The sequence below is a fragment of the Rosa rugosa genome, chromosome 2 (genome assembly GCF_958449725.1).
Source record: "Rosa rugosa chromosome 2, drRosRugo1.1, whole genome shotgun sequence".
In the NCBI taxonomy this organism is placed as follows: Eukaryota; Viridiplantae; Streptophyta; class Magnoliopsida; order Rosales; family Rosaceae; genus Rosa; species Rosa rugosa.
The window spans coordinates 5,724,135-5,796,223 of NC_084821.1; the positions used below are offsets into that span (position 1 = coordinate 5,724,135).

Genomic DNA, 72,089 nt, shown 5'->3' on the forward strand with positions numbered 1-72,089 from the left:
GGCCATGAGCAGAGGCTTCTTGGGATCGGAGCCGTCGTACTGCTTGAGCTCCTCGGCGGTGATCTCGCCGAGCTGGACCAGCGGCGGAAGAGGCTGCATCTCCTCCAAGCTCCTAGGGCGGTTGTGGGTCTCGGACGGCCCAAAAAGTCCAGAAAGGACATAGTAAGCGGCAAAGAGCAGAGCTAGGAGCGTGAAGAAGGTCGCCAGAGATAGGCCCGTGTAGACCACGATCGCCTCCTTCAGAAAAATGAAGAAAAACGAGGAGGTGAGGCTGGAGGCGAGGTGGAGGCGGCCTCATGGAGGCGGAGTATTTGGGGTTGATCATTTGAGAGAGGAGGGGGGGGGAGAGGAGGAGGAAGAGGTGGTGAAGAAGAGGGTGAAGCGAGGAGGAGGTGAATATTAGAGGAGGTGGTGAGAGGTGGATGATGACATTTGAGAGAGAATGGGGAAGAGAAGAGAGACGAACAGAAAGAGAGAGGAGGGAGACGAACAGAAGGAGAAGAGAGATGGGGAAGAAGAGATAAACAGACAAAAAATAATAATAATAATAATAATAATATTAAAGGGCATGGATAGTATGGACATTTCGGCTTTCGCAATTGAAAATGCTGAGTTGGCGTTGACTTTAATGCCACGTCAGCCTATAAACGGAGCAATTGGACGGAGTGTACCAATCAGACGGAAATTGTGACCTCAAGGACTTTTTGGATGAAATTAAAATGTCAGGGACTGAAATGATGTTGGAGGCAGAGTACAGGGACTAAAAAAAATTTAATCCATATATATATATATATATATATATATATATATTTTTTTTTTTTTCGTTGACCACAATAGACTGCGTCGATAATTTTGTCCCTTTACCGAAAACTTCCATTTACTCCAATTTCGTATCATTTTCTCTCAGTTTCCGCAACTCCGCTTATTACCTACAAAATAAATAAAAAGGGATCAATTACATAATAATTGACTTGAGGATTAACTAATTTTTAGTGTTTTAGATACAATTACATGAATAGAAATGCGTGTAATCACACCCCCACACTTGAACTTTGTTTGTCCTCAAGCAAATTAAATAAAATTTAATCCGAAAAACTACCAATTCAAACAAAAGTAAAATGCGGTATTAGCCTTTCCAACTATAACCCTCAGAGAACTAATTATGTGTATGACCATGAAGTAAATGGAAGCACAACATAAGATTTTTGAATTTGTAAGGCAATTAAGATGCACATGTGAGAAATGCTCAAGTATATGCATGTGTTGACCATGTGTCAAATCAATCCACCATAATCAAATAGGCATGTAGAAGACCCAACATAACTCACTAAACTCACATAGGTTCATTAAATATTACCGCTCAAGTGTTTAGGTGCTATATATGTTTCACTCAAAAGCAATTTCACAACACACGCCGCCATATGCTTGCTTTTCGATCTCATCTCCGCTAGGTAGCTCACAACATTCAACATCAATAGGTCTTTTATTTGGTTGTAATGGGGCTAAGGGCAAGTGGTTAAGAGAAATGAAGGATAAGGAAATACAAAGTCCATAGAAAATCGATGAAGCAACTATCTCTTGTAGAGATATATGACTTTTTTTTCGAATGCTAAGTCACTCACTCTAAAACCCAATGTACAACCCACACTATACTATGCCATAAACAAAAATAATACTAGCTATTTTTTTTTAACACCTTTTTTTTTTTTCCTCTGAATTTTTTTTTTTCATTCTCTCTGTTTTTTTTTTTTTTTTTTGAACTCTTTCAAAACTTTCTTTTCTATACAAAATCACTCACCCCCACACTTATTCTTTTGTAACCTCACACTTTTGACTTTTCTTTTCTTTTCTTTTGAAGCACTCAAACATAAAGTCATTCTCTTGAATCGCTTCACCAACTACCACGGAATGGTAGGATAAAAGTGTTTAGGCTAAGTAGGGATTTGTGGTGCGAATGAACAAAAAGACTAACTATATAAATAGGCTCAAAGTGGCAATCTAGTGGTAAATATTTTTGGACACATGCTTCTTTGGCTATAGTGGTAAATAGTCCTAATGCCTCAATCCTTTCCATCATGTCGTAAGCTAAAAGTAGCCTCGAGAGGTCTCAAGCAAGTTCTAGATACGCAATGTCATGAAATTGTACACACATGAAAGAAAAAGTGAATGAACAATGCATACACTATAGATATAGGCACAAAAGCTCACAAATAAGGGCATGCAAGTTAATCAAATCATCTATATGGTTCTCTAATTATGATGAACCAACCTAACCATAGGCTATGTGCACACATATAGTCAAGCATAGATCACATATGCACTCAATTACAAAACAAATTCAAAGTCCTAGATCATGCTCAATCTATCCACAATCACAACAAGTTAAGTCCATGGCTCATCATTGGGGTTGGAAAAAGGCATTAACCACTAAAATATAATTACAAAAAGCTAATCTAATTTTTTTTTTTCATAGGCGCCTGAGCCCTCACCCCCACACTTAAAACCAACATTGTCCTCAATGTTGTAAAGTGAGCTCGAAAGCTAAATCCACGTTGGATTTAGGCATGAGAGTGAAGTCCGGGCGAAGGCCCATAAAAAAAAACCTACAAAAAAATATAATAAACTAAATACAGAGAAAAGATACGGAAAACCCCCTTTGTAGACCTCCATTGCTCACGACCTTCGAAGGAGACAAATATAAGACACCAACCTCAAGGCACAAGGCCTTGACTTCCTTAACGTATGCTCCAAGTTAGCTCTAGGTGCTCATGAAAAGATCGACTCCATTTAGAACATAAATGTCCTTGAGCAATGCGTCACACAACAACCACTTCAAAGAATAAGGAAAAGAGTCCTCCATTAAGCACATGGCCTTGACCACATCCAACACACCTCACGACTGCCCATATGTTACTCTCCATTGAAGAATTGAAGTGCAAGAAGTTCAACCAACCCGAGGGAACAAAAATTATTGAGTGCAGAAAACTTCCAGCAATGACCTTTCTATCTTCAAATACCCATATCTCAAACTTAGAAATAGATAAGTAAGTGAGACTTCATGAAATAGAAAGTAGACTCAGAGATATTTCTATCCATATAAACTAAACCATCTATATCCAAATGAGATGAAAACCAAAGCTGGTCAAAATTGCTGATCTGTCATGAAGTCTTCTGCGGACCCTCAGTCACCAAAACAAAAATATCTGAAGCTCCAGAGGTGCAAAGAGGGTGAGACCAACTTCATATGAAACGAGACTCAAGGAATTACCTTCTACTAAAATTTCACTGAAAAATAAATTCTGAGTCAAAAATCGTTGGCCTCCAAACTCACTGTTGTGTTCTGCAGTTTCTGACCTCTGTCACTTGGAACACTATATCTAAAGCTAGGAAAGTTAAAATTAAAAAATGTTTTTCCAAAATATAAAGAAAATGTGAAGATAAATCTCTGTAAGATTGTAGCTCCAAATTGCTTGATATGTAGAGGTTGTAGCTTCCCAAAGTCACTCTACAGTATCTGCCTCTGTTCTGACCTCCATGCATTGACCACTACATAACTGAAGTTCCAGAGATTCAAGAAGGCTGAAACTTTGGCATGAAATAGTAGAGGTATATTAAAATATCCTCAGAAAATTTCAGCTCAAAATATCATGTATACTGGAAGCTATAGTCACCCAAATTCAACTGAATTTTCTGGACAGAAACTGCTCACTACCAAATTAATTCTCCTTCACATTTTCAACTCCATACACCTCCCATCCTTCCAAAAATGATCAAAAGCTTTATTCACAACAAAAATAAACTAAGAAAGAAATAAACACTACGATGATGTGCTAGGGTTGCCTCCCTAGCGAGCGCTTTGTTTAAGGACTTCATTGCCGGTCCATATAGAACATGATCTTGTTAAGGTGTATACTTCTCAAGTGTGACCACCCTATTGTTTGGGGCTAAGGGACTCCTTGACGTATCATAGAGGCAAGTCCAATAGCTAACTATGAATATTCTAATTGGCGAGTAAAAGTGTAGCTTCTTAATCTTCCCCTTCTTCTCAATATTTCTTCTATGAGCCAACCTTGCCTTCTCCTTAAAAAATGGTGTAAAAATGATGCTTATAGGAACAATAGGTGGTAGAAGCTCTTGAGAGTGATGGGAAAGGTTGAGTGCAAGTGCTCCATTTCCTTTCCAATCCATCACCTCATTGTAGAAACATTGACCACTTAATGGTGGATTGGGAGGTAAAAGTACCTTGATCTCAATCTTCTCATGAATAACATAAGTGCTCAATATTCTACAATCCACCTTGGGAAGCTCATGATGGATCTCTATGGATGTGGGAGGAGAGAAAGTCCTAGGTTCTTCAACTTCTTCATCACAAGGTAGTGAAGGACTCTCTTTCTCCACGGGAATATCGACCTCAATGAATAAGGGATTATAGTGTATGACTTCAAGCTCCGCATCCTCCTTAATGAACAAGGGCTTATGGTGTATAACTTTAAACTCCGCATCCTCCTCACTAGACAAGCAATCCTCCTCTTCGGAATCATTTTCAAATATCTCCCCTCCATTAGGAAGCTTAGATTTCCAATATTGCACACATTCCTCCGAAGTGTAGTCTCTCACCCCACTTGCATTAGAACTTTCATAACCAAGCTCACTTTCTTGTACATCAACATCACTATAATCATCTTCAATTTGCATAAACGACTCTTGCTCAAGATGCTTGACATGTACTTCTTCTCTTGAAATAGGCTATTGGTCAAAAAAAGACTCATGCTCAAAAATGGTGAAGGGTGGCTCTTGTGCAAGACTAGCCTTAAGTTGCTCATTCGAATGTATAAGCATTTCTTGAGAAGCTTGCAATCGAGCTTGGGAGTTGGGACGCTTGCAATTGAGCCAGCAATTCTTCAAGAGAAGGCCTCCTAGACTCATACGCTTGCTCATGAGGATATGCTTTGGGAACCATGGTCTCTTGTGAAATCCTAGCTTGAGAGGCATGTAAAAGATCTCGGGAGGCTTGCAATTGAGCTAGTAGTCCTTCAATGAATTCATTCTTAGGCTCATAATGTAACGTCCCGAACCTGAATTCACCGGTTTACTAGTCATTTAGACGGTAAACGATATTTATTTTCACTTTTATTGTCATTTCAGCACTTTTAGTGGCCCTAAAAGTTGACTTTTTGTTCGGGTCAAAATTTGAGAAATTGTTCTTCATGAAAGTTGTAGAGGACGTTAAACCGAGCGCGTGCATACGTGGTACGTAAAAATCGGAGTTCGTATGCGAAAGTTATAAGCGAAAAGGGTAAAGTTACTGTTCATGGTAGATAGTATAAATTTGAATTTTTACTGTGGCAGCCGGTAACTTTTCATTTCTTTCTTTCTCTCCTCCTCCCCGCGTCTCTCTCCCTTTTCTCTGCAACTCCGGCCACCTCACGATTCCGGCCACCTGGGGACGAACGAGTGGCACCGTTGGACTCCTCTACTCCTACCCAACCTCCCCACGGCGGTAACTCACGGCGGCTTGGCCAGAAAACGATGCATCGGGTCCTTGAAGTTTACTGTAGCAGTTTGGGGTTTCGTCGATTTCTGGCGATTCCGGCCATCTCCAGCCACCAAACCGGCGTCGAAGGTTCGGTTTTTGCCAAGGATCATTATGCCCCTAGCCTTGAGCCACGACTTGAAGCATGGAGGAAGAATCGAAGGTTTGAATTTCTGGGTACTATTCATAAATCTGGGTTTACTGTTTTCTTAATTGTTGACCTAGGTCTAGTTGTTTTCTCGGGTTGTGGTAGTTGAGAAAAGTGTTTGAAATGTTGAGATGATGGTGCTGCCAAAATTTGGTGGCCATCGGAGCTGGTGGCGGTGGCGGCGGCGGCGGCTGCAGCGTGTAGGGCAGTGTTTTGATTCTAGTTTTTAGCCCATTAAATCCTATAAATGTTGTAGAGCTCGTATGTGAAGTTTGGTGAATTTTGGAGGAGTTTGGAATTGTTTGTGAATTTCCAAAGTTTGAAGTTTTGTGATGGAATTCTGGGAAATCCGGCCGTTGGATTTCCCTTGTTTTCATTGTGGAATATGTAGATTGAGGAATTGGTGTTGTGGAAGAGATTTGGGTGGAATTTGAGAAGTATTGGAGATAGAGATTTTCGGGTTTCGTTTAGGTTCGTATTTATTTTATCGGATTGCCGTTTACGGGAATATAATTGTGTACAGGGCAATGTTGCGAGCTACGGCTAGATGAAGGGACTCGTTTGCGTGGTCGCCAACTAGTACTGTGAGTGGACGTTTGTTTTTGAATATTGATGCATGCATTTATTTTTCGAATTAATGTTTTATTAATTATCATATTATTTTAGTTTCGGATATGATTTCGGTTTTGGAATATTGCTTGGATTTTCCATCATGATTTTTGGAACGTGAGTTTTATTCGCTCGGATTTGAACTTGTGATTTAGTGATTTTCGACGAATTATTTTCTGAGGTGATTTCCGGAATTTATTAATATATTTTATTCGTCGATATTGAGATTTCTGGAATATTTTTCGAAATAAGATTTCGATGGAATTATATTTCTTGTTTATTTATCGATTTACGGTTTTGGCATTGGGAATGCCTCATTGATGATTCTGGATTCGGTTTTGTTTCGGAACTGCGATTTATAATTGATCTAATTATTCTTTTAGCGTGTGGGACACGCTGTTGATTTATGTGACTTTTTACGAGAATTTCCGGGTACGGTTGGGAATCGTACTCGTGTGTTTTTATTCGCGGGACTTATGGGGAAGCCTTATAGATTTACTGGATTTGAATGGTTTTTACCCGCCATACCTGGGTCGTCATATTTATTGCTAGCTAGCCTATTAGTACTCCTCCCTGCTTACTATGTGTTTGTGGGTGAGTAAGAGCAGAGCATGGGATGCTCCAGAGTGTGGGACACTCCGACCCGAGCCTGGGAGGCTCCCTTCTTTCGTATGGTGAAACTTCTTCCCCATATTTTATTGTTGCTTGACTAGCGGGGCTAGTCCGATTTTCACTACAGCCAGCGGGGCTGGTCTTATCTTCTTGAGAAACGAGATTTCAGTTTTACGATATATTATTTTCGAATGTTTTGACTAGCGAGGCTAGTCGGTTTACTGTTTTGAAATCCTTGGATTTAAAGCTAAATGTGTTTTACCATTTGTGCATGCATCGAGGTTTTTAATGAAATAAATGTGGGAAAGTATGAAATCCTTCTTATTTTAAATTGTTTATTTTTGTCCACTCACGCTAACGTTTTTCGTTTACTTTCCCCTGGGCCTTTCGGTTTCTAATGCCCAGTTTGCAGGCGCTATTAGTTGAGGTCGGGCGTACATGGATCGAGGCATAGTTGACGAATAGCTTCCGCACTTCTTTGTTTGGCTCTGATCTATTGTGGGTTACTATTTTGGGTAGTCCACTTTAGGGGTGACTCGACCAGTTCTCGGTAGAGTTATCTCTAAGGTGGGCCCCACAGGGCCACCTCGGATTTCAGGGTGAAATTCGGGGTGGGTCCTGTCACATAAGCTTCACCTTGTGAATATGCATTGGGTACAAATGTCTCTTGATACATGCCCATCTTGTACTCACACTCTTGCATAAAATCCGGGCACTCAAATCTCAAAGAGCACTCAAAAGGTGAATGCCACGGAGAATTACACAAAGCACAAGTTTCATTGCAAGAAGACATAGAACCCACCGCATGAGAATTCCACTCTTGATGACCTCCACCAAAGAAACTTTCTTGCTCATATCCTCTCGGATCTTCCCATCCATAGCTCCATTGATCCATAACTCAATAAGATAAGAAATAAGCACCTATGAGTTCCCAAAAGTAAGATTAGTAACCAAAAAAAATTAGAAAATATAAAATTGGAGAATAAGCAAACAAAATATAACAACAATTTTTTTTTTGTTTTTCGTCAAAATAAAGAAACAAAAATATGCTAATGTGACCTAAAGAACCGATTCACCAATGGATTAAGGCTATTAAACCCTAATCCCCGGCAACGGCGCCATTGACTTGAATCATATACTCTCGCAAGCGTACGAATCGTGTCAAGATAGGTTCTTTAGGTCAATGGCGAGAGTATATGATTCAAGTCAATGGCGCCGTTGCCGGGGATTAGGGTTTAATAGCCTTAATCCCTTGGTGAATCGGTTCTTTAGGTCACATAGCATGCAAAAGAAGTATTAAGCCCAAAATTATCGTACCAGGGGGATTAGTGGCTAACCCACAATCCTTGGGTAGTCGGAACTAAAGACACTTAGCATGCAAAAGAAGAACAAAATAAACAAAAATTCTACTCTAAGGCACCAAGCCTTAGCAATGCTCGGCTTTGGTTTTCACCAAAACTAAGAGCCTAGTGGTGGTTATTTACAACGAGTCGGAATTTCAATATTTTGAGGGAGTGTTTTAGATTAACAAAATGTGATGAAATGTAAAGCAATTAACAAAAATGCAAAGAAATTAATAAAAGTATAACCAAATAAATGGGAATGCCGGGTGTTAGGGAGGTTCCTTCACCCAAATTCTATGTGTCGGAAGCTAATATAATGTAGATTCAAATCTCCTACTTTGGCGGTAGTCGTATCCAAGGCAGTTCAAGACTCAAGGACCGAAATTCCCTTTCATGGTATTCCTACTCCGGTTCAAGGGTCGTAGGAACTCAATTGACATGAATTAGAGCCGGTTCAAGGGTCCCTAATTCACATCAAGAGGCGTAGAGATCGAGGAATTAGACTACTAAGCGACCCGCCCGCGCAAGCACACAACGAGTGTAAATCACCATGCTTATAACCCCTCGAATACGAAATTGAAGGTTTCTAGCTTAGGAATTAGAGGGGGTCAAGCCTCTAACTCCATCCTAGACATGCTCAAAATACACACCCTAGATAGATATAAGCATCCATCATATGAAAATTGCATCATTACATTAAATTAAACATCTTTTACACAAAATTTGGGTTAGGGCACACAACTCTAACCCCCAACAAGGAAATTACTCACAGCCCATAATCATAGACATCAAAATTATAAAATTCAAATACAAAAGAGAAGAGAAATGTAGGAGAAAACAAGGGTAGCTATAATTAGTTAGAAAACTAACATGACTATCCTTGAATTATAACTCCCACAATTACCTAAATATTAAATCTTGTAGATCTAGAGGTTGAGCTCCTTGATGGATCCTTGAAGCTTTGTGTGAGTAATCCTTCAAATCTCAAAATAAAATAGAAAGAAAAGAGGAAAAATGATGGAGAAGAATGGGAAAGAGGGGCAGCCCAAAGGGCTGCGGGCTGCCTCTGTTTTGTGGTGCGGCTACTGTTCATAGGGTTCCTTTCTCCTCGATGTGCAAGTAAGGGATGTATATATATGTGGCTGGTGTGTGCGCAATAGGACCAAAGGGGTAGAATTTTTCCCCAATGACAAGGCAGACCAAGATATACACCTGGTTTCTCAGCAATAGGGATTTGAAGAAACACTTACTTACATCCAAGATCGCATTGCAAGTAAGATCAAAGGCTGGAAAGCGAATTTTCTTTCCCAAGCGGGTCGAGAAGTTTTGCTAAAAGCAGTTGCCTCGGCTGTTCCAACCTATCCCATGTCCATATTCCTGCTCCCTAAAACTCTCTATAAAGCCATAAACTCTGATCTTGCTAACTTTTGGTGGGGATATACTGACACCAAGTCAAAAATTCACTGGAAGGCTTGGCCTAAGTTGTGTGAAGCAAAATCTAAGGGTGGAATTGGTTTCAGAGAGTTCAACATTTTCAACAAGGCTCTGCTCGCCAAGCAATGCTGGCGCATCCTAAACAACCTCAATGCCTTGTGGGTGAAGGTGTTAAAAGGAAGGTACTTTCCAAACTCCTCTTTCTTGAGTGTCAAAAAAGGTAGGCGTCCTTCATGGGGATGGAACAGCTTAATTGCCGGTAGGGACACGATTTCTAATCATGCTTTCTGGCAAATCAACAACGGAAGATCAGTTGATGTTTGGATTGACCGTTAGGTACCCAACTCTAATGGGGGCCTTATCATACCTATCAACACCAGGAACCGGTTCACCCTCCTTGCTGTTCAGGAACTTATTGATCCAATCAAGCATTGCTGGATGATTGACCACATTGAACCTTTCCTGTCTATTGAGGATGCTAGAGCAATCAAGTCAATTCCTTTGGGTGATCTCAACAAAGATGATTCTCTTATCTGGCCAAAAGAGAAAGCAGGAAAATATAAGGTGAAATCTGGCTACCACTGCTTAACTTCCAAGCTTGTAGTTCCCGAAGTCGGTAAGCCCTCTTCCTCTCACCAAATTGATGGTAAAGTTTGGAAAGTGATTTGGAACTCTGGTCTTCTCCCGAAAATCTCAAACTTCCTCTGGAGAGCTATTTCTAATGCACTCCCCTGCTTTTGTAATCTGTTCAAAAAGAAAGTCATTCCATCTCAGCTTTGTAGCCTCTGTGGTCAATACCCTGAAACAATTGAGCATTACCTTCTTCTTTGCCCTTGGACTAAACGGGTTTGGTTCGGCAGCCCACTTGGTTATCGTCCAAGACTTGAGAAAATCTCTACTCTTGATTGTTGGCTTCTAAGAACCATTGAGGAAGGTTCAAAGCTGGTCGATGATCCTTCAGTCTTCTTGGAGCTGTTGGGTTTCATTCTCTTTGAAATTTGGAAAATGAGATGTGCTGCTATCTACAAGAATGGCTTTGTAAACCCGGATATAGTCATCTCAAATGCCAATTTCAGTTCTTTGGAAATGGCAAATGTTAAGATGGTGAATGATTCCCTAACCTCAACTCCTTTGACAAGTAGCAGCATTACTACTTGGAAGCCTCCACCTGAGAACTTTATCAAGATCAACTCAGACGGAGCTTGGGATCCCCTGACAAAGAATGGAGGCACTGGTGCAATATTAAGAGATCACAGTGGGCGTTTCCTTGTTGGGGGCAGCTATTTTAACCCCTACAATTCAGCCATTGAGTTAGAGGCTACGGCTTTAATTCAAGGGTGTTTCCTGGCAGCAAGGTTGAACAAATTAAATATCGTTTGTGAATGTGATTGTAAGGATTTGGTGGAGTTCGTTAACAATCAAGAATGCGGTGAGAGTTGGAGACTAAACCCTTTTATGGAAGACATTCTCAGGTTTAAATCTCATTTCAATAACTACACCTGCACTTGGACTCCCCGTGAAGCTAACCGTTCAGCGGATGCTGCGGCCAAGCTAGCAAAACAGAGGCTTCTATCCCAAGAGTGGATGAATTACCCCCCCAGCCTCTTTGGTGTCAGCTCTTCGTCGAGATGATCAACCATGCCCCCCAGACTGAGTTGAAGTTTCTACAGCCGCTGCTTGCTTTTGTTTTGCTTTCTTTGTTTCTATCCCTTGTCTTGCTTTTTGTTTAGTCTGGTTGTACTTTTGGACTTTGTCCTCTTTAATGAATTTCTCTTTTTGACCAAAAAAAAAAAGGGGTAGAATGATTAAGATGATTGATAGGGTGGCTGCGCACGTGAGGTTATGAGAGAGAGAGAGAAATGAGTTAGTTGGCTGGGTTCTTCTCTTTCGTGAGAAAGAGGAAAGGGATAAATAATAAACTGCCACGTGGCAGCATGCTAGTAGCTAGAGAGAAAAAAAATTAAAACATAAGCTAAATGAAAATGAAAGAGGGGCACGTGGGTGCGGCTGTGAGCATGATTAATCAATCAAATGATTTAATTAATAAATTAAACTAAATGATTAATTAACCCAATTTATATATATGTATATATTTTTTTTCGTTGACCACAATAGAATGCGTCGATAATTTTGTCCATTTGCTGAAAACTTCTATTTACTCTAATTTCGTATCATTTTCTCTCAGTTTCCGCAATTCTGCTTATTACCTACAAAATAAATAAAAATAGATCAATTACATAATAATTGACTTGAGAATTAACTAATTTTTACTGTTTTAGATATAATTACATGCATAAAAATGCGTGTAATCAATCGTATTAATAGGGAATTTCGTCAATTTTTTTGGGGTAGTTCCCATGGCAATGTAGATTGGCATCAAGTTTGCCTCCCAAAATCCAAAGGTGGTTTAGGTGTCAGATTACCTAGCCAGTTCAATAAAGCCGCTTTAGCTATAAGCTGGGGTGGAAAATCTCAACGCAACCTCATAATTGGTGGGTTCAGTTAGTTAATAGAAAGTACATAAAACATCATCATCTATTTACTGTCCAGAAAAAAACATCTAATTCCCTAGCTTGGAAAGGTATTCGTGATGCACGAGACTTACTGTTGAAATGTGTTAGTGGATTTTTGGGGATGGGCATTCTATATTATTTTGGTCTTTTAACTGGGTATTTCCTTTTCCAATTTTCATTCTGTTGCCTGAAGATGAACGATCTCATTTAGATTGGAATCTTACTGTGGCACACTTTATTAATGGTCATACTTGGGATATTCATGTTGTTCAGACTGTTTTGCCTCCCGATATTGTCCAACATATTATAGCCATCCCAATTCCAATACATCATATGCTGGATACGTTTGTTTGGGCCCCTTCTTCTTCCGGTGATTTCTCTTTTAAGTTTGCTTCTTGGCTTCAGACCCAGAATGTTCCTAATCATTCACGATCTTCATTATTATAAAAAATGTGGAAGCTCAACATTGCTCCTAAAGTTAAAATATTTGCCTGGAACTTAATTCGCAATGCGCTTAAGACTCGAGATAAGCTTGATGTTTATAACCATAACATTTCTCCATTGTGTCCTTTTTGTGATAGCTCTTTGGAATCCACGGATCACTTATTTATGCGCTGTTCTTTTGCGGTTCAGGTTTGGTCTTCGGTACCTACTTTAAATTCTCTGTCTTGGAATCGATCTTTTTTAGATTGACTGAACCATATTGGGAATAATTATTCTGCTTCTTCAGACCATTTTGCTTCAAGTCTTTACATTGATTGGGCCATTTGGCACAGCAGAAATAAATTAATTTTTAAGAATCTCCATATTGCTCCTGCTTCGTGTGTGTTTCAGGCTTGTGCTTTGAGCTCCAATTATTTGAAGGCCAATCCCAGGTTCTCTCACCCAAAGATTTTGAAGTACTTTCATATTAAGTGGCAACCCCCTAACACAGATCAAGTGAAGTTGAATTTTGACGGTTCTGTCAAGAATGGTTTGGCGACTATTGGCTTTGTTATTCGTAATGAGGACGGTAACCCGCTTTTTACAGCCAATAGGCAGATTGGAAATGCATCAGTGCTTGTAGCGGAAGCCACAACTCTTGGAGATGGTCTCCATACTGCCCTACTTCAACATAATACTCATATCATTGTGGAAGGGGACTCCATGCCAACTTATTAATGGACTGTGTTCAAGGACACTGTCAGATTCCTTGGCGAATTAAAAGATTACTATAGGACACTTACTCTACAGTTCCAATAAGTAATCTTCAGACATATCTATCGTGAGGCAAATTTTGTTGCGAACCGATTAGCATCGGCAACACATAGTTCTCATAATCCTTCTGTCAGGTTTTTCTGTTTGCTCATTTCTGTGTCCCCAGCGTTCTACTTGGATCAACTGGGAGGGGGTGTGACTTGAGGTTTTGTTTTCTTGTTCCCGTTTGTTTTTTACAATCATTAAAAAAAAAAAAAAAAAAATCTCTTTTATGAAAAAGCAACAAAATAGTTTCTCGAATAAAAATCAACATTACAATTTGGAGCACGCAGGTACCAAACAGTCCTACCTAAAAAAAAAAAATTGCAGTCCTCACGCATGCGAAACAAGATGTCCAAAGCCTAGAAAAGGTTGTTAAAATTTTCCCAAGTACCTTTGCCAAAAAAAAAAAAAAAAAAAAAAAAATTCCCAAGTACTCGATGAAAGAAATGATGGTCGTTGGTGTTTAGAATGACAGATTGATCTTCATATATATAATATTTTCTTCAACAATAAGTCAATAACCACCTAACTATTACTACTATTGGCCAAAACAAAAAACCTCGATCCATAATATGGAGAATGATTACGTATTAATTTCCCACTAGTTTATTAACTGATTCGAGTGGTAACTCACTTCAAAGATGTGAAAAGTCAAACGCGGGACGTCGCAAGTTACAAAGCGGAGGACCAGGTGTTGACATGATGGAATTGAAACCATCATAACTTGATGAAATTGAGACCCTACAAGTTGCAGATGAACCAAAATGAAGTAGAAGATATTTTCAATAGAAATTTGATTCATTAAATGCACTCTGAGAAAACAAATGAAGATACGTATTTATAGTCAAAACCGCAGCAGCAACGTATGCTCTACGCAACTATTCCTTATACGTGTCACTGCCAGCTATGCATACGAGTGATATGACAACTGTCAAGAAACTGCAGGAACACTTGGAGGCTTATTTGCATAATAAAGAGTCACGTCAACGCCTGGTCCCGGCCTTATCATTAAACCATTTCAAATAGAGAAGGATCGAGCAATTAGAGTTAGCTCAAAAATGGGAGAGGAAAGACATTTACCACTATTTGAGACAACGAAGGCAAAGGGAAAAGTCCTCTATAGGTTTTCTGCGGTGTCTGTATCTGTTGGTATATGTTTGATTTGGGTTTATAGAGTGATTCATATACCAAAAGCTGGAGAAGATGGAAGATTTGGTTGGATGCTATTGTTCGCCGCTGAGTTATGGTTCGCTTTTTACTGGTTCGTCACTCAAGCCCTTCGGTGGAGCCGCATCAACCGGCAAACCTTCAGGGACAGGCTCTCTGAAAGGTTTGTATATCGACGAATGAATGATCCATATCGATTGTTTAACAACTTAACATACAATACTGTTTTTGTATTAGCTCTAGGTCTAACTTTAGTTCTTTTGTAATGATGATCTTTAAACACTTGGCATGTATTTTTAACTCGATCACGTAAAATTACTTAACAGATATGAGAATGAGTTGCCGGGGGTGGACATATTCGTGTGCACAGCGGATCCGATCATAGAGCCGCCGATTATGGTGATGAACACTGTTCTATCGGTCATGGCTTATGACTATCCGCCGGAGAAGCTCAGCGTGTATCTCTCCGACGATGGCGGCTCAGAATTTACGTACTATGCTTTTTTAGAAGCTGCTGAGTTTGCCAAGCGCTGGATACCCTATTGCAAGAAGTACAATGTGGAGCCAAGATCACCCGCTGCTTATTTTGTCTCAACAGCTTCTGATGATCAAAGTCAGAATCAGAAACAAGAAGGAGATTTAGCTGTAATTAAGGTAATTATTATTTATCTTATCATTAATTAAGCCTTCCATAATCCAACGTACTTTGACTGCTCGGCGAGGACTTTAAAGTAGAGTCATGCATAAATGTGAGGTTAATTATGCATGGTTAAGATCGAACCAATAATCAATACTTGGGTCACCCATGACGTACATATTTCCACAAGATGACAAGTAGAATGCTCCGAGAAAATGGGCATTGATTTTCCAACAAAAACGACAAGTAAAATGCTCCGAGAAGATGACAGTTAATAGAGACGCTCATGGCTATGATTATCAAAGCATTAGAAAGTCAATTAAAGTGTCTTGGACATTAGAGGAGTGATGTCTTGTCCGTTCACGGTTGATTTACAAATTTATGATTATCGGTAATTAAGCAATTTTTGATCATATATTCTTTAAAATTATTAGGCGTGTCTTAACCTCTTTTGTGGTATTTTTTTTTTTTGAAAAAATAGATGATGCGTCTGCATTCAAGTCTTGATTAATGAAACTGTCGAATACAATAAGGTAACATTGAGTCTAAATCTCTGATTATAATAAGCATCTAGAGAACGTTCGGTTTAATTGTTTGTCCTGAATTATTTACATGTCTTTTTAATGTTCTCATAGTTTTTGCAAACGAAATAAAATAGCAGATGGTTTAACTAGAATAATTCATTTTTGACTTCAATATATATGATATGGTGGGGATGTGTCTCGACCGTTTATCCTGTTTATGCTTTTACTCTTTTGTTTTAGGCCACCCAATATTTTAAAGAGGCTAATCCTCTTTATCATTTGAATTTCTATAAAATAATAAATAATAAAGGTTTTATTTTGTTACTACTTAAGCTCTCATGTCATCAAATTATTGTTGTAGAAATTATATGAGGACATGGCGACCAAAATTGGAAATGCAGTGAAGCTAGGCCGCATTTCAGAAGAAGTGAGATCAAAACATAAAGGCTTTTCTCGATGGGACTCATATTCATCAAAACGTGACCATGAAACCATTCTTCAAGTATGACATTTTGATATTTTGATTTATTAATATTAACTGATAAGAGCAACTCGCTGTTTAGTGCTAGATGTTTAAATTAGTTGAACTTTTCTCCCAGATAGTAATTGATGGGAGAGACCCAAATGCAAGAGATGTTGAAGGGTGTGTGTTGCCAACTTTGGTGTATTTGGCTCGGGAGAAGAGACCCCAGATTCACCATAACTTCAAAGCTGGTGCTATGAATGCTCTGGTAAATTTACGAGATATGTGTGCATGTGTTTGTTTGTGACTTTGTGTGCCTGTAGGGTTTAGATAACGGATGCGATCCTTCGCAATTTGCAGATTAGGGTATCGTCAAATATAAGCAATGGGAAGTTGCTTCTTAATGTAGACTGTGACATGTATTCAAACAACTCGAAGGCCATAAGGGATGCACTCTGCTTCTTAATGGATGAAGAACAAGGCCATGAGATTGCATACGTACAGTTCCCGCAGAATTTCGATAACCTTACTAAGAATGAATTATACGCTTCATTACGAGTATATTTCGAGGTGAGTTGTATATGTTCATGGAAATATTAAAATCAAAATTTTCGATTAAATGTTTCATATCATATTATTTGGACTTCAGTTATTGTTTTGGTATATACTGAAGGTGGAATTCCATGGTCTGGATAATTATTGGGGGACATTATATGTTGGAAGTGGATGCTTTCACAGAAGAGAAACTCTTTGTGGGAAGAAATTCAGCAAGGTAAATAAGAGTGAGATGATATGGGAGGACAAAAAAGGTGAAGAAATTGGCATTCATGAATTAGAAGAAAGTTCAAAAAGTCTTGCGAGTTGTACATATGAAGAGAACACACAGTGGGGAAAAGAGGTATCCCTGTCTATCAACCGCACGTACATATTATGTTTATATATATCCACTTAACATTTACAAACATATTTAGTAATTAAGTGTAATTGTGTAACAATACTTGTATATAAGTTCAGACAAAATCTTTATAATTTGCAGATGGGTTTGAAATATGGGTGTCCGGTTGAAGATGTGATAACAGGGTTATCGATCCAATGCCGAGGATGGAAATCAGTGTATTGCAATCCAACAAGGAAAGCTTTCTTAGGATTAGCTCCAACCACATTGCTTCAGGCACTTCTGCAGCATAAGAGATGGTCGGAAGGCAACCTTCAGATTACGCTGTCTAAGTACAGTGTTGTATGGTATGGCCGTGGAAAGATTGGTTTAGGCCATCAACTTGGATACCTTCGCTACAACTTATGGGCTGCTAATTGCTGGGCAACACTAATTTACTCAACTCTTCCTTCACTTTACCTCCTTAGAGGCACGTCCTTATTTCCTCAGGTATAGCTCATCTCATTAATATCTGTCACAAAATCTACATGTTTCTGATTACTGTTCATAAAACGGCATATGAAAATTAGAGTATTCATCTAAATATATGATCAGTAGGGCGTATATCGTCTGAGACTTAGCATATCAACATAGGTCGGACGCTCAAACTTTAACGTACATCAATTATATATATACATTATGTTTCTAGGTTTTCTATAATATGGGTTTTGTTTTCTGGACTTAGATTTCAAGCCGATGGATTATACCATTTGCATATGTTATAATTGCTAACATTGGGAGCTTTGTGGAGTATCTATGGTGTGGAGGCACGAGCTTAGGTTGGTGGAACGACCAACGTATGTGGCTTTACGAGAGAACAACCTCATACTTATTTGCCTTCATCGACACCATTGTACACTACCTCGGATACACAGATTCAGCATTTGTAATAACAGCCAAGGTGGCCGATGAAGACGTGTCCGAACGATATGAGAAAGAAATCATGGAATTCGGGGGCTCGTCTCCAATGTTTACCGTGCTGGCAACACTTGCATTGCTCAATCTGTACTGCTTTGCCTGGTTTCTGAAGGCAGCAATCACTGGAACAAAGGGTATTGCAGAGGTTTATGAGACAATGTCCTTGCAGATTCTTCTATGTGTGGTTTTGATTGTCATTAACCTACCGTTGTACGAAGCCCTATACCTGAGGAAGGACAAGGGGAAGCTGCCGAGCTCTGTAGCATTTAAGTCGATGGCATTTGCTGGATTTGCTTGCATATGTTTTAAATTTCTATATTAAATCAAGCATGAGAGACGCTTTATACTAAGAATGTTAGAAGTACGTAGTGGCTCAATTTGAGACCTGTTATAAGATAAGAGAGCTGCTGTAAATAATCTTTGTAATCCTCATTCTATAATGGTGGATTCCCTTGTCCATGTTGCTCCGCGTCCTAGGCAAATTCTCTGATCGTTTTTAGAATTTTTTGTTCTTTAATTACTTTCTTGTAATTGTGCGTCTCCATTTATTGAAGGTTCATTATTGCAAGTGAGGACGAAGGTACTTTCTCAAAAGAGGCTATGCACATTGAAAGAGATTAGGCATAAGTTTGTGTTATTTAATTACTTTCTTGTAATTGTACGTCTCCATTTATTGAAAGTCATTATGCAAGTGAGGATAAAGGCGGGATGAAATCAGCTATTCTCATTACACTACTAGAATTATGGCCCCAGACATCGGCCAAAAACCGATGAGAAACAAAAACCCGACCGATGTCTTTGTGGGTGATGAGAAAGATCCGAAAAATGCAGACATCGGTTTTTAACCGATGTCTAGTATTCGTGTAGACATCGGTTCCTAATTATAAATCGATGTAAATAGGTTTAAATGATAACAAACTTACATGTTTTACTATTGTTAAACCCACATTTTATTGTATTTAATGCTTAAAGAAATATAGATTACACAACACAAGTTTGCGTTTTAACATCGTTATTGATTTAAGAACCGATGACTGATACTATTACAGACATCGGTTCCCATTTTGGAACTGATGTCTGGTACTCAGTAGCATATCGTTTTCGACAAAAAATCGATGTTTGTATATTTTAGTAACATCGATTTCCATTTTGGAACTGATGTCTGGTACTCAGTAACATATCGTTTTCAACAAAAAATCGATGTCTGTATATTTTAGTAACATCGATTTCCATTTTGGAACTGATGTCTGGTACTCAGTAACATATCGTTTTCGACAAAAAATCGATGTCTGTATATTTCAGTAACATCGATTTTCATTTTGGAACTGATGTATCTGTATTACTAGACATCAGTTTTTATGGTTAAAACTGATTTCAACTTTATATCTAGACATCATACTAGAAAGTACGTCCGCGCGATGCTGCGGGTTTAGGCGATAAGAGTAGTAATCACAATCTTATAATGTTTGCCGAATATGCTATCGTTTTACATATCATAAAAGCTGGTTCACAAACTTTTTCACTAACTCTTACAAACTCTCTAATTCTTCCATTATCAAATCTATACATTCCTCCATTTCTGCCTTACAGATCACCAGCCTCTTCCACATTGTAAGTTGAATTAGATGCAAGAGAATACTTCTGTGTGGCTGAAAATTCCAGCATGACCAACCTATATATAATCTCCTCCATTTTGGCTACAAGGGACGAATATGCCACAGCCAACAATTCCATAGTCAAAGCTTTGTTTTCTTTTCTTCTTTCACGTTTGCTCTTCTCTTCGTGAAAAGTATCTACACAACTGCAAAATTCAAAAATCAATGATCAATGATCAATTCATTACAAAACAAACATAACAAAAATCAATCATTGTATATCACTAAAAATACAATCTTCCAATTACAAAAACACCTCCAATTTCTGAACTAAATGACCACTAATAAATTTCCAAAAACACCTCCAATTTATGAAGCAAACACCTGATTTACAAAGCCAATTACTAATTGCATAGTCCTCCAATTTACTGTAAAGTTTGTAGGCTAATTCTACAAAATCTCTTCAACCCATGTAAGTACAATGTGTATTAAGTCTGCAAGTGTGCCAATCTTACTGCATTGGAGAGCACACCATCATTTACCACATAATTTGACCTCAGATCATGAGAACATTGTGTTTAGGAACTAAGAACAATATGAAAATAGTTATTTGTTAAGAAGCGTAAACCATGCAAAAGCTGAAATTTCAATGAGAAAGCAGACCTGGAATGTAATTTGATCCCTTGCTTTCGTGGGAAGGCTCCACCCAATCGTAAGCTCTCACATGCAAAGAACCATATAGAACTTTGCTAAAAACAGTCATGCCAGGGTGATCATGAAGTGGAATGACTGAGGAAGTAGGAAAACAGAATATACACATCTGCATAAAACAATTTACCTAATCATTCAGTAATAATATAAGAGAGCTTTTAACACAACAAGAATCCTAATAAATTGTTAAGTGGCAACTCAGATGAATGATGATTCCAACAATCATATCATGGAGAAGTACACAAAATATAATCTACATAATATCAAAAGTTCATTAAGAGAAACTCGATTTATTTTACATGCACATATACACAGTCAAGGCAGTAAGAACACCGTTACCAACGATTGCTTCAAAGTTTCACAATATAAAATCCATAAGAACGAGTTGGGAAGAAGAAAAAGAAAAAGTTAGCATTTCTATTTGGCAGTAAAGTGATGGTATTGAAGTAAAAATATCTGTCCTTTCTGCTAAATGCTTACCGTAAAACTATCACCTTCATATAAATTTAAGTATGTTATTGGTTGAGTCCATCGAGAAACTCTATTTAGATTGTCTCTGAAAAAACCAAGCCCTCGATCATCATCTGGATTTTCCTCTTTAAGTCCAACATCAGCAGGATGGATTGCATCTGTAAATTCCAACCAAGATCAGAAACGTAAAGTCATGCTAATGTCACTATAAGAAACAGAAACTTTCATACCATTCTGACTCAATCAGATTCTTAAGATCTTACCTTTTGGATTAAGTAAACTTTAAACAGGAATTATCATTAAGAAAAGATAAACCTCTATTAAGTTAATTTCTGAACAGACATACAATAAGACAAAAAGCAAAGTCATCTTTTTACACTCAGCCAATCTCAGAGGACATTACTCAATCAAGCTGTTCCCACATACCACATCGATCTGTATTAGAATTATCATTGGTCATGCCATTTGCTGCTGGTTGGCCATTGCGGCCATCTGTACAGAGGGTGGTGCGGCCACTGTGTTGGATGCATAAAAGGGATCATGAATTGGTTGTTGCATCATGCCACCATTCATGGGAGCCTGCTCCCATGGGTTGTAGCTTACATTTTGATTGTTTCTTCTAATTGCATCATCATATAGGCTGTCTAGTGTAAGCAAGTCCAACCCTCCCGCCTTCACTCAATAGAGAGATAAAAAGAAACAAAGAAAGGAAAAAAAAAACAGAAGCAAAATCATGTGTAATATAAAGGAAACCGACTATTAATTGCAATTAAAAGTAAACATTAGGATACAGGGGAACTTAGTAAGGGAAGTATACCAGTTTGTTAGCAGCTGTAGCACTCTCATTTGAGCTTGGGGCTGTAACAAGTGCCAATTCCCAACCTGTTCCATTTGCTTGAGGTTGAGCCGCAGGTTGATCAGCTGCAAGAACCACAAAAGCAAATTTAGTTACATTTAGAGACATACGTCTTTCATCAAACACAAAGGCAAGAAGCTTCATGCATATTTCTTTAATGATTTACAAGAAATTATTTATTATTATATCACGCAGACAGAGATGGAACACTTACAAACTGGAACAATAGCTAAAGCAATGGCATTCTTCTCATCTAATGCTGCAGTATCTGGAATAGGATCATTCAAACCCTAGCAACAAAAGAAAGCCAACCAATTTAAACTTCAAAAACTTATAATTTTGAAGACTAATTCAAGAAACAATAGCAAAAAAAAAAAGGGGATTATTTTGAGAACTACTAGCAAATCAGGTGGTTCAACTACAGGTGCTACCACTTTTACTGGTTCACGTGGAGGTGCCTCATCGTCTTGGGTCTTTTTGTCCTCTATGGCCAAGATTTCCTTGGGGGCAGAAATTTTATTGTCAATCACCTGTCAAAGTAAAGATTGAAGTCGAAGGAACTGTCACAAACTGTATCAATAAAGAGAAACAGGAACTGCAAAGCAAAATGGAATACAAAGACAATGAAAACGAGATGTATAAAATCAAATATCAAGACTATAATACCAGAACATTTCATATAACATACCACCTTAAAATTCATTGAGGGCCAATATAAAAGGTACAAGATAATCCAGTATTAAACATAATCCTACGCATGTAACTTCATTTACATAACAAGAACAACACGCAACACAAAATCCGCAGCCTCAATCTAATTTCTCAGCAAACTAAATCCAAATCCTCATTCATTCAATCAGATTGAAAAATAACCTCACAAAAAAACATAAAGAAAATGCGAAAATCAAAAAGAGAAAGAAAGATTAAAGAGGAAAGGGGAAAGAGAGAAAGTGACTGACTGACATACATAATCACCCATGAAAAGGTAATTAGTATCAGGAGCGTTGCCTCCTATCCGAAAAAGCTCAATGAGGTCGTAGAACTGGCCGTGTATATCCCCACACACCGTAACCGGGCACTTGACCGGTTGCACGTTCCACTCCTCCACCAGGATCGCCCTCGCTTGCTCGCACAACGTCTTCACCTCCGCCTCCGGCAACGTCTTGCACTCCATCAGATGCTCGATCTGACGGTCCAGATCCCCGTGAGACGGCATCGTTTCACCTCCTCCGGCGCTTTTTCCTCAGATCTCAAACCACCGCCGATTCCGAGCGGATCTGACGGTTGCGCAGTGAAGCTCAGCGCCGGCCGGACGACGATCGAAGCGTTGCTGCGGAGATCGGGAGAGCGAAACGAGTCGTTTTGAGGTTGGGTCGAGTCGGAGAAGGAGCTCGAGCGGCTCGGGTCGGAGAAGGAGCTCGAGCAGCTCGGATCGGACAACGAGCTCAGGCCAGGTTGGAGAACGAGGTCGGGGAATCGGGGCAGGTCAGGTTGGAGAGAGAACGAGGTTGACAAGGTTCGAGAGTTTTCAGAAAAGTGAGAGTTATTAGGGTTCGATAGTTTCAGACAGAGGGAAAAAATACTAAGTGGGGGAATGAAATAATTGGTCTCGCGTTTCTCAAAAGTTTCAAACTTAGTCCCTCCGCGTTTTTGAAAATTTTTCGAACGAAACTTTTCTCATTGTTTTATTTGGTGACTGATGTCTATAATAACAATAGAAATCGGTTTTTTCACAAACTGATGTTAACATGTTTTTTAACATCAGGTTCAATCCTGACCGATTTAATAGTGGCGATGTCTTATGACATTATTCTAGTAGTGTTATTATATCCCAATTCTGTTCCCTCAACATGATTGGTCCACAGAGACTGAAAAAATATTTTCTTAATATTTTGTTCCATATTTTAATCTCTGTGGACCAATCATGTTGAGGGGACAGAATTGAGACACAAAAATCTGAAACAGCTGATTTCATCCCGATAAAGGCACTTTATTAAAAAGTCTCCATTTATTGAAAGTTCATTATGCAAGCGAGGATAAAGCTACTTGGGTCCGGATCCTCTCCATGGCTCTTAATTGTCCTTGGTTATCCTTGACTTTCGATCTTGGCCATCATAATTAAATCCAATGACTCAGAACTTGACAGCTCAGCAAAAAAAAAAATACTGATAAAATATTAGCTTTGAAGAGAAACGGCGTCAAATTTGACAAAAGGAATTCACGGAGCAGTATCATCTCCCTTTCTTCTTCTTCTTCTTCTTCCGCAAAAATAAAATAAAAACTCATTCTCCCGCAGAAGCATCCATGATCCATGTAAGTCTCCATCCGTCTCTGTCCATTCATAATCAACAATCACAGAGTAATTGAATTTTAAAGGTCTTCTCTATTTCTAGTTTGAAGAAGGATCAGTTAACAATCCTTCAGAGTTGAATAACCTCTATTTTTTGGTTGATCTGGAACCCTGTATCTCATGATCATGTCCTTCCGCTGTAAGGTCCGATAGATGTAGATCAACACCTCTGTACCAATCGGGCGATCCTCGAAGTGTTGAAAATGGCTGATCTAGAGAGATCTCTCCAATTGGGAATGAAATAATATGGATGGGATAAGGTCTAAAGAAACTAAATGGCTGAATCGTTTCAGATTATATTTCTCAGTGAATTGTACAAAATTATATACAAGGAGTCAAAAGACAAAATACTACATTAGAGCCTATAATTGACATGATTGCCTAATCTACGCATTACAAACAAGGAAAGAATTATCTAGAGTTGTCAGTCAGTCAGTCACACTCCTACAATTGATCATAGGTTATTGCTGCAATCCACTCACAGAGATTTACCTGATTTTAGCATTCTTTAACACTCCCCATCAAGTTGGGAGTGTATGTTAATGACACCCAACTTGCCAATTAGGACTTGAAACTAAGATGAACTCAAAGCTTTAGTAAACAAGTCTGCTGGTTGATCACTTGTTCGAATATGAGCAGTTTGTATCATGCCTTCTTGAAGCTTTTCACGTACCAAGTGACAATCAATTTCTATGTGCTTAGTCCGTTCATGGAAAACCGGATTTGAAGCAATATGGAGAGCCGCCTGATTATCACAATATAAGATGACAGATTGTGAATGTTTGATCCTCAAATCATTTAGGACATATTTGAGCCAAGTTATTTCACAACATGTGGTTGCCATGGAACGATACTCTGCCTCCGCGGTCGATCGGGCAACTGTTGTTTGCTTCTTAGTTTTCCAAGAGATAGGTGATTGACCAAGAAATATGCAATAGCCAGTAATTGACCTTCTAGTGTCCTTGGAACGTGCCCAATCGGCATCACAAAAGGCTCTTAGCGGAATTGAACTTGTGGCTGATAACAGAATTCCTTGGCCTGGTGTTTGTTTTAGATACCTCAAGACTCTATGAGCTGCATCAAGGTGTGGCACCCTAGGTTTATCCATGAATTGACTCAAAACATGTACTGCGTATACCAAATCTGGTCGCGTGATAGTTAGATAAATCAAGTGGCCAACCAATCTTTGATATGAGGAAGGATCCTTTAGAAGTTCTCCATTTGATTGGGTGAGAGTCAAATTTTGGTCCATAGGAAACTTTGCTGGCTTGGCTCCTAGAAAACCTGTATCTTCTAGTATTTCTAGTGCATACTTTCTTTGTGAGAGTGAAATTCCTTTTGCTGATCGGGCCACCTCTATCCCCAAGAAGTATTTTAAATGCCCAAGGTCCTTGAGTTTGAAGTGTTTTCTCAAGAATTCTTTGGTTGCTTGAATTTGTTGCAAGTTGTTCCCTGCCAATATGATGTCATCAACGTAAACTAGAATTGCAGTAAAGCAATTACCTTGGAATACGATGAACAAGGAGTAGTCTGCTTTCGATTGTTTGTACCCAGCACCAATAAGAACTTATGTCAATTTTAAGAACCATTGTCTTGAGGCTTGTTTCAGCTCATACAACGAGTCTCCCCCTTTCGTCCGAAACCAGGTGCTAGAGACATGCATGTAAACTTCCTCATAAAGGTCTCCATGTAAAAATGCGTTGTTAACATCAAGTTGATGAAGGTGTCATCCTTGGGTGGCAGCAATAGCAAGTAGAAGTCGAACGGTAACCAATTTAGCTACGGGAGCAAAGGTTTCTCAATAATCAAAGCCTTCAACTTGCTTGTAACCTTTTGCAACCAAATGAGCTTTGTACCGCTCCACTGTTCCATCCGGTTTAAGCTTGATTTTATATACCCATTTACAACCGATGGGTTTCTTTCCATGTGGAAGATGTTGAAGTGTCCAAGTGTGGTTTGCTTTAAGGGCATCAATTTCACTTCTCATGGCATCACGCCACTTAGGATCTTGAACGGCCTGCAAAAATGTTTGTGGTTCTTTGGCAAGAGAAAGAGAGGTGGTGAAAACACGGTGATTATGGGATCGACGATCATAGGAAAGGAAATTGGATAATGAGTAAGGAGTACCTTTATTCTTGACCACGAGCGAGGTTGATGAGGAACTGGAACGTGAAGGGAGTGTGGTGGTGACATGATCGAAAATCTTTAAGGTAGTTTGGTGGATTAGTGGCACATGTAAGTCGTTGTTGTGGTGCAACTAATGGTGGAATAGGTTCAGAAGGTGGTATAGAATGTGATAAAGATGGAGAAGGCACATCACCTAAGGTTTTGGAAGACTCTTCCTTAGGGAGAATAGGCACCTCATTGGAAAGATCAGAATCACTTGGATGGTCAGGTACAACATTAGGTAAGACTGTTTTATTTTCAGCAGCGGAAGATGAGCAAAAAGGAAAATGATCTTCGTGGAATACTACATCCCGTGAAGTGAAACTTTTACCAAGTGCAATGTCATAGACACGATAACCCTTTTGACCATATGGGTAACCCAAAAATATGCAATGAGTGGCACGGGCATCAAATTTGGAAGGATGCTGAGCATGAGTTGAGGCAAAACACAGTAGAAAAGAATACTTCAATTCAGGGTTAATTCGATAATTCTATTCATCCCACAATGAGGGTATATATACAAGTACAAAGGAGTAGTCTAACTCTAATAGGAAACAATCTTTCCATAATTACAGGATATCCTAATTAAATAAAATCCTAATTACATACAGATTTACAACGATTCTACACTCCCCCTCAAGTTGGTGCATAGATGTCTATCATGCCCAACTTGTCAACTGAGCTGTCAAATACCTTCCTGGACACTCCTTTAGTAAGAACATCAGCTAATTGCTCCTCTGAGTTTACAAATGGAAAGCGAATAACCTTTCTGTCAAGATTTTCTTTAATAAAATGACGGTCAACCTCCACATGCTTTGTTCTATCATGCTGAACTGGATTATGTGCAATCTCAATGGCAGCTGTATTATCACAATGCAAATCCATAGGCTTTTTAAGCTTGTAACCCAGGTCTTTCAAGACATTACGAATCCACAACATTTCACAGACTCCGTGTGCCATACCTCGGAACTCAGCTTCTGCACTTGATCTGGCAATAACTTTCTGCTTTTTGCTACGCCAAGTGACAAGGTTCCTTCCAACAAAAGTGAAGTACCCAGATGTAGAACGTCTATCAGTTTTATCACCAGCCCAATCTGCATCTGTGTACCCAACAACTTCCAATTCATCTTTTTTCTGAAACAGTAACCCTTTACCTGGCGCCATCTTCAAGTACTTCAAAATACGAAAGACTGCATCCATATGCTCTTCACTAGGACAATGCATAAATTGACTAACAACACTCACAGCATAAGCAATATCAGGTCTAGTATGTGAAAGATAAATCAACCTTCCTACAAGACGTTGATACCTCCCTTTGTCAGTTGGAACTTGATCAGGATAAATAGCAAGTCTGTGATTCATCTCAATGGGTGTCTCCATTGGTCTGCAGTCCAGCATCCCTGTTTCAGCAAGTAAATCAAGGACATACTTCCTTTGTGAAAGAAAAATCCCCTTCTTAGACCTTGCAACTTCAATACCTAGAAAATACTTCAGTTGTCCCAGATCCTTCATTTCAAACTCCTTTGACAGATACTTTTGCAATTCATTCATCTCTTTCGGATCATCCCCTGTAACAATCATGTCATCAACATACACAATAAGAGCTGTTATCTTACCATTCTTGCGTTTGATAAACAAGGTATGGTCAGAATTGCTTTGTCTGTACCCAAAAGCTTTCATGGGCTTTGAAAATCTTCCAAACCAAGCTCTTGGAGACTGCTTCAGGCCATACAAAGACTTCTTCAATTTACACACCTTGCCAACGTCACTTGGGTAATTCTTAACACCTGGGGGCACATCCATGTACACTTCTTCCTCCAAATTCCCATTAAGAAACGCATTCTTCACATCAAACTGGTGCAATGGCCAATCTTTGTTTGCTGCAAGTGAGATTAGAATCCGGACAGTATTAATCTTTGCCACAGGTGCAAAAGTCTCCTCATAATCAATCCCATAGCGTTGTGTATATCCTTTGGCAACCAACCTCGCCTTGTATCTATTAATAGTTCCATCTGCATTAAGCTTCACAGTAAATACCCAACGACACCCTACAGTCTTCTTTCCAACCGGCATAGGTACTAGCTCCCATGTTGCATTCTTTTGAAGAGCTTCCAATTCTTCATTCATCGCCTTTGTCCATTTTGGATCCGTCAATGCATCCTGCACGTTACTAGGAATAGATACAGTAGATAATTGATCAACAACAAGCGCATGTGACCCAGAAATCCTATGGTTAGACATAAAATTAGCTATAGGGTATTTAGCTTTGGCTTTGATATCTGGTTCATATTGTTTCTTAGGAATTCCCTCGGTAACCCTTTGTGATTTCCTAGGTTCGACACTTTCTAACCCAGAAGATTCATTAAAGTTTAGGGGTACCTGAGAAGGATCATTCTGACCGGGATCTTCAGTTGGTGATGCAGAAGGGGGAATATCTTGTGTGTGAGCTTCAGATACGTCTTGATTTTGATTCAAACTATCTAGAAAAGTCATCTCTTCTGTCTCGGAATTCACAACACTCTGTTCGGCAGTTACATTTTCTGTTTTGGAATTCACAACACTCTGTTCGGCAGTTACATTTTCTGTTTCGGAATTCACAACACTCTGTTCGGCAGTTGCATTTTCTGTTTCGGAATTCGCAACACTTCGTTCGGCAGTCGCATTGTGTATTTCGGAATTCACAATGCTCTGTTCGGCAACTGCATTTTCTGTTTCCAAATTTCTACCCTCAAATGTATCCTCCAAATTTTCCAAGTCTTCAAAGACATCAAAATCAATAATAGAACGAGGATTCCCTTCACAACCTCTCTCCCCCTGAAGGGAAGACTGAGAAGCTCCCCCTGAGTAATAAGGCTCGGATTCACGAAAAGCAATATCAAGAAAGACATGTATAGTGCCAGTAAGGGGATCATAACATCGATAACCCTTCTGGAAGTCAGCATAACCAACAAAGATACACTTACGGGCACGGGGATCAAGCTTGTTGCGTTGAGGCTTGGGAATATGAACATAGGCTGTGCACCCAAACACCCGGGGCTCCAAATTAGGCATAGAATGGATGGTCAAAAGTGCATGAAGCTTCTGATGAGGATTCTGAAACTCAATCACCCGTGAAGGAGTACGGTTGATAAGATATGCTGCTGATTTTACTGCTTCTCCCCAATAGGACCGAGGTACATTCATGCCAAATAAGGAAGCACGAACAACTTCCATCAACTGCCTGTTCTTCCGTTCTGCTAAACCATTCTGTTGAGGAGTATAAGAATTGGAGGTTTGATGACGAATTCCATGTGACCGGCAAAACTCAATCATATGGCCATTCACAAACTCTCCACCATTGTCAGACTGAAACACTCTAATGGATTGTTGATACTGAGTTGCCACCATTTTGTGAAATTCGGTAAACATTCCAAATACATCACTCTTATTCTTCAGTAATGACACCCATGTCATGCGAGTGCAATCATCAATAAACGTTACAAAATACCGAGCTCTAGAAAGAGAAGGAATTTTCGCAAGACCCCAGACATCGGAGTGAATCTTCATAAAAGGAACAGGACTTTTATTAAGACTTGGTGAATATGAAATACGGTGACTCTTGGCCAGTTCACAGATGTCACAGTGGAAATCCAAATCACTAACAACTGAAAACAATTGAGGTTGCAGCTTCTTAAGATAACGAAAGGATAGATGACGTAAACGGCGATGCCATAACCATACAGCTTCCTTCGCATTCTCTACCCCGTTGATCTGATTAGCTTGTCCCAAAAGATGCTTTTGTTTCTTTCCAGTCTCTGTCAGATCCAGATAGTATAATTTCCCCCTTCTAACACCATAACCAAGAATACGTCGAGTCAGAATGTCCTGATACACACAGAAAGACGGATAGAAGGTCACAATACATGCAAGAGATAAAATAACTTGACCAACAGACAGGAGATTATAAGCTAGTGATGGAACAACTAAGACAGATTCAAGGGTTAAGGTATCAGATAAAGCAATAGAACCTTCTCCGGTGACCGGAGTTGGAGTACCATCAGCAGTAGAGATAACGTCTTGAGGGGAACATCTAAGGTTTTTCACAAGACTTGGGTCATTGGTCATATGGTCAGATGCACCTGTATCAATTATCCATGTACTATTAAAAGTAACCTTACCCTTCATACCTGACTGCGCTACATTAGCGGAGGCATTGTCTAGGTAAACTTCCTCTTTAGTAGCAACAGCGGCCTTGCCCAGATTCTTTCGCGGTTTCTTGGTGAAGTCCCACCAATTAGGGTAACCAATCACTTCATAGCACCGCTCCTTGCTATGACCTAATTCCCCACAGATAATGCACCTTTTGTTTGCATATGGATTTGGTTTACCGAGAGGACGGTGTGGAGAAGGTCCTGAGAAGCCTGGAGGACCCTGTTTGCGTTGAGCCATAACAGAAAATTCGGTAGTCACCGAATGCCCCATAGCCTGTTTCTCTGATTGCATCATTGAGGAATTCATGATTTTCGCAGGATTGGATTTTCAAGGGTTTCAAGATGGATATCAATGTTTTTGAAAAAAAAAGTTTTTTTTTTTTTTTTTTTTTTTTTCCTCGAAAAAAGGTAGGGTGATGGTGGTTTGAAATTCAGGATGGTTTGATTTCAACGGTGGTGGTACGCAGCGGTTTGTGGTGTTCTTCGGGATTCAGGATTCAGGATTCAAAGGATGCAGCGCAAGTTCAAAGGATTGAACCTGCTCTGATACCAAGTAGAAAAGAATACTTCAATTCAGGGTTAATTCGATAATTCTATTCATCCCACAATGAGGGTATATATACAAGTACAAAGGAGTAGTCTAACTCTAATAAGAAACAATCTTTCCATAATTACAGGATATCCTAATTAAATAAAATCCTAATTACATACAGATTTACAGCGATTCTACAAACACAAGCATCCAAACACTCTTAAATGAGAATAATGTGGTTTGACTTGAAACAATAACTCATATGGAGTTTTACCTTTCAGAAGAGGTGTAGGAGTCCTATTGATAAGATATGTGGCTGTTAAGATCGCCTCCCCCCAAAAATGTTTTGGTAGGTAGGCTTGCAAAAGCAAGGCTCGTGCCACATTAAGTAAATGACGGTGCTTGCGCTCAGCGACACCGTTCTGTTGGGGGGTAGCAACACAACTTGTTTGATGGAGGATGCCTTTGGTGGAATAAAAATTGTGAATATTAAATTTTGGGCCATTGTCACTTCTCACAATTTTAACCTTAGAAGAAAATTGGGTTTCAACAAGGTTAATGAAAGCTATTAAGAGATTACGAGTGTCAAACTTATGGCGCATAAGATATACCCAAGTGCATCAAGAATAGTCATCAACAATTGTAAGAAAATAATGTGCACTAGAAATAGAGACAACATGATAACCACCCCAAATATCAACATGCAATAATTCAAAAGGTGCAATCACTACTACAAAAAGTTAATCACGCAACACTAATCACACAACGGAACAAAAATCATATGTTGTGTGTTTAAGTAAGCTTTATTACACAACGGTACTTGTTATATTCTGTTGTGTGAATGCCAACAAAGTGAAAACTTTTTTATCAGAACTACATTGCACAATGGAAATGAAGTAATGTCTGTCGTCTGAGTCTTAAAAAATTTAGCGGCAGATTTCCCTCCACTTTGGAGTCTTGGTTGGCTCTTGAAACACTAAAATTTGGGCTACTAGGACAACGGGTTTTACTATTTCCGTTGTGTGATTGGAAAACTAAGCATCAAAGTTTGAGGAAGCTTGCTTGAATGTCTTCCCCTAGATAGGCCTAGTGCAAGCTGTTGTAATTGTACAACAGATTTAAGATTTTCTGTTGTGTGAAGATGGAACTGGGCGGCAACATTTTGAGCCAAAATGCTGAAGGCGCCATGTTTCCCTCCATGATTTCACATTTTGATTTTCAGTGCTGCACTCAGACGACAGTTAGTGAGATTTCTGTTGTGTGAATAACTTGGAGAATTTTTAGCTAGGTTTAATTGCACATCATGTCCAAAAGAAAGAAAGAAAAAGAAAAAAAACACAGCCCACCTCTCAACACTCGACACACAGCTCTCTCTCGACCTTGAACCTAGAAACCCATCTCTTACAAACCCATCCCTTTCGAATGGCTTCGATTTCATAGGAGCCATTTCCTTCCACTTCCTCACCTTCACCCTCTTCTCTTTCGCTGTCACCGTCCTCAACAGCCTTGGTTTTTCTCTGCCTCCCGCTCCGTCTCTCTCTCCCTTCTGCCGTCTAAGCTTCCGTAAGTCTTTCTCGATCTCAGCCAATATGATTCTGATTCTACTGTGAAGTTAATTTCTTCGTTTTGAGTTGGATAGGCTGAGCTTCCTTTAGTCAGAAAAGGTGAGAATCTATTCAAATTGTTGTGGGTTTGAGTGTTTGAGTCACCTCTCAATTCTCTGAGTTGCGCCGACCTCATTTCTCCGATTGGAAGAGAAGCAACAAAGAAAAGGTTCGAGTCTTGTTTTCGTCTACAAATCTTCGCTAGGTTTTCGTCCATCGATGTTTCAGTTTCTTTCTAATTTCTGGAATTTCAAGAAGCTTCGTGTACGAATCAGAGCACAGTTCAAGAACTGGAAAATCACAATCTGCCGGTCTCGATTTTGATAATCTGAGAGCTTTGGACACTAGCAATGAATTTGAAGCTTTGGCACTGAATTTTGGTTGTGATTCAGGTACGATTCCATTTCATAGGCAGTATTATCACTATTTCCTTATATTGTTTTGTTGAACCCTGTGGATGTAGTGATTTATCTTTTGTCACACTTTGAGAGCTATGGAATTGTCAAATAATAGTTGTCTTTTACCCACTCAATCTACACTAAATCCAAGAATTTGTGGCAAGTTTGATATTGTTGATTACAACCTAAAGTTCCAGAACATTTAAATTATTGGACTAAAATCTCCACGGAGATGAATCTGAAGCCCATTAGAAAGATTATAGCATCTTCTATTCAGAAACTTTCCAATAAGAATGAAGGCTTGTTGCAAGAAGCTTTTCAGTATTCATTGTTTTTGCATGAGTTATGAATGTCTTAGCATCTTCTTGTCTTCGTTGGACATCATCATTTGCATTCTGGTAGTTTCTTAGTATCTCTGAGTCACTGATAGGGTAACCACAATTGAAATCACTTTATCTTTTAATTACAGGTACTAATCCTGTGATTCATTCCCATATATTCTCTCCCAGATAGCAACAAGTTTAATTTAAATAAAGTTTCAATTGAATATTTTCTGTTGTAGTCTGTACTAGCTGTGAGTTCTTGCTTCTACAGAGTTCTTTTATTCTTGTTTTGGACAATTATGCAGAATAAAATTATAGAAGATCACTCACTGTTAGCATATGTAAATTCCAATTTCAATTTAGGAAAATATCTATTGCTTCACTTTTAGGTTTATGTTGGGGATTCTGAAAAGATGACATGCACTACAACACAGACGGTAATTTCCGACGACGAAAAATGGTCGGAAATAGGGCATTTTCGTCGGAAATACCTCTTCCCGACGAAAAGTCGTCATCGGAAAGTCGTCGGAAATTCCATGGTCGGAAATACATTTCTTCCGACCAACCGTCAGAAATGCTTGACCATTTCCGACGAATATCACCGTCGGATTTGAGTCTCGTTTTGATCGGAATTAATGTTTGTTTCGTCCGAAAAAAGTCGACGGAATTAAGATTTTTCGTCGGAAATAATTGCATTTCCGACGACTTATTTCCGACCATATTTTCATCGGAATAACTATTTCCGACGACTTAGTTTCGACTACTCGTTTGGTTGCAATAATATTTTCCGACGCATTTTTTCCGACCCCAAGAGTTGTCGGAAAACTTTTTCCTACGACATATTTACGACCAATACCTTCGTCGGAATAAATATTTCCGACTAACGAATTTTGGCGGGAATCATAATTTGAGTATTTTCAATGACATATTTGCTTTGTGGGATATTTCCGTCCATACAGATAACTTTTACCGACAAATATGATTTATTCATAAAATGTTGTCGGAAATAACTCACCGACAATCGGAATAAATATAGTAAATGCGATTACATTTAATTTTAAATATTAGAATTTTCTCACAAATAAAATTTTCTCACCAAATAGATACATAGTGAAGATTTGAGTAATTTATTGAATTCAAACTGCATAGTCTTAATACATAGGAAAAATAGCATCATCCATTACAATAGAAATAGTACGAGAGCAATACCAAACTAAAAACAAATAAAAGTTTCTTCCAGGACCTTATAAGTAGTAGCTAGTAGTAGGGATCAAGATGCATGTGTTTCAGAATCTCCATTAGTAGAAGCAGGCTGTAACACATAAATACAATATAGGTTATACATGAATAAAACAATAACAAAACTTAACTTATAGCAGCCTTTATTTTATGGTTGCCATACTTGAGAGGATGTTAATTTATATAATGAACTGATGTGATGCAATTTTTTTCTTTCTTTCTTTTCAATGAAGTGATGATAAAAAATAAATTAAAATCAAGGTATTGCATAAACTAAGACAACTCTTGCAACCTTCAATTACTGAACATGCACAAATATATGCACAATGTAATACCAAAAGAAGACTAATCAATTAGATATGCAGAGAGGTGATACAATCATACAAATCACACTTTAAAAAGTAGGGCACATACAAAATCGATCAGAAGCTAGGTTTACTTGCAACCATATGTTTCACTCAGCAAAATCAAAATCCCAAAAGGACAAAGCAGAATATGCAATCACTTAAAGAGGCATGGAGTTTTTGAAAATGACCAAAGCAGAATATCATTCACTTACTGAAAACGGTGATTCTCTCGCAAATTGAGAATGACTTGAACTATTTGCCATGAAAGCTTGAAGGACGTGTTTCAAATCAGCCACCATATCCGTAAGAGTATGAACTTGTTGTTCCAATTGTCCAAACTCTTTGTCACGTTCCAAACACACGCGCTTATTGCAAGTTTGGCTGCTACTCGAACCGCACACATCTTCAGGTGGTTCCATTCCGTCACCTAAGCCACGAATTTTGCCATGTTTAGACCCACCAACCACCTCCTTGTATATGTCCCAATCATCCAATTCGTCTTCGCCATCACCACCCAAAGTCTCCTCTATACGTTTTTGCAATTCCATACATTCCTTCAAAGAAAACATATATAACTAATATAAGTACGTACTATAATGTCAAGGAGAATTATAAATAAAATACTAAAACATACATAAAGATCCTTTGCCTTCTCACTCTGCCAATGTTCCGGTTTTCCATCTTTAGGCTTAGAAATATGAAACCTTCTAAACATCTCTATTGGACTCGGTTCAACTCCAGTCTTATCAATCTGCAAGATTTAAATAATAAGGTGAAAGCATTGGGAAAAAAAAAAAAAAAGTGTATAGGGTAAACCGACAATAGAGGCAAGGTGGAAGCTAAACAATCATTAATAAATGAAAAAAAATAAGGCAGATTCTATCCGAAACTATTTGTTGTACATACCTCCTCTTTTATGTACTTCGCCATTGGAACTGAACCCGTTGTATGCACCATAGTTGATTTGTCACGATTAATTGCATTCCGCTCACTCTTCTCCTATACATTTCATTAAAAGAGGTAAATAACGAGAAACACAAGAAATATTAATCAAATGTCACTAAATTAGTTTAAAATACTCTGCTGCACAGTTCAGAACTAAATTATTTAGCAAACCTAGACTCAATGGAATTTTCTGAAACTTTTACAGAACACCATAGACACATTGAATAACATGTACACAAAATTTTGGGTTATTATCACAAATGGTACCTGAACTTATCTTCTATTTTATCGATGGTACCTGAACTTCAATTTTGATCACAACCGATACCCGAACTTTTCAATTTCATTTTAAATGGTACCTAAGGCCATCTTCGGTCACTATTCCGGCCGAAAAAGCCAAATCCAAAAAAAAAAAAAAAGAAAAAAGAAACAAGTTTAAGGCAAGTCTATTACCAAAAAATCATCACTATATATGATTGCAATCCTTGAAATCATCACAAATCATCACTATGATCGCCTCCCATGCCGTTTTTAGTCGGAATAGTGACCGGAGGTGGCTCTAGGTACTATTTAAAATGAAATCGAAAAGTTCGGGTACTGGTTGTGATCAAAATTGAAGTTCAGGTACCATCGATAAGATTGAGGTATAGTTCAGGTACCATTTGTGATAATAACCCCAAAATTTTATAGAAATCGGAGTTGTTTTGGCATAGAAAATAAATAACAGAAAACAGAAACTTAAGAAAACAGAAATATATTTTGGGACTTGAAAACAATTTCAAAACGAAACTAATGACTCGTTAGCTACCACCAAACTCATTCTATCATATATATTTAGTTATGAAATCACCTGCCACGTTTCTTTTAGCCATTCATCAACCATTGGTGTCCATATTTCTGGCTTCAAATACGACGGAGTGTTGTCATATCGAGCTGCAGCAGTCTTGTGTTTGCGGAAAACACTATTCCGAATTTCACTCATCCAGTCACTATAATGAGTCTTGATATGTTCCGTGAATACTCTTTCAGTTCTTCCTCGGAGCAATCAAATTTGAAATTTTTATTCTTCCATAGGTCAAACAACGTATCCAATTGATCTTGCGGATATTGTGCCCATGTTATGAATGGGCCTTGCAGCTCTGACTTGAAGAGGGGCCAAATACTTCGCAAAGCTTGGGGAGTTATAATCCTAGGCATTGTAAACATAATTAAACTTAGCATGAAAAACATATGCAATTTCAATAATGGAAGAGGTGGCACGTTCCGACAAAAATTGACTGACTTTAAACATACCTCTTTCCATAAATCTCTGCATTCATGCCGTAGCCTTTTTCTCCTTTGGCAGGGCCTCTACCTTTCCTCTTGGTAGCCTCAGTTTCCAGCCCTTCCACCTCTTCGTCACCATGTGTTGATTCATTGGGAATGTCTTCAGACTGTGAACGTGTGGAAGACTTGAGATGTAAAGTGCTTGCTGCCCTTTTCTGTCTTTTTCCTTTCTTTGTCATGACTGCATTATAATATGAAGATACACACAAAATTATATTGAGTAATAGTTTGATAGCATTGCTATTGAATGAAGATCACACAATCTAACACAGAGAGACTAAAAAAAAAAACACCCTTAAGCGAGATTTATATTTATTTTCCTTTAACTGAACTACCTTCAGGAAATTGGACAATGAAACTTTTCAAGTCTGGACCTCCAGCTGTACCTATACACAGAACGTATAAGACTAAGGTGCCGATGGAGAACCACAAAGTAATAAGTTTTTTTTTTTTTTTTCCGCCGTATTTGTCTCTCACCTATGTAAAGAAACCATATAAACTGAAGCAATAGTTTGGTAGCATTGCTATTGAATAAGGATCACACAATCTAACACAGAGAGACTGAAAACAAAACCCTCTTAAGCAAGATTTATCTTTATTTTGCTTTAACTAAACTTCCTTCTCGGGACACAGGAAATTGGACAATGAAACTTTTCAAGTCTGGACCTGCAGCTTTAAAGCAATAGTTTGATAGCATTGCTATTGAATGAAGATCACACAATCTAACACAGAGAGACTAAAAAAAAAACACCCTTAAGCGAGATTTATCTTTATTTTCCTTTAACTGAACTACCTTCAGGAAATTGGACAATGAAACTTTTCAAGTCTGGACCTCCAGCTGTACCTATACACAGAACGTATAAGACTAAGGTGCCGATGGTGAACTGAATACTCTGTCTGGTAATCTTGCATTAAATAGAATAAACAACACATCGCCAAGTCTAACACTACTCCATGAGAGGTGAAAAGAAATGAATATTAACAAAGCCGGCATTGGCATAAAAAAAATGGGAATTTGATTCTACACCCAAATTCACACACCCCTTTTAGAATAAACCCATCCATAAGAGTGTTTTAATATACACCCAAACCAATTAATTAGGTTTATTCAAAATAAAAAAACCTATTAAATAGGATAAATATTAAAACTCAATGTTGTTAAGAATTACTAAAGTTGCCACTATCAAATTCCCCATTCACCTATTAAATAGGATTAATAGTCAAAATCATCAAGCAAATATTATGGAGTTTGATTGACGTTATTGTTGGTATTACCTTCACTCTAGGTTTTTATCAGTACTTAATTTTAGGTGTTTACATTAATCTCATTATTATCATATAATGATGAATTTTTGGTATGTTTCTTCCTATATATAGAAGCTAGTGAATTCATTCGTCATTTTTTCTTTGGGTGGAGACCTTTCGCAAAGTTGCATATGATTTCAAAGGACCTATTCATGAGGTTTATTTCATCATTTTCTTATGGGTTAGAGACTTTTTTTCAAATAGGTACATATATCATATTCGTAATTCAAATTACCTATTCATCAGATTTATTTAGTATGATATCTTTGTTAATCTCTTGATTTTGTGTAAAGCTTGAATTGGATGGATGTTTAGTAATTAGAAATTTCAATTTATGAATCTGGTACAAAACTTAGTTTCATTCTTTCAAAATAGAATCGTTGTTTCTAATTACCAGATACTTAGATTGCTTTAATATGTAATACCTATGATTTAGATGTTTATTTTTGTAGTTTTAAATTATTTGTGTGACTCTATACCATAGGTTGTTTATTCCATAACCTATAGTGTAATAACCTCGATTTTCAATCGAGCAATACTTGGCGGCAGTTTTATTCAATGAAGTATTCATTTCGATTTGGTAGAGATTAATTTTACGTCAAATCTCAATTGTTATTGTTGTAGCAAGGATTAATCAAATTTCCCCTACATTAATAATCAAATCCTATATTTCTGGTTTTAACACAAAGTAGTGGCAATCACTTTGTTAAAAAAAAATGGAGGCGTGCTATGTGTTTCAAGCATTAAGTAAAGTGGTGCGACACTAGTTTGCTTTTTATTATACAATTGTATAGGATTGGTGGTATACCGGCTTTGGAGGAAGAAGAAAAAAATTCATTTTTCTCTCGTTCTCTCTTTCTGCCGAAACAAAACCAGATTTTTCTTCAAGCTTGTTCTCTCTCCACAAGCCATCGATCGACCCCAGACCACGTCCCACGCCTTCGCCTCCTCCTTGCGCAGCTGCCAGTGGTAGCCTTTCGCTGTCTCTTGAGCCGTACACGGCGGTGGAGCACGAGGCCGGTTTGAGCGCGTTTTGGTTCCAAATCGAGATATCTCACGCTACCGGCCACCGATCCTTGCCAAACTTCATCCTCGTGCTTGCCTCAACTTCCTGAAGCTCCCAGAAGCAGCCTTTCACGGCTTCGTGGCCCGTAGCAGTGGCTGCAAGTCAACCCCGACCAAGAACGAGACCGGAACTATCGATCCAAATATCTTGAGCTACAGGACGTCGTTTTGAGTGATTCTTGAACCAGTGAGTTCTTCTTGAGTTTCTTAACAACTCTTCAGAAGGAATCGAAGCCTTAAATTGAAGTTTTGACGTCGAAATCGAGCCTTGCCGGATTCTGCAAAATTCTGGAATTTTTCCGACCACCGAAGCTTTCGATCGGTATATCTCGAGCTACAGACCATATTTTTCTGTGATTCTTGAACCAGTGAGTTCTTCTTGAGTTTCTTAACAACTCTTCAGAAGGAATCGAAGCCTTAAATTGACGTTTTTACGTCGAATTGGAGCTCGCCGTTTTCTGCAGTTTCTCGCCGGATTCTGGAAATTTTCCAGTCACCTCGACTGTTCTAGGTAATTTCCGACCACTTCCTTTCGTTTTAAGACTTCATGCTAGTTATGAAAGTGGATCAACTCGTCATTTTAAACAAGTTTGTAGTTGACAACTTTTGCATCGGAGGTGGTTGACCTTCGTTGACCGCCGCGTTGACCACCCACTGACCGCCGCTTGTGGCGGCGTATTCGACCATATTTCGAGTTTTTATTATCTAGGTGATGATCTACGCATCCTTACGAGCGTTTTGATATATTACAAGGTCATTTTAGAAAACGTTGATAAATAGTGGATTTATGTTTTGACGTTACTATTTAACGTTTTTACGTTTTATCTTCGGTTTACGATCCGCTAAGATCCGACCGTCAGATTTACTTCAAATTTGAATATGTTGATCGTATGACTGTCCCGATGACTTTGTGTGGTCACGGGCGAAGATCCCACCATTGGATCTTCGTATAATTGTGAAATAGTGATTCGGAAGGCGATTCGTGAGAATCTGACCGTCGGATTTTCGTATAATTTTGAGGAGATGTTTGTTAGAGTGATTCAAGAAGATCTGACCGTTGGATCTTCGTGATAATTTTGGAGGATGATCCTAAGGGCGATCCGTGAGGATCCGACCGTTGGATCATCATATAAATTCGATCTGGCCGTTGGATCATCATTAAATTAGAATCAGACCGTTGGATTTCCGTATATGTGTGGTTTATGAATGATTGCTAAGTTAAGATCGTATCTGACTAGGTGATTGACGGTTTGAGTTAGTGGACGATTGTGGATCGTATTTTGAGCGGAATTGAAGACGCAGCGGGATTATCGAGGTGAGTAAACCTCACGTGGTTCATATTACGAACCGAGTACTTTTAATTAATTTATTTTTTGTCGTCATTGTGAACTATAGTTGGTATTAATGGGCATTCCTGTGTGAATGTCTATCTATATATATATTATTTATGTGAAATAATATGTATTGTTGAAATTGTGAGATATTATGTACTGTTATGGTTGTGTTGAGTTTATTGTTGAAAAGCAACAATATTGTGAGAGGTATTAAATTTATTGTTGAGAAACAATAAATTGTTGATTTGTTGAGATATATTGATCTGTGGAGATCAATAGGTCACGGGAGTGACCATGGCATCTATTAGTGAACCACGCCCTTGTACCGGGTAGGTGGAAACTAATAGCATTAAATCGTGAACCACGCCCTCGCGCCGGGTAGGTGGAAACGATCAGTTAGAGCTCTAGTCTGTCTGCCAAATGTTGAGTGATCTTATGAGGGTAACGGGGAGTGACTCATAAGTATATATATATATATATATGAGAGTGAGAAAGTGAAGTGGTTTTGTGGTGGTCGTTGTGATTGTGATGTTTCTACATTTCTATACTTGAGTTAAAGGAAATGTATTTTAATAAATCAACAGTTCATTCTTGTTTACTCATACTAGCTGTCAAAAGCTTACCGGGTTTGGTGTTGTTGCAATCCCGGTACACTATTCAAATTGTGTAGCGGGTACTACTACAGGTCAAGAGAATCAGGAAGGTGATCGAGCTGCGTAGAGTAGCTGCAAGTGTGTTATTCTGATTTTCTATTGTGAGGTTTGTTATGCTCATTTAGAGCTTTACAATTTTACTTGTGAGAGTGAATTTGTAATAATAAACTCGAGGTCTTCGAGACTTTTTATTTGAGTGGCGAGTGGTGTGTTTGTTCTGAGAAAAAAATTCAGAACGTTTATTTGATTTAGTTGTTAAATTCATGTTTCGGATTTGAATTTGTTATTCAAAATTCGGGGCGTGACATATAGTATTGACAATTAATATACCTATAATTTAGATAATATATTTTGGATATATGTATGTAAATCCTAAGAGGTTTACCTTTGAAATAGATCTATGAAGGTAATTTGCAATTGTATAAGGAATCACAACATGCCGGGCTCTAGTAGTTGGGAGATTTTTGAAGACTACATGACGGATGAAGTGTTATAATGTTCTTTATATTAGGTTCGAAAATGTAAAGTTTATATTTCAATTGAAAAAACAAATTTAAAATTGTTTATTTCAATACTGGATGAACATCATTTACTGTTGTACTCATTGTCCCTATTTCAATAAATTTTTAGGTTTATTTCTTCAAAAAGAATGTGTATTTAAATTACTTTGATATTAGAAATAAATTTCTTAATATTGTAAAGTTCATTTTCAATTGTAAAACAATTAATGATAATAATGAGTTTGCTAAATTATAGTGCAAAAACTCTTGCACATTCAAAATTATTCAATGTGCCAAAATTAAGGGATAATTATATATTAAGCAAACTCTACAGTTACACATAACTATTATGTGGTCCTTGACCACCCTATAGAATCAGGCACCTATGTGGAGAAAAATGTAGGGGCGGAAAAAAAAAAATCTTAAACCAATCAATCCACATCAAGTACATTTTACATGGGCTAATTACATTAACTCGACCATTTTAGAAAATTAATGAATATGGAATGATTGTATAACTACACCGGCCTATTAGAACGGATAAGCAAAATAACATACCTTAATGAGAGGATGTTTAATCATGTCGAGAAAGAGAAATATTTATATAATAGGAATATAACAGAATCTGATGATACACAAACATATTTATTAAAAAATAGCAAATATATGGATCACATCGGAAAAGAAGTAATATAGGATAATTAAGATAATTAATCGCTTTAAATAAGAGAAAAATCAAGGATTAAATTGATTGTATTAAATTCTAAATATTTAAATTCAAAAAATAGTCAACAGCTATATTTGATGAATATTTTATTTATTCAATCAGAAGGGCAAAAAAGTCAAATTAAAAGACGTGAAAAATCTTAATTATAGATTAAAAACCTATAAGGAAGGTTCAATTATGTGAATTGAGTGTAGATTAAAAGAAGGATGAGTTTTTCTTAATAGGAGCTTTGTTTTTTGAGTTTTTATCTAATTTTCTCTAATTGATTAAAAAAAGAAACAAAGCCGGCATTATCCCGGTCAATTAGGAGCGAGCCGCTGCCTCGATCGATTTGATGTCTGTAATTGTTTATTTTCAAAGAGGAGAGTCTCCACTTCAGTTCAAAACTGAGGCCTCATTATAGTTAAGAAAGCACCTTATTATAGAAATGTAATCTTATCGTCGATCATCATCAAATTCATCATTTTAATTTGTCGGTGGTGCTTCTTATTTGCCGCCAACCACTTGGCAACTTATTCATAGTTTATTTTTGTATATAAATTCAACCCCAAGTCCACCTCCGATCTTGCATCTCTTGACATCTTACTAAATCTGCATATCATCGCCTTATCTACACCAGATATCTGATATGTTATTAACTTGTTTGATATTATTTTATTGGATTAAATTTAGTTTATCTCCTGAACTTTAGGGTTAAAATCAGTTTGGTCCATCTTTCTTAGATTAATCACTGTGGTAGCTGCCCTTTTAATTTCCATCATCCGGGTCCAAAATTTGAATTTAGCTTGAGACATAACGTCATGTGTTGAGGTGGAGCCGACATAGGGCCCATTTTTCAACCATTGATCACTCCATAAGAAGGGTAAATTCTCAAAATAACCTTTGAAGCTAAATTCATAAAAATAAAAATTAAAAAAATTGAACTCTCTCTCTCTCTCTCTCTCTCTCTCTCACACACACACACACACACACACACATATCAGTCTCTCTCTCTCATCAAACTCTCTCTTTCATACAGAAACCTCTCCTCCTCGACCACTTCATCCTCTCCTCCGACCGGAAAACTGGTCACCTTCTCCTTTAATGAAAGCTCAAATCTTTAAAACCTAATTTGCCTAATACAGATTAAGGGCTTCCAATTTTTCTCAAAAGGCTCCCAATTCTAACATTTCAACCCCAAATCCGAGATCACAAAATTTCCAATTGATAACAAAACGACAACGTAATAGAACTACTTTAGCTACTCTATGAGTGCTAAGCCCCTTCTTGATCGAAACCAAAGGGGTCCGAGAGTCGCCACCGCCTTCTTAATCGAGAGCGTGGTGCCAAGAATCGGCGACTAAATAGTTGTCTTCATCGTCTCCATTCTCGAAGACTCTCCTTATGAACTCCTGTGTCGAAATCGGCTCGTCAGAGGAGGTCTAGGAGCAACGGTGCATCGCGGCCTGAACGGCGCAGGCGGGTCCTGGAATGAGGGCTGGAGATGAAAAGGAGGGTTTGGGCTGGGGGTTTAGGGAAGGAGACGAAGAGTGGTTGCAGGGGCGAGGAGAGAAATAGGAGAGCTCTGAAACGTCGTCATCTACGTCGTCTTTCATCTGAAACGAGAGAGAGAGAGAGAGAGTGTGTGTGTGTGTGTAGAGAAAAAAAATAGAAATTAGATTAAATTAGAAAATTCAATTTTGCCCTTCTTGAGGGTTTGAAGTCTGAAAAGTGGGCCCCTATGTCGGCTCCAACTCAGCACATGACGTCATGTTTTGAGCCAAATTCAAATATTGGACCCGATAATGGAAATTAAAAGTGCAGGTACCACAGTGATTAATTCTCAGAAAGATGGACCAAACTGATTTTAACCCCAAAGTTTAGGGGAGTAAACAGAATTTTTTCCTATTTTATTCAAATGTTGCTTCATGTTTAATTATACATTCTAATTTGATCTTGCACTTTGAATTTTGGACGTCATGTATTTTATTTTAATACGCGATAACATATACGTACATTAAATAAAATGAATTTGATCAACCGGTTATATATTTTTCATCTAAGGGCAGGCACGAAATCAAGAGTGGGTTAAGGTGTGCTGCAGCTCACCCCAACATTTTTGATAAAAAAAATTATATATATATATGGAGGATCTAGAGAGCACCTCTTTAAACTTAAAAGGTGAGGATGTATTTATTTTTAGCATGTAATTTAATAATCTAAACCATTCATTCTCTAGTTACATACACACATATGAATCTTACAAAAAATTAGCCAAATCAAACAATGTTTAACTATTTGATTAGCACAATGTTCGTTTTAATTTTATCTAATGGACTACATTTGTTTACACAATTTGAACAGCCAAATGACTATGGATTTGGTTCATTTTTTGTAGACGTAATTCTTACATAGGAATCTAAAGGTTCAATGGTTGAAATCATTCAATTAGGTCATATATTAGTGTAAAATAGTAAAAATACTCAAATTCTTAAAGTAAGGATGTCCTCTCTAGGATGGGCCTCATAATATACAGGGATGTTCAGAAGAGGATGTCCATGAAAATCAAAACAATGCAGACGTGTAACTACAACCGTTGGATTTTAAAAATGAGAACCGACGTTTGATGCTCAGTTTCTTTTACATTGCCCAACACGGGTTAGAAGAAATATAAAATAATCTCATTATTATCGACAGAACCATGAACCACACACCACTAACACCAGAACTTCAAAGTTATCGTCTTCTTCCTCCTCCTTTAGATCTGAGTTCTCACTGAAATTATAGCTTGGGTTGGTTTTGGGTGAGGGGCATAGTGGTTACAAAGCATCCTTACAAGTCAAATAAGACAAGATTGAGAGAATGAATTTTCTGATGATTTTATTCATCTCACAATGGAGGTGTATATAAAGGAGATTACAGGTATACAATCGACTTACGTCTCTACCCTCTACCACACAAAGAATAGGTAAGTACTAACTACAAAATAATTACAATATATTCTATCCCTAATATTATGCTATGACTCACGCTAACACTCCCTCTCAAGTTGGCGCATGCACATCAACCATGCCCAACTTGCTTAGTGAGTCATAAAATGCCTTCTTGGAAACTCCTTTGGTAAGTATATCTGCAAGTTGCTCTTCAGTTGGGATGAAAGGAAAGCTAATAATTTTAGCATCTAGCTTTTCCTTTATAAAGTGACGATCCACCTCCACATGCTTAGTACGATCATGCTGTACTGGATTCTGTGATATGTTAATTGCTGCCTTGTTGTCACAATACAACTGCATAGTATTTTTGAGTTTGAAACCCAGATCACGTAACAGATTTCTCAGCCACAGCAATTCACACACTCCGTGAGCCATACCTATATACTCGGCCTCAGCACTAGACCGTGCCACAACTTTCTATTTCTTGCTCTTCCATGTAACCAAATTACCCTTCACAAAGGTAAAGTAACCTGATGTCGACCTCCTGTCTGTAATATTTCCAGCCCAATCTGCATCTGTGAAGCCACAAACCTCAAGAATGTTGTTGTGTTTAGAAAACAGTACTCCCCTTCCTGGGGCTGACTTCAAGTACTTTAAAATTCGCATAACAGCATCCATGTGACTCTCACTTGAGTTATGCATGAACTGACTCACCACACTTACTGTATATGCAACATCTGGTCTAGTATGAGCCAAATAAATCAAGCGCCCAGCCAACCTCTGATAACGGGCTCGATCAGTAGGTACCTGATCTGGATACTCAGCTAAACAATGGTTCTGCTCAATAGGAGTATCAATAGGTCTGCAATCCAAAAACATGTCTCTATCAGCAAGTCAAGAACGTACTTCCTCTGGCACAGGTAGATCCCTTCTCTCCCCTGGCTACCTCAATTCCTAAGATGTACTTAAGTTTACCCAAGTCCTTCATCTCAAACTCAGAGGCTAACTGTCTCTGCAGTCTATCCATCTCAACAGTATCATTGCCAGTGATTACCATATCATCCACATAAATAATTAGAGCTGTTACCTTGCCTTGTTGATGCTTGAGGAATAAGGTATGGTCTGAGTTGCTCTGTCTGTAACCAACCTTTCGCATGAACTGTGAAAATCTTCCAAACCAAGCACGAGGTGACTGTTTGAGACCATATAGAGATTTTCTCAATTTGCATACAAAATCACCAGGAGAAGCAACTACATATCCAGGTGGAAGGCTCATATACACTTCCTCAGCTAACTCTCCATGAAGAAATGCATTCTTGACATCAAACTGTCGGAGTGGCCAGTTTAAACTAGTAGCAAACGAGAGCATAACCCGAATAGTGTTCATCTTGGCAACAGGAGCAAACGTTTCATCATAGTCTATACCATACGTCTGAGTAAACCCCTTTGTTACAAGGCGTGCTTTGTACCGATTCACTGATCCATCTGCATTATGTTTCACGGTAAACACCCAACGACAACCTACATCTTTCTTGCCTTGTGGTGAAGGCACAAGTTGCCAAGTATTGTTCTTTTGCAATGCCTCCATCTCTTCTTCCATTGCCTTCCTCCACTTTGGATCCCCCAACGCATCCTGCACTCTATTAGGTACTGATACAGCAGATATTTGATTCACAAATGATTCATATGACTTAGACAACCTCCTAGTGGACATATAATTGGCTACTGGTATTTTGATTTGGCAGTAAGAGTAGGTTCATATCTTTTGGCTGATTGCCCTCGAGTGGTCCTATTTGGTAACACATATTGCTCAACATTAGATTCCCTACGTACTACTAGTACCAGTGGGTGGACATACCTCAAATTGATGATCTTCAGTACCAGAGAGTTGTGGTTCAGGGGTAGAAGCGATGGCAGGAGGGGCAGTTGTGTCTTCAACTTCATTTTCAGTGATTGAAACTGGGGCCTGGATATCTGGTGCTTCTGCTTCTAGAGTTGAACAGTTGATGGTCTCAACTGGATCCGTCAAAATACCTCCTACCTGCGTGATTTCTTCCCCTCTTTCTGATTCCTCCCCCTCTCCATGATACAGCTCTTCAAAATATGAATTCTCCCCCTGAAGAGTTGTATCTGAAGAGGAAAAATAGCTCATGTCCTCAAAGAAGGTAACATCCATAGTCACATAGTACTTTCTGGTAGGTGGATGATAACACTTGTACCCTTTCTGATAGCCTCGATCTGTAGCCAACAAATACACACTTAAGTGCCCAGGCATCCAACTTAGACCGCTGGTTTTTGGGGACATGTACAAAAGCAACACAACCAAAGACACGAGCTGGAAGATTATGAAATGAAGGTAAGGAGACATGAGTGGCAAGAACCTCAAATGGAATTTTTTCCTGAAGGACACTAGATGGAAGATGATAGATAAGATGGGAGGAAGCATGCACAGCATCGCCCCAAAGATACTTAGGCATATGAGCACTAAAGAAAAGGGCACGAGCCATATCAAGTAAATGACGGTTTTTTCTTTCAGACACTCCATTTTGTTCTGGTGTTTGTGGACATGTAGTTTGGTGAACAATCCCATGGGTTTTGAAAAACTCTTGGAAAACATGATTAACATATTCTCCCCCATTGTCAGAACGAAGGACTTTAATGGTGCTATGGTACTGTGTTTGAACAAGAGTGCGAAAGGTTTGAAAAGCTGGAAATACTTCATCTTTGGTTTTAAGAAGAGCAACCCATGAAAATCTAGTACAATCATCAATAAACAACACGAAGTATCTCATACCAGATACAGTGGGCTCTCTAGAAGGTCCCCAAACATCAGAATGAATCAACTCAAAAGGAATAACACTTTTATTAGAAGAACTAGGAGAATAAGTAGCACGGTGACTCTTGGCCAAAACACATGTTTCACAATGTAAAACGGATTCATCCACACCAATAAACAAAGTAGGCATGGTTTTTCTCATAAGACTAAAAGAAGGATGCCCTAAACGGCGATGCCACAACCAAATTTCACTTAGCTTATCAGAACTCGAAGTCAAAGCGGCGCGGGACTGTGCTTCTGGTTTCTCCCCTGCGTATGTCTGATTCAGCTGGAACAACCTGCCCCTCAGATACCCCCGACCGATTACCTCCCTGGCAAGGTTCTAAAAATCACTAGGCGCTAGTCAGGCGGTGGCTAGGGGACTAGCGCCCAGACGCCTAGGCGGTTTTTAATTTTTTAATTATTTTTATAGCATATGAAAATATAAAAAAGAGTATATAACTATATATAGACTTTAAAGGATATATAAAGACATTTTTTATTAGGAAGATATATAAAAACTCACTATAATATATATGTAGATAAGAATATGATAATATTTTAAGTAGATATTTTATTCCCGTTTCCAATGCTGGTCAAACACATGCATGACCTGATGGGTTCTCTATTCAAGTGGAACACGCTTGGACTCTCAGAAAGCAGAAAAAAAAAAAAAAAAAAAAAGTTCTGGAGAACTCCACAGAGAACATCGTCAAAGTCGGTAGATCAATCTGCCTATCTTCTCTCCTATTCTCTTGTCTTCTCGCTCTGATCAACCATCATGCACAAACGTCGAGTAATTTATCCAAGGTGAGCTCCAATCCTCTCTTTCTCTTCCCCTTTTATACTTTTTGTCAAGCCTGAAAAGCCATAGCCGTCTTTAGCGCGACCTCAATTTCACGATCAGAATTGGTTTGATCGGTAACTTTGGATCTCAGGTTTTGCGACGAGGGCTCTAGTTTACAACGGGAATTTGGATCAGCGAGTGAGTGACAGGGATCTTGAAGATGAGTCAGATGTTTGCCGTTCTTCGTAACCCGCCCAGCGCCTAACTACTCGGCCGCCCAAGAGCCTAGTCACCCGCCTAGGCCGCCCAGGTGACCGCCTAACTCCACCCCGCCCAACCGTACCGATTTGGCATTCCTGGAGTCGGAGAGCCGCCGCCCAGCGCCTAGGCGGCCGAGTTTTAGAACACTGCTCCATGGTGAGAAGATCCTGAAAAATCACATACATAGGATAAAAGGTTACAGAGCATTTAGACTCAGTATTCAACTGGGGAACATATATCAGATGATGAGACAAGTCAGGCACATATAACACATTATGAAGTTCTAAGGTAGGAGTAATACAAACTGTCCCTGACCCTAACACAAGAAAGGCCTCACCATTGGCATTGGTTACATAGGACACTGGTGGGGAAGACAATTCAGTAAAATATGATTTATCATAAGTCATATGATTGGAGGCACCAGAATCAATAATCCATGTATCAGAACCAACATAGTTAGAAACTTTTAAAGTCATACCAATCTTTCCATGACCAGCTATAGAGGCTGTAGGAGTAACTCCACTTGTCGTATGATGGTCTTGTCCGGCCACACCATAGAAGTCTGGTTCTTGGACTAACTGAACTGCAGCTGTCTTCGCCTTAGGACGATAACCCTTCTTTTTAGGGTTTCCAACAAGTCTCTCGAACATGTCCAAGGTCATTGCAATATGAGCATTAGGGACGAGGGTGGTTGGTGAAGCCCTGTGAGAAACCTTGCTGATGAAGTGGGGTGTAATTCTGCTGCTGAAGGAAAGGTGCTGGTGACTTGGCCTGAATGGCTAGGCTAGATACTTCAACTTGTGCATGTTTGACACTTTCCTGCTGAGACTCATCCTTGCGGATGTATGTAAAAGCTGTGTTCAGACTAGGAGGGTCTGTCATTCTGAGCAATTCTCCCTTGGCACTGCTATGCTTCTCATCAAGCCCTCTCAAGAATACATGAACCTTTTCAAGTTCCTTCTCTTTCTGGTACCACACAAGATCTACTTGATTCTTGATCTTGCAAGGACACTTCTGATCAATTTTAGCCCATACATTCTTCAGCTTGGTGAAATACACAGCTACTGGTTGCCCATTCTGTTGCAAACTGCCAGCTTTGCACATCAATTCATGAACCTGTATAAAATCATATTCATTTGTATACAAATCCCCCCATGTCTTCCATATTGCTTCAGCAGTCTCACACTCTTCCACCAACTGTAGCACATCTTCAGTCATGGCTTTGAATAAGATTGTCATCACAGATCCATCATCATCCTCCCACTTAGCACAGGCATCCACATCCTCCTCACTAGGAGCTTTAGTAGTTCCAGTCACATGCCCCATCTTGTGTATGCCACGAAGATGGACAGACATAATCTTCTTCCACGTTCGAAAATTGGTACCATTGAGTTTCGTACCCCCAAAAGAACCACCGTCTGAACTTCGGACATAAACCTCAACTTTTTGGACCTCATTGATCTTGGATCCCTGACCTACAATTTCATCACCACCCATCACAACAATATAGTAGCAACAACACAAAATCACAGAGTATGCAGCGGAATCAAGTGAAAATAAATTTTTTTTTTTGCTTACTGCTGTTCTAGGCCGGAGATTGGAGCAGATGACCCGTCTGGGCACGGCCGGAGATGGGAGCACAGCCGGTGTGAGGGCTGACGAAAAGTAACGTGGCGGAGAAGAGGATCACGATCTGGAAAAGAGGATCTGGAGAAGTCGATCTTTGGGTGGGTGCCCAAAGTAAATCGCTCGGTCTAGTGAAGAGGAAAAACAAAGGCGGACTGGTCTGGGCGGAGGACGAGGACTGATGTCAGCGACTGGGATTGGAGCGGCTTGGCTGGATGACGTCAACTTGAGTATGGGCTGAAGACGAAGGCGATCTGTATTGAGAAGGTCGCCGGTCTTGGCTACTGAACGACTGGACGATGAAGATGGTTGTGCGCAGAGATGGTTGGACGATCGTTCTTGGATGAACGACGAAGTCAACTTGGACAAGAGGAGAGCGCCGGCGGTCTTTGGCTGAAGACGAAGTCGACCTGGAAGAGAGATTGACGTCTGCCAAAGTGGAGAGCGACGTCGTACAGAGACCGACCCAAATAACTGGGTTCAAAGTCAACTATCTTCCTTAGACTGAAAGAAGACTAAAGAGAAAAGAAGAGACAAAGTCCTTTTCGGATCTTTGCTCTGATACCAAGTCAAATAAGACAAGATTGAGAGAATGAATTTTCTGATGATTTTATTCATCTCACAATGGAGGTATATAAAGGAGATTACAAGTATACAATCGACTTACGTCTCTACCCTCTACCACACAAAGAATAGGTAAGTACTAACTACAAAATAATTAGGGCTAAATAAAAATCACTACCCTGTGGTTTAGGTCCAAAATCAATTCAGTCCCTGAACTTCTAATTTCATCAAAAACACCCCTGTACTTTCAATTTTGATCTAATAGGTCCAATTTGTTAGTTTTCCGAAAATAGAGTTATTTAACTTGTTAATGTGGCTCATATATGACCTATGTTTTATGATGTGGTGTCGAGATGGTCTGAATAGTCAATTTAGGAGTGAGTCCTACTATTAAAAATAAATAGTTTTTCAACAAATAATCCAACTATAACTTGAACCCATAACAGAATATTAACGAATTAGACCTATTAGATCAAAATTGAAAGTGCAGGGTTGTTTTTGATGAAATTAGAAGTTCATGGACTAAATTGATTTTTGACCTAAACCACAGGGTACTAACTAGTATTTAGCCCAAATAATTACAATATATTCTATCCCTAATATTATGCTATGACTCACGCTAACATTACAAATCAGTATGAGCTCATCTGTCACCAACCCAATCTCTATTCCAATTTGTTTCTCTGTTTTATCAAATCTATGAAGAGAAAAATACTGCACCAGAACTTTCAAAGTTCATCTGAGAAAAAATGAAATTTTTTCACTTGCACATCCTAGAAGGAGAAGCTTCAAAAGTTCCAAATTTAATGCCCTTACGCTCTGTTTCTCTTTCTTTCCTCATGTTCTTCTTTCCTTTTCATTCACTCAGATTATTAACTCAAAATATATGAGAACCCGTAAGGCCATAAACTGCTAAAGATCATTGATCCAAACCCAACGTTCATTTCTTACCTCAAAATGCTATTAGTTGATTCTGTGACTTGAATCCTCAAATTTGATTAAAAAGAAAGAAAAAAAACTCAGATTTTCGGAGAGGGAGATTGATGCTTAAAAGGGTCATGATTCTCTGATGGATTGCGATGGATTAGTTTGAATCTTAAATTGGCTTGTAAAGCAACAGCAAATTTCCATCTTCACTCTGTTATTCAGCTTTCGAAGCTTTTATAAATGCTTCCATAATCGGGAAGTTGTGGGAAACTTCCAGAGCAGATACCAACCCAGCTAAAAAGAAACAAAAGAGAAATAAAATACCCCTCAAATGGCTAGCATGATCACTCAGTTGAGAGGCCAAGGGTGAGTCGGTGGTTTTGTTCTCTAAGCCTCAGAGATTCAGACTGAGAGAGATATGAAGATTATATTTTTTTTGTTTTTTTGCAATGAAACCACTTGTTCCCTCTTAGATGCAGTTCTATTACTCATTTGGATCTCATTTGAATCATTATTGAGATTAGTTTCGTAAAAGTGCAGGTTGTAGATTGTTTGTTTTCTTGTATCCTCCAACAAAAACAGTGGGCTTTATAAAATTGAACCGTTAGATCTCATTATAAGTTTCATAACAAATCCAACGGCTCGCGTTGTAGTTTTTAACTATTGTGGACGTCCTCCTCAGATCAAGACTCTGTGTGTGTAGATTGACAACACCTTGTGAGCAATCTTTTTTATGAGAAAGCAACAAACAGTTTCTTGAATAAAAATCAACAGATCATCTGGAGCAGGGTCCAAACAGTCCAAACATCCATGGTACCTAGAAAAATACAGTCCTCACGCATGCAAAACAAGATGTCCGAAGCCTAGGAAAGGTTGTCAAAATTTGGAAAAATGTAATCGATGAAAGAAATAATGGTCCCTAGTGTTTAGAATGACAGATTGATCTGAAGAATATATGATCGAGCGCAAAACCACACAGAATACTTGTGGGTTATGTGATGTATTTATATTGATATGTGTACAAAAGTTACAATAGAGATAGAACTCAATCACCAAAGTGATAACAGAATAGAAAGAGATAAATATGTACAACTAGACATGCAATTAATTAGGGTTTTTGTCCATTTACCCCATTTCTAGGGATTTTTTTCCCACTAACCCCATTGAGTTTTTTTAATTCTCTCTTACCCAATACACTCTAAGGGAGTCTTCCCTAATACCCCATTAAGATTTTTTTTTTGTTTTTAATTTTTTTTTAATACCATTTTACCCCTCACCCCTTATTTACTTAGAGAGAGAGAGAGAAAATAGAAGAGAGAGAAACTATAGGAAACTTCGCCGGAGCCCGTCACCGGCCGCCGGAATCCGGTCACCGGCCGCCGGAATCCGGTCACCGGCCGCCGGAATCCGGCCAACTTTCGCCGGATTCCGGTCACCGGTCGCCGGATTCCGGCCAACTTTCGCCGGAATCCGGTCACCAGCTGCCGCCCACCGGAATTTGCTGAAAATCTCACCGGAAAGTTTTTTTGCCCCCAATAGACATCTATTGCCCCAATAGTCTATTGCCCCCTAATAGACGTCTATTGGGGGCCAATAGACGACTATCAGCCATGTATTGCCCCCCCAATAGACGTCTATTGCCCCCCAATAGAACTTTCGTTTGCCGGAATGAAAATTAATCTTCCTAAAATTAGACAAATAAAACTTTAATTAACGAAAAAAAAAAAAAAATTACATCAATTTAAAACATCTATTGCCCCGCAATAGACGTCTATTGCCCCCCAATAGACATTCAAAACTTTTTTTTTCTTTCCTTCTGTCCCATTACTTAAAAAAAAAAAAAAAAAAAAAAAAATCTGATTTGGGCACCCACCACTCCAGTCACTCTCTCTCCCTCAGTCACGCACAGTAGTCTTTTCTTCTTCCACTCTCACTTTGCCTTACTCTCAAGAAAGCAGGAGCCATGGCTGACGACGGCGCACCTTATTTCCCATTCATTCCTGTGTTTCTGACGAAACCCCGTGCTACAGCCAGAAGAAGAATCCTTCCAACGACTTCGCTTCTACTGCCCTCCAAGAAACGCAAGGCCTTACGCAAGTGACGGTGGGATGGCACGTTACCGATCGGCGTCACCCTCCGGCGGTCTCCCTCGCTAGCAGAAGCACGATCCTCCTACTCTCACTGAGGAAATGCTTGAACTTCTGATCCAAGCTCAGAACAACCAAGTGAACCAACCCGCGCCGGTTGCCGGAATTGAACGCTATGAACCCGACGACCACGACATGATTCCAGGATACCGCTCCGACTCGCCGGACCTTCTTCCACCTCTGGTACGACGACATCTGAAGCCGGACCCACTGGGCCACTGGTTCCGGAGGACCACATTCCCCACAACGATGACCAGTACGCTGACGACGATCAATCGACGGTCACAAGGAGCAGTTTGAAGACGCCGGAAGGGCTGGGTGGAGCGTCGACGGGACTGGGTGGAGCGTCGGCGAGGTTGGGTCGAGCGCCGGAGGGCCTGGAACGTTGCCGGAGCTGGAAATCAGTTGGGGGGAGCGAGAGAGATCGGGGATGAGAAATAGATTACCGAGTGGCAATATGTAATTTATTAATTGAGCAGAGGGCAAAATAGTCATTTCTCTTTAAATTGGGTTAGTGGGAATAAAAATCTGTTGCTGGGGCAAGTGGGATAATTTTGGCTCATTTTGGGGCTTTTGGTCAAGAACCCAATTAATTATTGTTGAGATAATCAATATGCAGATGATAATGATTATGCATGCTAAGAAGCCTCAGGTATTGTGGCAGAGATACGTCTAGTTTGAGTAACTGAAGCTTTATCATTGAAACAGCAGATAGAATCAGAGAGAGAGGTAGATAAGGACAAAGGTGAATGATGAAGAAGACCGTCTCTTATCATGATCTTCTTATATATGATATTTTCTTCAGCATAAGTCAATAACCACCTAACTATTACTACTATTGACCAAAACAAGAAACCTAGATATTTATATATATGGCTGAAAACATCGATCCATGATACGGAGATTACGTAATAATTTCCTACTAGTTTATTAACAAGTTCGAGTTGCAAGTCACTTCAGAGACGTGAAAGGTTGCATTACAACAAAGGTGGGACGATGCATGCATGAGTTACAAAGTGGAGGACCTGGTCCCGGGTCCTTCCCTATCATTAAACCATTTTAAATAGAGAAAGCTCGAGCAATTAGAGTTGGCTCAAAAATGGGAGAGGAAAGACATTTACCACTGTTTGAGACAACGAAGGCAAAGGGAAGAGTCCTCTATAGGTTTTCTGCGCTGTATGTTTCTGTTGGCATATGTTTGATTTGGGTTTATAGAGTGACTCATATACCAAAAGCTGGAGAAGATGGAAGATTTGGTTGGATGCTGTTGTTCGCCGCTGAGTTATGGTTTGCTTTTTACTGGTTCGTCACTCAAGCCCTTCGGTGGAGCCGCATCAACCGGCATACCTTCAAGGACAGGCTCTCTGAAAGGTATGTATATCGACGAATGAATGATCCATATCGATTGTTTAACAACTTAACATACTATACTGTTTTTGTACGTATTAGCTCTAGCTCTAACTTTAGTTCTTTCGTAATGATGATCTTTAAACACTTGGCATGTATTTTTAATTCACGTGAATTACTTCACAGATATGAGAATGAGTTGCCGGGGGTGGACATATTCGTGTGCACCGCGGATCCGATCATAGAGCCACCGATTATGGTGATGAACACTGTTCTATCGGTCATGGCTTATGACTATCCGCCGGAGAAGCTCAGCGTGTATCTCTCCGACGATGGCGGCTAAGAATTTACGTACTATGCTTTTTTAGAAGCTGCTGTGAGGGCATCTCCAACAGACTAGCTATTTCAACAAAAAGTTAAAAATTTGGCTAATTTGAGATAGTTTAGCACTCCAGCAGAATAGCTATATGAAAGTCAAATTTGGCTTTTGCTAAAATCTCTAGCTAAATTTAGCTAGGGAGGAGAGAGAAAATAACAAAAAGCTAAACACTCCACGTTCTATTTTTTTAGTTTAGCTAACACTGCTGGAGGAAAAGCTGGAAATTTACTACCTAAATTTAACTTTTAGATGATTTAGCTAAAAAAATAGCTTTTACTGTTGGAGATGCTCTGAGTTTGCCAAGCGCTGGATACCCTATTGCAAGAAGTACAATGTGGAGCTAAGATCACCCGCTGCTTATTTTGTCTCAACAGCTTCTGATGATCAAAGTCAGAATCAGAAACAAGAAGGAGATCGATTTAGCTGTAATTAAGGTAATTATTATTTATCTTATCATTCATTAAGCCTTCCATAATCCAACGTACTTTGACTGCTCGGCGAGGACTTTAAAGTTGAGTCATGCATAAATGTGAGGTTAACTATGCATGGTTAAGATCGAACCAATAATCAATACTTGGGTCACCCATGACGTACATATTTCCACAAGATGACAAGTAGAATGCTCCGAGAAAATGGGCATTGATTTTCCAACAAAAACGACAAGTAAAATGCTCCGAGAAGATGACAGTTAATAGAGACGCTCATGGCTATGATTATCAAAGCATTAGAAAGTCAATTAAAGTGTCTTGGACATTAGAGGAGTGATGTCTTGTCCGTTCACGGTTGATTTACAAATTTATGATTATCGGTAATTAAGCAATTTTTGATCATATATTCTTTAAAATTATTAGGCCTGTCTTAACCTCTTTTGTGAGATTTTTTTTTTCTTTTTTTAAATGGATGATGCGGTTGCATTCAAGTCTTGATTAATGAAACTGTCGAATATAATAGGGTAACATTGAGTCTAAACCTCTTATTATAATAAGCATCTAGAGAACGTTCTGAAATGATAACAAGAGTCTCTTCCAAATAAATGTGTTCAACCAGGCACCAACTAGCAAAGAGTGCTCTACTAGCTACTCTATTTGCTTTGACATTGCGTTGACATAATGGAAAGATAACTTGATATGTAACCCGAGTACAACGTAGCATATATAATTACCATAAGCACAGCTTTCTTACTATGTTGCCGCCGGAGGATAAATCCGATGACACTTAGCTTCACTCTGCCACTAAGCGGTAGCGACCATCTGACGAAGCAAGAAACTCGCCGCATATCTAGAGCAGACAAGGCATTTTAAGTGCACACACATGCATTCAACTCGACTAGCTATGTAAAATTGATGCAGGGACCTATCGGTAGGTAATAATGAAATTTTTGTTCACTAGGTAATTAGGACATTAGTCATTGTTGTTCGGTAGCTAAAATTGCTTAATAATTATCTTCGTTATCATTCACTTGTGTCTTGAAAGATTGGTTTAATTGTTTGTCCTGAATTATTTACATGACTTTTTAATGTTCTCATAGTTTTTGCAAACGGAATAAAATTGAAGATGGTTTAACTAGAATAATACATCTTTGACTTCAATATATATTATGTGGGATGTATCTCGACCATTTATCTTGTTTAGAAATAAGGTCACTTCTTTTACTTTACCTTTTTTTTCTTTTCTTTTTTTTCTTAAGCCACCCAATATTTTAAAGAGGCTAATCCTCTTTCTCACTTGAATTTCAATAAAATAATAAATAATAAAGGTTTTATTTTGTGTCGCAGTGTTACTACTTAAGCTCTCATGTCATCAAATTATTGTTGTAGAAATTATATGAGGACATGGCGACCAAAATTGGAAATGCAGTGAAGCTAGGCCGCATTTCAGAAGAAGAGAGATCAAAACATAAAGGCTTTTCTCGATGGGACTCATATTCATCAAAACGTGACCATGAAACCATTCTTCAAGTATGACATTTTGATATTTTGATTTATTAATATTAACTGATAAGAGAAACTCGCTGTTTAGTGCTAGATGTTTAAATTAGTTGAACTTTTCTCCCAGATAGTAATTGATGGGAGAGACCCAAATGCAAGAGATGTTGAAGGGTGTGTGTTGCCAACTTTGGTGTATTTGGCTCGGGAGAAGAGACCCCAGATTCACCATAACTTCAAAGCTGGTGCTATGAATGCTCTGGTAAATTTACGAGATATGTGTGCATGTACGTGTTTGTTTGTGTGCATGCAGGGTACGTGTTTGTTTGTTTGTGTACGTGTAGGGTTTAGATAACGGATGCGATCCTTCGCAATTTGCAGATTAGGGTATCGTCAAATATAAGCAATGGGAAGTTGCTTCTTAATGTAGACTGTGACATGTATTCAAACAACTCGAAGGCTATAAGGGATGCACTCTGCTTCTTAATGGATGAAGAACAAGGCCATGAGATTGCATATGTACAGTTCCCACAGAATTTCGACAACCTTACTAAGAATGAATTATACGCTTCATTACGAGTAATTGCTGAGGTGAGTTTTATATGTTCATGGAGATATTATATGCTCATGGACAGGGGCGGACGCACATAGGGACGAGTGGGGGCTACTGCCCCCAGTGGATTCTTTTCATTTGATCAGCAGCTTCATATATATGTTATGTTCATCGGTTTTTGCCCCCAGAGGAAGAGGAATATGCTGCTGCTGCCCATGACTATTGAGTAATCTGCTGCCTCACAAGTCACAACAATTAAACTAAGGAAACCTACACGTGTAAATGTATGCAAGCGTTTGGCTTTGTATGCATACATTCCCTTGGTGGGTCAAAAGTCTGCAGCTGCAGGACTACAATAAAAAAAGTAAAAAACTCATGCATTTGAGTTTTCTCTGTGGGACGTTATTGTGGGACTATGAGACATCTGGAGGCACAAGGCTGATGTTTTATCTTCTATTGTTGGGGAGTAGAGCAGATGCCTCTTCTAATAATTCAAGTTGCTTGAAGTTTATTTTGAGCTGTGAATTAGCCTTTATTCGAGTTATTTTTAACAGAGTTTTTAGTTCTCTACATTGTATTTTGTTTGTGAGAAAAATTTTGGCCTCGTGCCTCTTTCTCTATTGTTCTTTTTTCGTTTATTTTCAATAAAATTTTGAGTTAAGGGTAATTTTTCCCTTAACTCACTTATCCAAAAAAAAAAAGGTCTGCAAGTCTTTCTCTCCTTAATTTTATATTTCTAATTTATAAGAGTTTGCATTTTATCTGTTAGAAAGTTGGAATATGTATTCATTGAAATTATTATCAATCAATATCGAAAGATTGAAAAATTATGTTTCATTCATTGTAGTATTTTATATTTGTTTGTTCAACCTTTTTTTTTTCCCCCACTCACAAAAATTTCTGCGTCCGCCACTGCTCATGGAAATATTAGAATCAAAATTTTCGATTAAATGTTTCATATCATATTATTTGGACTTCAGTTATTGTTTTGGTATATACTGAAGGTGGAAGCCCATGGTCTTGAATAATTATTGGGGGACATTATATATTGGGAGTGGATGCTTTCACAGAAGAGAAACTCTTTGTGGGAAGAAATTCAGCAAGGTAAATAAGAGTGAGATGAAATGGGAGGACAAAAAAGGTAAAGAAATTGGCATTCATGAATTAGAAGAAAGTTCCAAAAGTCTTGCGAGTTGTACATTTGAAGAGAACACACAATGGGGGAAAGAGGTATCCCTCTATCAACCACACTTACATATTATGTTTATATATATTCACTTAAACATTTATAAATAAATTTAGTTAGTGTAACGATACTCGCATATAAGTTCAGACAAAATCTTTATAATTTGCAGATGGGTGTGAAATATGGGTGTCCGGTTGAAGATGTGTTAACAGGACTATTAATCCAATGCCGAGGATGGAAATCAGTGTATTGCAATCTGTTGTAACATTTTAATATTTTGTTTATTATTGAAATTAAATTTGGGTGAAGTTATTGTGTGTTTAAATTCTGAATTTATTTTGAATTTTATTTTGTAACTCATGGTGTTTTATTTTGATTTATTTTGGGTTTTAATTTTTGTAACCTATGGCATTTGGTTACTACCCTATTAATTGTAGTAATTGTAGGGAGTGTCCTAAGAGCCTATAAATAGCACCATTTGTTGCATGCTAAAACACATCAAACTTTTACTCAACTATTCACCCATCAACCTTCTTTCCAAAATCCCCCAAAAGAGTCTTCTTTGAATTTTTTGGCCAGAGAAAGATGTTCTTTTGGTGGAGCTTTGGGTTCCTCCAATTTGTGCAGATTGGTGTGAGGCATACAACTTGTTGTTGGGCTGTTGTATCCTGGAGGGGACAAGTCAAGAGATTTCTGGTGCACCGGCATTGTTCCGCAGAGGGCTTGAATCTCCTTAAAGAGAGCGAGATACCCGCGCCTCAGCCTATTATCAACGAGTTTCTCATATAGAAATTATAATTTTATTGTAATTTCACCAACAATTTTAAGGAGATTCAACGAAGATGGAGCATGCACAAGAGAAACCGTTTGACAATATGGGAGATCTCAATTTGAGAAAGATGAGTATAAATATTATTTTTTATCTCTTGACTTATTTCTCATATAATGCTTATGATTATAATGAACTACTCATTGTTATTCAAAGAAATATTGAGAAGTTTTGTAGATTAACTTGGAGAGAGTTCGAAAAATTCATGCGTCACAAACAAAAGGAGATTTCCTTGGAGACATTGATCACTCGCATCCGCGTTGAGAAGGAAGCAAGAGGTCAAGATGTTCTTATGCAAGATACAAACAATGACACCTCCAAGGTAAATTTAGTATCTACCAATAATAATATGCTCAATGGTCATTTTCATAAAAATTCTCTTATGCAGCCAAAGAAGAAAAATATGAAAAAAGTTGGTAAACCTCACCAACAGAATAAAGGCAAACCAAGCTATGTGAATAAGAACCAATATCCTCCTTCAGAAAATAAGCAACAATATACTTGTTGTTATGTTTGTGGCAAAAGTGGGCATATTGCTCGAAATTGCAATTATCGAAAACGTGAGGCTGTTCCTCAAGCTCACATCACTGAAGAACCATATGTTGCAATGATAACTGATGTAAATATGGTTCAAAGTGTTGAAGGATGGTGGGCAAATTGTGGTGCTAATAGGCACATCTGCTATGATAAAGATTGGTACAAAACATACACTCCTTTTAAGGAGCCCAAAACAGTTATGCTTGGAGATTCACATACTACTCATGTGCTTGGAACTGGTGAGGTGGAACTCAAATTTACTTCTGGTAGGGTGCTAACTTTGAAAGATGTGTTGCATACACCCTCCATGAGGAAAAATTTGATGTCTAGTTATCTTCTTAATAAGGCTGGTTTTAAACAAACGATGGAATCTGACCAATATGTGATCACCAAAAAAGGTGTATTTGTGGGCAAAGGTTATGCTTGTGATGACATGTTCAAATTGAATGTTGAGAATAATAATAAAGCATCTACTTCAGTTTATATGCTCTCTTCTTTGAATTTTTGGCATGCACGTTTATGTCATATAAATAGTAGATATGTGGGAATCATGAGTAGCTTGAGTTTAATTCCTTCAGTGCAAAAAGATTTTGAAAAATGTGAGACTTGCAGTAAAGCAAAAATTACTAGAAGGCCTCACAAAAATGTTGAAAGGCATACTGAGCTATTGGAATTAATTCATACAGACTTGTGTGAATTTGAGGGAATTTTAACTCGTGGAGGTAACAGGTATTTTATCACTTTTATTGATGATAGTTCTAATTATGCTTATGTATATTTGTTGAAAAATAAAAGTGATGCTTTTGCTAAATTTAAAGAGTTCCTCCTTGAGGTTGAAAATCAATTTGGTAGAAAAATTAAAAGGCTCCGAAGTGATAGAGGGAGAGAATATGATTCTTTTGAATTCAATTCTTTTGTTCAGTCTTTAGGAGTGATTCATGAAGTTACTCCACCTTATTCACCTGCATCTAATGGTGTGGCAGAAAGAAAAAAATAGAACTTTGATTGAGTTAACAAATGCCATGTTGATTGATTCAGGTGCTCCCTCTAATCTTTGGGGAGAAGCAGTTTTAACTGCTTGTTATGTGTTGAATAGAGTGCCACATAAAAATACAAAAATTACACCTTTTGAGGTGTGGAAGGGGCATAAACCAAATTTGGGTTATCTTAGAGTTTGGGGTTGTCTAGCCTTTGTGAGGTTAACTGACCCTAAAAGACCAAAATTGGGTGCTAGAGCTACTACTTGTGTTTTTGTTGGATATGCTTTAAATAGTACAGCCTATAGATTTCTTGATGTTGAAAATCATGTTGTGATTGAATCTGGTGATGCAATTTTTCATGAAGAAAAATTTCATTTTAAATCAAAAAATAGTGGGGGTCAAGAATCTAGAGAAAATGTTTTTATCCAACCTAGTTCTTCTTCTTCTAATTTACATATACAAGAAACTTATGACAATGAACCTAGAAGAAGTAAGAGAGCTAGAGTTGAAAAAGATTTTGGCCCTGACTATTATGTTTATAATATTGAGGAAAATCCTATTTCTTTACATGAAGCTTTATCATCACCAGATGCAATTTTCTGGAAAGAGGCTGTGAATGATGAAATGGAATCTCTAATTTCTAATAATACTTGGAAATTAGTAGATTTACCAACAGGGTTTAAAACCATTGGGTGTAAATGGGTCCTTAGGAAAAAACTCAAACCGGATGGAAGTATAGATAAATATAAAGCTAGACTTGTTGCTAAAGGTTTTAAGCAAAAAGCTGATCTAGACTTTTTTGATACTTTTTCTCCGGTTACAAGGATTACATCCATTAGATTATTGATTGCTATTGCTGCAATTCATGATTTGATTATTCATCAAATGGATGTGAAAACAGCTTTTCTAAATGGTGATTTAGATGAAGAGATCTATATGGACCAACCAGAAGGTTTTATAGAACCTGGTCAAGAGCACAAGGTATGTAAGTTATCTAAATCCCTTTATGGTTTAAAGCAGGCTCCTAAACAGTGGCATGAAAAATTTGATTCCTGCATGATTGAAAATGGTTATAAATCAAATGAATGTGACAAGTGCATATATTATAAATCTTGGAAAAATTCACATGTTATTATTAGCCTCTATGTGGATAATCTGTTAATTTTTGGCTCAAATTTGCATGTAATTGATGAGACAAAAACTATGCTTAAGAGCAATTTTGATATGAAAGATCTTGGTGAGGCTAATGTTATTTTGGGCATGAAAATAACAAAAACATGTGATGGTATTTTTCTTGATCAGTCACATTATATTGAGAAAATTTTGAAGAAATATGATTATGTTGGCCACAAGCATGTGTCTACTCCTTTTTGATTCAAGTGTTCACTTATTTCCTGTTGAAAGTGAAAATGATGTGATTAATCAAAAGGAATATGCTAGCATAATTGGCAGTTTGCGCTATGCAACTGACTGCACTAGACCTGACATTGCATATGCAGTTGGAGTACTTAGTAGGTTCACAAGTAAACCAGGTAAAGAACATTGGCATGCAATTGAGTGTGTTATGAAATATTTGCTTGGTACTAAAAAATATAGATTATTTTATAAAAAATATCCTGCTGTACTTGAAGGCTTTTGTGATGCCGATTGGAACACTCTGTCAGGTGATTCTCTCTCTACCACTGGTTATATTTTTACATTAGGTGGATGTGTTATTTGTTGGAAATCAAAGAAGCAAACAATAATCTCTAATTCAACCATGGAAGCTGAACTTATTGCTCTAGCTTCAGCAAGTGAAGAAGCAAATTGGTTGAGAGATTTATTGCATGAAATTCCCTTGTGGGAAAAACCTATACCACCTATATTGATTCATTGTGATAGCACTGCAGCTATTGGTAGAGTAAATAACCGTTATTATAACGGTAAATCCAGACCTATAAGAAGAAAGCACAGTACTGTGAGATCATATTTAAGTGATGGAATTATTAATGTGAATTATGTTAAATCATGTGATAATCTTGCAGATCCTTTAACTAAGGGCTTGACAAGAGAAAAGGTCTGGAGTACATCGAGGGGGATGGGATTGAAGCCCACATCGTCATGAGCCATATATGAGGACACCCAACCCGGTGATTAGAGATCCTAAAAACTGGGTTCAATGGGAAAAACGAATCATAAGGTTGCCGTAAGAAAAATGCACTATATTTTCTTACTCATCCCTATGATGTAAGTGCATTAATCTTGTAGCGTATATGAAGGTTGAGTTTATTAAAACTCTTAATAAAATCTGTAGCTCATATGAGTGGGATGTCATAGTTACAAGAGCATCCTTGACGGATTTTACCTATATGAGTGAGAGAGTGGGGCCGCTCTCTATGAGAATTGGGCTTATTCTTGAAATACACTCATGAAAACCGGGATAAGCACAAGGCCGTAACGTGCTGGCTAATAAAGCTCATATTAACACCTGAATTATTATGTGTGAGCAGTAGTTCTTATTTTCCCTTAAGCAGTTGTAGTTCAAGTCTGAGACCACTATCAACTCTGGAGTAGGGATTGCTGTTTCACTAAGTGAAGGTTCAATGCAGAGCACACCTTCATGACGCATAATGGTTCATCTTTGGCCGGTAACTTTGGTTTTTATTTGTTTTTAAAATATTAAAATGAGTGGGGGAATGTTGTAACATTTTAATATTTTGTTTATTATTGAAATTAAATTTGGGTGAAGTTATTGTGTGTTTAAATTCTGAATTTATTTTGAATTTTATTTTGTAACTCATGGTGTTTTATTTTGATTTATTTTGGGTTTTAATTTTTGTAACCTATGGCATTTGGTTACTACCCTATTAATTGTAGTAATTGTAGGGAGTGTCCTAAGAGCCTATAAATAGCACCATTTGTTGCATGCTAAAACACATCAAACTTTTACTCAACTATTCACCCATCAACCTTCTTTCCAAAATCCCCCAAAAGAGTCTTCTTTGAATTTTTTGGCCAGAGAAAGATGTTCTTTTGGTGGAGCTTTGGGTTCCTCCAATTTGGGCAGATTGGTGTGAGCCATACAACTTGTTGTTGGGCTGTTGTATCCTGGAGGGGACAAGTCAAGAGATTTCTGGTGCACCGGCATTGTTCCGCAGAGGGCTTGAATCTCCTTAAAGAGAGCGAGATACCCGCGCCTCAGCCTATTGTCAACGAGTTTCTCATATAGAAATTATAATTTTATTGTAATTTCACCAACACAATCCAACAAGGAAAGCTTTCTTAGGATTAAATGCAACCACACTGCTTCAGGTACTTGTGCAGCATAAGAGATGGTCGGAAGGCAACCTTCAAATTACGCTGTCTAAGTACAGTGTTGTATGGTATGGCCATGGAAAGATTAGTTTAGGCCATCAACTTGGATACCTTCGCTACAACTTGTGGGCTGCTAATTGCTGGGCAACACTAATTTACTCAACTCTTCCTTCACTTTACCTCCTTAGAGGCACGTCCTTATTTCCTCAGGTATAGTTCATCTCATTAATCTGTCACAAATTTACATGTTTCTAATTACTATTCATAAAACGGCATATTAAAATTAAAGTATTCATCTAAATATATGATCAGTAGGGCGTAGATTTTCCGACACTTAGAATATCAACATAGGTTGGACGCTCAAACTTTAACGTACATCGATTGTGTATACATTATGTTTCTGTGTTTTCAATAATATGTGTTTTGTTTTGTACGTGGACTTAGATTTCAAGTCGATGGATTATACCATTTGCATATGTTATAATTGCTAAGAACGTTGGAAGCTTTGTGGAGTATCTATGGTGTGGAGGCACGAGCTTAGGTTGGTGGAATGACCAACGTATCTGGCTTTACCAGAGAACAACCTCATACTTATTTGCCTTCATCGACACCATTGTACACTACCTCGGATACACAGATTCAGCATTTGTAATAACAGCCAAGGTGGCCGATGAAGACGTGTCCGAACGATATGAGAAAGAGATCATGGAATTTGGGGGCTCGTCTCCGATGTTTACCGTGCTGGCAACACTTGCATTACTCAATCTGTACTGCTTTGCCTGGTTTGTGAAGGCAGCAATCACCGGAACAAAGGTTATTGCAGAGGTTTATGAGACAATGTTCTTACAGATTCTTCTATGTGTGGTTTTGATTTTAATTAACCTACCGTTGTACGAAGCCCTATACGTAAGGAAGGACAAGGGGAAGCTGCCGAGCTCTGTAGCATTTAAGTCGATGGCATTTGCTGGATTTGCTTGCATATGTTTTAAATTTCTATATTAAAGCATGAGAGACGACGCTTTATACCAAGAATGTAAAACTAGTATCTCAATTTGAGACCCGTTATAAAATTAAGAGAGCTGCTTTGTAATCCTCATTCTATAATAGTGGATTAATTCCCTTGTCCATGTTGCTCCGCGTCCTAGGCAATTTCTCTGATCATGTTAACAACTTAAGTTTGTGTTCTTTAATTACTTTCTTGTTTCTTGTAATTGTACGTCTCTGTTTATTGAGAGTTCATCGTGTAAGTGAGGATGAACGTACTTTCCCAAAAGAGGCTATGCACGCGGAATGAGACTAAGCACAAGCTTGTGTTCTTTAATTACTTTCTTGCAATCGTATGTCTCCATTTATTGAGGGTTCATCATGCAAGTGAGGATAACGGTACTATCTTAATAACACACCGAAAGAGGCTAAGCACAGTATTTTTGGGGACAGCAGATTTCATCCCAGCACAAATTTGTGTTCTTTTATTTCTTTTTTGTAGTTGTACGTCTTCATTTATTGATGGTTCATCATGCAAGTGACAATAACGGTACTTTCTCAAAAGAGGTTCATCACACCGGAAGATGGCGTATGCTTTTTCAAATTTATGGGAACCAACTTCAGAATTTTTCTTTTTTTAAAAAAAAAAAAATTTCCTAGATTATGATTTCCCACCCAAAATCGTGGACTATACACACAATTTTTTTAATTTTCTTTTTGCCAAAATTGCATTATCTTATTTTCTCACCCCTAAATCTGATTTTTTAAAAATTCTAGAAGGCACCACTAACAACTAATCTTGGCCTAACAAGACGTATGGGAACTCAAAAATATCAAATTTTTGTTTCTTATGATTTTTTCGGTTTATGACTTTGAAAATTAATGAAAATAGAAAATTAGATATTTTATATTGTCGTCACTTAGAAAAAATAAAAATAAAAACGCATGCTCAACCAATGGTAGATTACGATATATGAGAATTGTTGGATAACAGCGGAAGCGTAAATATAAAAAACTAATTTGGGGTAGGGAGATATGATGCATGAATGACACACAATATGGGAGATGTATAGTTCAAAGACATGCATGTACAGAGCTCCTAGAGAGGAATATGGAGGAGACTCTCAAAATACCTAATAAAGGAACTCACTCTTACGATATTTCTACAAAATACTCCTCTACACCCAACTCAACTAGACTAGCCTACTTATATAGGTCTACACCAGACATTGCCATAACTAAGGTAATTACAATAGACATAAGTACTTGACAACTCAAATTCTGTAACTCCCGTAACCACCATAACGGTTACATTATGTCACAATTATTCAAATCATAAAAACTCTCATAATTCTAAATTATTCATAACTTCCAACATCCTCCCTTAATTTAGAATTACTCTATCATTAAAGTGACTCTTCAACTTCTAGCCTTAGTCATCGGTGAAGTTGACAATTTCCTCCGTTGGATCGATACTCATTCTTTGATCCACACTTTCTTCTGCATTTTGGTTGTTACGAATTCTTTCTTCTTGCTCCATTTTCAACTCAACTATATTGAATTGCATTTCTGTGATTACTCCATCAAGGTGGTCTACATGTTCTTGGAGAGAATCTCTTTCTGCAGTAAGCGCCATCACTTTTTCCTTGAGCGCCATCAATTCATCAAAGTTGAAATCTATTACGCATAGATTTCTTTCTCCAACGGCAGATACTGCAAAGCAACAAATGCTGCTTCATTTTCAACTTCTTTCTTGGTGGTTTTTCATGGTCTTTTGAAGATGGGATGCTTTACAACGTTGGTGTTAATTTCACACTTGTATCTAGGAGCATGAGAGGAACCATCAATGGTTGTCATGAAAACAGGTTCAGGCAAACTCAACTTCCTGACATCTTCTTGAAACACTATTTTGAGTGGAACAACAATATTTGTTGGCATCTTCACGAGACTGTAAAAGAGAGCATTGGTATTGAATAAACATAACAATATTCATCATGCATGCGAATTCATTATGGATGCAACTTCATTATGCATTCATGATGCACTTCTTCATCTGACACCATTATGCCACAAAGGAGTGATTCAACAAGGCATCTTTGTGCCTCCAGGGAGTATGCAATTTTCTTTTGGCACCTATGTGCCTCTTTCATTCAGGGACTTTAACCCTAACCTTCTTTCTTTCTCTCAAGGACTTTTACCCTACACATTCTCTTAGGGACATTTACCCTACATCTTCTTTGGGGGACTTTTACCCTTCCATAAAGACCACATTGGGCTTTCATCCTTCTTCAACTCTTCTCCCTGTTTCACTTCTTCATACCTTTTCTCTTTACTCCCTCTCTCACACTTTCTCCTCTCTTTTTTCATATGCACTCTCATTTTCTCCTTCTCTCTATTTTTTTCAAATCTCCTCTTTCTATTTTTCTCTCTTCCACATTTTTTTTCCCCTTCTCTGCCTCTCATTTCTCTTCTTCTTCTCTCTCACAACTTTGTGTTTACTCCCTTTTTTTTCCCATCCTTCAATGTCGATGCCCATCAGCAATACTCCATACACTATAGATTTCTTCCACCACCTTGCAACAATAACCGCTACAACCAATGCCAACACACCTTAAGATCAAGCCTTCGGCTCTGATAACACTTTGTTGGATAACAACGAAAGTGTAAATATAAAAAATTAATTTGGGGTAGGGAGATATGATGCATGAATGACACACAATATGGGAGATGTACAGTCCAAAGACATGTACAGAGCTCCTAGAGAGGAATATGGAGGAGACTCTCAAAATACATGATAAAGGAACTCACTCTTACGATAATTCTACAAAATACTCCTCTACACCCAACTCAACTAGATTGGCCTACTTATATAGGCCTACACTAGACATTGCCATAACTAAGGGTAATTACAATAGACATAGTACTTGACAACTCAAACTCTGTAACTCCCGTAACCACCATAATGGTCACATTATGTCACAATTATTCAAATCATAAAAACTCTCATAATTCCAAATTATTCATAACTGCCAACAAGAATCTCAATAAAAATGGGTGTTGACAATGTTTGACATGTTTTGACATGCCATGAGTGTCAAATTATGTCAAGACTACTTTGTATTCGAAATGTCATGTGCCATAATTTCAACATAGATAAAGCATGATTTTTATCACATTTCAAGTAATAGCACTCAAAAAAGTATCAAATTTTCTATTTGTCTATGATTTGCTCGTTTTGCCACTTAAAAATCATAGAAGATAGAAAATTTGACATTTTTTTCTAACATTACTCGAAAAATTCCCTAAAAATCATGCTCTACTAATGGTGGGACTATTGTAAGGGATAATTTAAATAAAAATGGATGTTGACAAGGTCTAACATGTTTTTATGGCATGTCATGAGTGTCAAACTATGTCAAGACTACTTTTTTATTCAACTTTATGGGAACCAACTCAGAATATATATATATATATTTTTTAAAACCTAGATTATGATTTCCCACCCAAAACCGTGGACTATAGCACACAATTTATTTATTTATTTTTGTCAAAATTGCATATCTTATTTTCTCATAAAAATCTTCTCACCCCTAAATCTTATTTTTAGAAAATTCTAGAAATGACCACTAGCACCTAATTTGGCCTAACAAGACCTACGGGAACTTAAAAATATCAAATTTTTATTTTTTTATGATTTTTTGGTTTATGACTTTTTTGAAATAATGGTAATTCCATTGATAATAGCGCATGCCAAGAAGGCCATTACATACTCATCCGCTAACACATAACAATGGCCAGACAAGACTTCGTGGAGGAGCCACAGTAGTACATAAGATAGACCAACTATATTTGAACTTATCGCTCACTGATTCAGAACAAGCCTATTAAACTATGACTCATAAACATAGTATATAGACTTATTGCAAACATAGAGAATAGAAGTGTAATTTGCTGGATTACGCCTCCTGGATCCCAAATACAAAATCCTAGAGAGCCCGAGTCCGTTAGCTTAGTCCATACGTGAGGCCAAGACCAATTCCAAGTAGCATCGCACACCCAAAACAATTTAGGCCTTCCCCTAAATTTGGGCCTCCACATTAGTTTGGACACCCAAAACAGATTGGGCACCCAACGAGGTTTGGGCCTCCAACATACTATGGGCACCCAACAAGTACTGGACGCCACCTTTTTTCCGTCGCCGGCACATGTGCGCAACGCCGTATCAGCAGCCCTTTGCTTCAGAAACTTGGCCGCCCCATCTGGAAGCTCACCCCACCGCATCACCGCTCCTGCAAATCTGAGCGCCGCAATCTTCATCGCCCTACTTTGTGCACAGGACCTGAACCACTGCCCTGTTTGATCCCTCTGTGCAACCAACCGTAACCAGCCCGCCTTGACCACCATCTGCTCCAGCCATCTCCGCCGATCTTCAGAAACTTTTATACGGCCTCTGCGTGGTCGGGTCCGACCCCCCTCATTCAAAACTTCCAGCCCTTCTAGCTTGCCCAGGAGAGCCATACTGCCCACCGCCACCAACCAACGCTGGAGGCCGGCCTTCCCTTGAGGTTTCAATGCTCCCAGATTGGAGCGCATAATCATTCGGGCCAAGTCACAACGCTCCTCCTCTACTTCGGGAAGTGGAGAGATAACGCCGTCGGGGGATTGGCACACGAGTCTCGCTGTTGAAGGCCGTCCTTCGCAGCTAATAGGGCAGCACATCTTCTTCCCCTCTCCAGGCAAGAAAACGTCACCAATTAGAGTTGTGATTGGCGAAAGAAATCGCCATTGAAATCCTTGCCGACGGCGGCTAGGGTTGAGAGAAAACATGTTTGTTTTTGGTTTATGACTTTGAAAATTAATGAAGATAGAAAATTAGATATTTTATAGTGTCGTCACTTGGAGAAAAACTCATGCTTAACCAATGGTACATTACAATATATTAGAATTTCAATAAAAATGGGTGTTGACAACATTTGACATGTTTTGACATGCCATGATATCAAATTATGTCAAGACTACTTTTTATTCGAAATGTCATGTGCCATAATTTCAACATAGATAAAGCATGATTTTCAACACATATTTCAAGTAATAGCACTCAAAAATATCAAATTTTCTACTTAAAAAATCGTAGAAAATAAAAAATTTGACATTTTTTCTAACCATTAATTGAAAAATTCCCTAAAAATCATGCTCTACTAATGGTGGGACTATTGAAAGGGATAATTTAAATAAAAAATGGGTGTTGACCGGGTTTAACATGTTTTGGCATATTGTGGTATGCCAGGAGTGTCAAACCATGTCAAGACTACTTTTTATTTGAAA

The 72,089-nt window shown here is 38.3% G+C and overlaps 4 protein-coding genes, 1 long non-coding RNA gene and 1 pseudogene across 6 annotated transcripts; 3 read left to right on the forward strand and 3 right to left on the reverse strand.

Moving 5' to 3' along the window:
• Positions 1-5,376: 5,376 nt before the first annotated feature.
• LOC133728932 (uncharacterized) lies at positions 5,377-7,838 on the forward strand. Its single transcript, XR_009856108.1, has 3 exons — positions 5,377-5,696; positions 6,205-6,265; positions 7,308-7,838. It is a non-coding gene; the product is annotated as an uncharacterized LOC133728932 (long non-coding RNA).
• Positions 7,839-14,467: 6,629 nt separating this feature from the next.
• Positions 14,468-18,533, forward strand: LOC133732081 (cellulose synthase-like protein E1). Of its 2 annotated transcripts, none has more exons than XM_062159542.1 (8): positions 14,468-14,761; positions 14,925-15,252; positions 16,121-16,261; positions 16,359-16,490; positions 16,583-16,792; positions 16,872-17,120; positions 17,259-17,606; positions 17,842-18,533. In XM_062159542.1, the coding sequence occupies exons 1-8, from the start codon at positions 14,490-14,492 to the stop codon at positions 18,394-18,396; spliced, it is 2,235 nt and encodes a 744-aa protein (XP_062015526.1). In that variant the 5' UTR covers positions 14,468-14,489; the 3' UTR covers positions 18,397-18,533. The 2 variants fall into 2 exon arrangements, with proteins under 2 accessions (XP_062015526.1, XP_062015527.1); XM_062159543.1 differs by having other exon boundaries at positions 14,469-14,761; positions 16,896-17,120.
• Positions 18,534-20,233: 1,700 nt separating this feature from the next.
• On the reverse strand, positions 20,234-22,923 carry LOC133730217 (uncharacterized). The gene is made up of 7 exons (XM_062157849.1): positions 22,675-22,923; positions 22,106-22,237; positions 21,922-21,997; positions 21,669-21,772; positions 21,314-21,523; positions 20,861-21,022; positions 20,234-20,489 (listed from the first exon to the last, which is right to left on the reverse strand). Exons 1-7 carry the CDS (start codon positions 22,921-22,923, stop codon positions 20,316-20,318), a joined length of 1,107 nt encoding a protein of 368 aa, XP_062013833.1. The 3' UTR covers positions 20,234-20,315.
• A 1,708-nt stretch (positions 22,924-24,631) lies between these two features.
• LOC133730218 (uncharacterized mitochondrial protein AtMg00810-like) lies at positions 24,632-26,044 on the reverse strand. The gene is made up of 2 exons (XM_062157850.1): positions 25,888-26,044; positions 24,632-25,509 (listed from the first exon to the last, which is right to left on the reverse strand). The coding sequence occupies exons 1-2, from the start codon at positions 26,042-26,044 to the stop codon at positions 24,632-24,634; spliced, it is 1,035 nt and encodes a 344-aa protein (XP_062013834.1).
• A 7,813-nt stretch (positions 26,045-33,857) lies between these two features.
• On the reverse strand, positions 33,858-37,499 carry LOC133734114 (uncharacterized). Its single transcript, XM_062161753.1, has 7 exons — positions 37,463-37,499; positions 37,095-37,308; positions 36,652-36,990; positions 35,763-35,855; positions 35,491-35,607; positions 35,069-35,410; positions 33,858-34,582 (listed from the first exon to the last, which is right to left on the reverse strand). The coding sequence occupies exons 3-7, from the start codon at positions 36,781-36,783 to the stop codon at positions 34,541-34,543; spliced, it is 726 nt and encodes a 241-aa protein (XP_062017737.1). The 5' UTR covers positions 36,784-36,990; positions 37,095-37,308; positions 37,463-37,499; the 3' UTR covers positions 33,858-34,540.
• An 18,188-nt stretch (positions 37,500-55,687) lies between these two features.
• Positions 55,688-66,881, forward strand: LOC133733904 (cellulose synthase-like protein E1; annotated as a pseudogene).
• Positions 66,882-72,089: the final 5,208 nt, after the last annotated feature.

Coding starts and splice junctions, on each gene's coding strand:
- LOC133732081 (XM_062159542.1), top strand. CDS start 14,490: ATGGGAGAGGAAAGACATTTACCACTATTTGAGACAACGAAGGCAAAG. Junction 14,762..14,924: donor AGGGACAGGCTCTCTGAAAG/GTTTGTATATCG, acceptor ATTACTTAACAG/ATATGAGAATGAGTTGCCGG. Junction 17,607..17,841: donor GCACGTCCTTATTTCCTCAG/GTATAGCTCATC, acceptor TTCTGGACTTAG/ATTTCAAGCCGATGGATTAT.
- LOC133734114 (XM_062161753.1), bottom strand. CDS start 36,783: ATGAGTGAAATTCGGAATAGTGTTTTCCGCAAACACAAGACTGCTGCA. Junction 35,856..36,651: donor GGCTAAAAGAAACGTGGCAG/GTGATTTCATAA, acceptor TGAAATGTATAG/GAGAAGAGTGAGCGGAATGC. Junction 35,608..35,762: donor CGAAGTACATAAAAGAGGAG/GTATGTACAACA, acceptor TAAATCTTGCAG/ATTGATAAGACTGGAGTTGA.
- LOC133730218 (XM_062157850.1), bottom strand. CDS start 26,044: ATGAGAAGTGAAATTGATGCCCTTAAAGCAAACCACACTTGGACACTT. Junction 25,510..25,887: donor AGCTCATTTGGTTGCAAAAG/GTTACAAGCAAG, acceptor TCATATTGGCAG/GGAACAACTTGCAACAAATT.
- LOC133730217 (XM_062157849.1), bottom strand. CDS start 22,923: ATGCCGTCTCACGGGGATCTGGACCGTCAGATCGAGCATCTGATGGAG. Junction 22,238..22,674: donor ACCTTTTCATGGGTGATTAT/GTATGTCAGTCA, acceptor TTACTTTGACAG/GTGATTGACAATAAAATTTC. Junction 21,023..21,313: donor TGGCCAACCAGCAGCAAATG/GCATGACCAATG, acceptor TTCTGATCTTGG/TTGGAATTTACAGATGCAAT.